The sequence below is a fragment of the Ostrinia furnacalis genome, unplaced genomic scaffold (genome assembly GCF_004193835.3).
Source record: "Ostrinia furnacalis isolate ACB-3 unplaced genomic scaffold, ASM419383v2 OfSCF4245, whole genome shotgun sequence".
NCBI classification, from domain to species: Eukaryota; Metazoa; Arthropoda; class Insecta; order Lepidoptera; family Crambidae; genus Ostrinia; species Ostrinia furnacalis.
Genome location: NW_021134484.1, coordinates 58,085 through 123,685, shown reverse-complemented (window position 1 = coordinate 123,685; position 65,601 = coordinate 58,085). Strand labels below are relative to the sequence as shown.

At 37.6% G+C, this 65,601-nt stretch overlaps 7 protein-coding genes across 7 annotated transcripts in view; 3 read left to right on the top strand and 4 right to left on the bottom strand.

Moving 5' to 3' along the window:
• Positions 1 to 2,329, top strand: part of LOC114359173 (uncharacterized) — a 6,884-nt gene extending 4,555 nt beyond the window's left edge. Inside the window, exon 3 of the mRNA XM_028313456.1 lies at positions 2,120 to 2,329. Coding sequence (XP_028169257.1) covers positions 2,120 to 2,329 — 210 coding nt within the window. The remainder of the gene's footprint in view (positions 1 to 2,119) is intronic.
• A 6,018-nt stretch (positions 2,330 to 8,347) lies between these two features.
• LOC114359172 (glucose dehydrogenase [FAD, quinone]-like) lies at positions 8,348 to 11,059 on the bottom strand. The gene is made up of 3 exons (XM_028313455.1): positions 11,044 to 11,059; positions 10,306 to 10,439; positions 8,348 to 10,042 (listed from the first exon to the last, which is right to left on the bottom strand). Exons 1-3 carry the CDS (start codon positions 11,057 to 11,059, stop codon positions 8,510 to 8,512), a joined length of 1,683 nt encoding a protein of 560 aa, XP_028169256.1. The 3' UTR covers positions 8,348 to 8,509.
• A 5,355-nt stretch (positions 11,060 to 16,414) lies between these two features.
• LOC114359171 (glucose dehydrogenase [FAD, quinone]-like) lies at positions 16,415 to 18,130 on the top strand. The gene is made up of 2 exons (XM_028313454.1): positions 16,415 to 16,555; positions 16,634 to 18,130. Exons 1-2 carry the CDS (start codon positions 16,415 to 16,417, stop codon positions 18,128 to 18,130), a joined length of 1,638 nt encoding a protein of 545 aa, XP_028169255.1.
• Positions 18,131 to 19,052: 922 nt separating this feature from the next.
• LOC114359170 (glucose dehydrogenase [FAD, quinone]-like) lies at positions 19,053 to 21,325 on the top strand. The gene is made up of 4 exons (XM_028313453.1): positions 19,053 to 19,167; positions 19,626 to 19,759; positions 19,838 to 20,656; positions 20,906 to 21,325. Exons 1-4 carry the CDS (start codon positions 19,053 to 19,055, stop codon positions 21,323 to 21,325), a joined length of 1,488 nt encoding a protein of 495 aa, XP_028169254.1.
• A 22,769-nt stretch (positions 21,326 to 44,094) lies between these two features.
• LOC114359219 (fructan beta-fructosidase-like) lies at positions 44,095 to 47,843 on the bottom strand. The gene is made up of 2 exons (XM_028313516.1): positions 46,464 to 47,843; positions 44,095 to 45,587 (listed from the first exon to the last, which is right to left on the bottom strand). Exons 1-2 carry the CDS (start codon positions 47,840 to 47,842, stop codon positions 44,141 to 44,143), a joined length of 2,826 nt encoding a protein of 941 aa, XP_028169317.1. The 5' UTR covers position 47,843; the 3' UTR covers positions 44,095 to 44,140.
• A 1,146-nt stretch (positions 47,844 to 48,989) lies between these two features.
• On the bottom strand, positions 48,990 to 50,778 carry LOC114359215 (sucrose-6-phosphate hydrolase-like). Its single transcript, XM_028313510.1, has one exon. The coding sequence runs from the start codon at positions 50,750 to 50,752 to the stop codon at positions 49,286 to 49,288; it is 1,467 nt and encodes a 488-aa protein (XP_028169311.1). The 5' UTR covers positions 50,753 to 50,778; the 3' UTR covers positions 48,990 to 49,285.
• A 9,955-nt stretch (positions 50,779 to 60,733) lies between these two features.
• On the bottom strand, positions 60,734 to 62,441 carry LOC114359231 (lipase 3-like). Its single transcript, XM_028313529.1, has one exon. It carries the CDS (start codon positions 62,397 to 62,399, stop codon positions 60,915 to 60,917), a length of 1,485 nt encoding a protein of 494 aa, XP_028169330.1. The 5' UTR covers positions 62,400 to 62,441; the 3' UTR covers positions 60,734 to 60,914.
• Positions 62,442 to 65,601: the final 3,160 nt, after the last annotated feature.

Below are 65,601 nucleotides of genomic sequence, written 5' to 3'. Positions count from 1 at the left end.
CTCATTTCATTATCATTTTAACTTACCACCAGAGCCCAAGTTTATTACCAAGAGAAATATTTTAGCTGACATCCAAAGACTTTTTGATCCGTTGGGATGGCTTGGAGCTGCAATAATTCCAGCGAAGATATTGATCCAACAGTTGTGGGTGGAAAAATTGGACTGGGATGAAGAAGTAACTGGTTCACTTAGAAACGAATGGTTAAAATTGAGGCAGAGCTATGAACATCTTGATAAAATTCATATCAATAGACAAATCGAGATCGATGACGACGATATGGAAAATTTCTCACTCCATGGCTTCTGCGATGCATCGAACAAAGCCTATTGCGCTGTAGTATATTACAGAGTTGTTACGAAGAGCGGTAGGATTGACACCGGCATCGTTGCATCCAAGACACGAGTAGCCCCCGTCAAACCAGTCACACTACCGAGACTCGAGCTCTGCGGTGCGGTACTGCTGGCTAGACTTTTGACACAAGTTCACAAAGCCATGAGAATTTCTATCAACCAAGTGTATGCTTGGACTGATTCATCTGTGGTCCTATCATGGTTATTTGGAAACCCCAATCGCTGGAAACCTTTTGTCAGCAACAGAGTTGTGGAAATTCTTGACAATCTTCACAATACTCAATGGTTTCACGTAATATCCAAAGAGAATCCAGCAGATATTGGTTCTAGGGGACAATACTTACCTCAACTGATAGAAAACCAAAGGCTATGGTGGGAAGGGCCAGAATGGCTGAAAGATGATAAAATCAAATTTACTCGACCAAATATTATACCAACTGAAATTGAAAGGAAGAAAAACATAGAAGTAAATTTTAAGACTCAGAATGAAGAGACAGATATTTTTGAAGACTTTGATACACTAGAAGAGTTGCAACGAATTATAGTTTACAGCATTCGATTTTTAAATAGCAAAAAGAAACCAGAAGAAATAGGTCAACAATTTACAACAACTGAATTAGAAGAAGCTCTGTTAAAATGCATAAAAATAGTACAAGGAAAGGAACATGCAAAAGAGATAGATAGCCTAAAAAGGAAGGGATATGTACAGAAAGACAGTAACTTAAAATCTCTTAACCCCTACCTGGATGACAAAAATATTCTCAGGGTGGGCGGAAGGTTAAGAAATGCTAATCTCGACGATGAATCTAAACATCCAATAATACTTGGAGCAAAGAACAAGTTAACTTCGTTGATTATATCTCAAGCTCATAGAAAGACTCTGCATGGTGGTATTCAAATCATGCTTTGCTATCTCAGAAGTAAATATTGGATTATAAGAGCAAAAAATGAAGTAAAAGCTCATATTTACAAGTGCCTCATATGCGCCAGACAGAAGGCAGCATGTCGTAGTCAGCTCATGGGCGACTTACCCAAACAACGTGTGAACGAGGCTCGCCCATTTCTTCATAGCGGAGTCGATTTTGCCGGTCCTTTGCAAGTATTAATGTCAAAGGGCAGAGGTGCAAAATCTAACAAGGCCTACATCGCCATATTCGTTTGTATGGCTGTCAAGGCCATACATCTCGAATTGGTCGGTGACCTTACATCAGAATCATTCATGGGCGCTTTCCGAAGATTTGTTGCCAGGAGAGGAAAATGCACTCACTTATGGAGCGATCAAGGGCGCAACTTCATCGGAGCAGACAAAGAACTAGCAGCAGCATGGAAGCAAGCAAGCCTAGAGCTACCAGGTGAACTTGTCAATGTTCTTGCAGCCGATGGAACGCAGTGGCACTTCGTGCCTCCATATAGCCCAAACTTTGGCGGCCTTTGGGAGGCGGGCGTAAAATCAGTAAAATTCCATCTAAAAAGAATTTTGACTGCAAACCTGACATTTGAAGAGATGACGACAACACTATGTCAAATAGAAGCGTGTTTAAATTCACGACCTTTAACACCGTTGGATACCACTGACACTGACGTTATAGAGCCACTCACCCCCGGACACTTTTTGATAGGTGAATCTCCAATTTCTGTGCCTAATCCTGATTTACGTGACGTCAACATAAATAGGCTATCGCGTTGGCAATTAACACAGAGACTTGTTAGAGATTTCTGGCACAGATGGCAGTCTGAGTATCTATCCAGACTCCAAAAACGCCCTAAGTGGCTCAAACGCCAGAAGGAATTTGAGCTCGGAGACATCGTATTGCTCAAAGACGAGCAGACGCCGCCTAGCAAGTGGGCGCTCGGCCGCGTGCTTGAGAAGCACCCTGGGCCCGACGGCGTCTGCAGGGTGTACACTGTGTGGAGCAACAAGCATGTCACTCAACGATCGGTGTCTAAACTATGTGCATTACCAATAGATAAGTCGTAATTCATAATTCGATTGATTTAATTCTTTATTAAAATATTAATTAAAAATGTTAAATCTAGTTTAAAAATATTCGTAAATCAAATAATAAAGTAAAAAACTGTGTAAAGTCAAATAGATGCTAAAATACTTTACTTTGTAACTTATTGTAACTCAATTAGGAAACAAAATTGTAATGTTAAACTTGTTAACTTCATAGATGATTATTGTAGAATATTATGTAAAGGACAGCCTTTGTAAATAACGCAAAGCCGTCCTTTGGTGGGCGGTATGTTGAATGCCGCACATTCGAGCGCGATAAGCCGCGCGCAATATTTTGTTTAGTCGCAAATACATCTCCTTACTAGCAAGGTGTCTTTCACTCATCACCAGTCCTTTCATTCAAAATTCAACCTTAACGTACTCAACACTAATATTATAAGTGCGTCTAACGTGCTAACTCTGTATGTCTCGCTTTCACGCCAAACCACAGAACCGATTTTGATGAAATTTGGCATAGAGATACTTTGAGTCTCGGGAAAGGACATAAGATAGTGTTTATCCCGGTTTTTGAAACAGGGACGCGCGCGATAAAGTTTTTCTGTGACTGACAAAATACCACGTGGGCAAAGCTGCGGGCGGAAAGCTAGTGAGGAATGTTTGTAAAGCCCGGTCGCCGAACACGTAGAATTTCGACGACGTTGCGACGGGCGGCCGCAGTGAGTATGCGAGCGCGACAGCAATATAATTACGCGCGAGCGACAAGGATGGGTAGCTTGGGGTCATTGGACGAAATTCTACGTGCTCAGCGACCGGACTATAGTAACGGTATATAACCGTTATTATAGTCCGGTCCGTAATCCGTAGTAAATAACCGTTCATTGTGGAAAACCTTGGGGGAGGCCTTTGTCCAGCAGTGGACGTCATTTGGCTGAAACGAAACGAAACGATGTACGAGCAGTTTTCTAAATATCCTTTCAAATATGTCCATAAAATTCATCATCATCATCATTTCAGCCATAGGTCGTCCACTGCTGAACATAGGCCTCTCCCAATGCTTTCCACGTTGATCGATTGGTAGCGGCCTGCGTCCAGCGCTTCCCTGCTACCTTTACGATGTCGTCGGTCCACCTTGTATGCGGACGTCCCAAGCTGCGTTTTCCGGTACGCGGCCTCCATTCCAGAACCTTGCTGCCCTGAATAAAATTAATTACTTTCAATTCCTAAACACGTTTTTAATTCCATATAGATTGTCCTCCTCTTACTATAACTACTAATTTTACGTTTTCAGTTTTCAAAAATAACCATTTGTTTCTTTCTTTTTCAGATATAGTCACAACAGCAAACTAAGAATAGAATATAGAAAATCGTGTACATAATTATGAAGAAACTTGCTTATTCTACGGTTGTTTTTGGACAAATGTTTGAAAAGAATTCGTGTAAAAATACGTCCTACAGTAATGCATTTACTGATAATCCAGCAGATTAGTTCTTGCGATTAATACTAGTAAATTGTAGACTTTATTTTTAATGATTTCTCCAAATAAAACTACTTTGATGTTTTGTGTGTATATCTGCCACGATTCTTCCAAAGATTTTGCACATACAACACAAACTATGACGTCACTTGTTTGTCAAATCAATCGACTATCTATCGACTTCACAGCAACTAAACGTACTAAAAAAAACTAATTTAAGTGTAGTTACTGTGTTTTCGAACCATTCTCTAATGGACTCAGCCCCCCAATTAGACAGTTGAAATGTTGAGCCAAACTTTGACCTAATCCAATGTAGAAGCATCATAGCGCTGAGTGTGAGTTTATAATCAAAAGTCTTCACTAGTGAGCGAGTTTTGAGCTGACACTGTAGGTTTGTTGTCGACACGAAAAGAAGAAGTGAGCGCGTTAAAAAATATATGAAAATGTTAGTTCTTGAAAGTTTCCGCTAGGGGCGCCGTACAATCCGTCATACATTTAATGTCACTTTTTTACGCGGTCGACATCGAAGGCATTTGACGTAAACTCACACTACGCCCCCAGACGTCGTAACCACTTAGAATAAGGATGCCAAAATATTGGATAATTTGTATTCAGATCAATTTTGTGGTCTCTTTATTGTAAATAGATTTTTGCTATGTTTTTTAAATTAGGACATAAATTATGATGCAATATTATTTACATATTTCGATTGACCCATTCTGTAGTGGTCAGTCAGTCAGCTGCTGCATTTGTATTAAAGCTTCGGCTAAACCAACGCGTGCAGGTCGCGTCGGCAATGGCGACAGGACGTTGATGTGAACTCATCGCTACAAATTCATCTTCTTCTTCTTCCTCGGTCCCTCACTGATGAGGATCGCGACCACAGATAGTGTTCCTCCACAGACTGCGGTCATAAGCTGTGTGGACCGCACGATGCAAACTCCCGCCCACCGTCTTCCTCACCACGTCCGACCATCTCGTCGGTGCCCTGCCCCGAGCGCGTCTGCCTTCCATTTGTCCTAAGATGATTTGTTTCTCCAGACAATATAATACAAATTCATACACGACGTCTGATCACCATCGCGCACGCGTTGGTTTGGCCGAACCTTAAAAAGATAAAAATGCAAACCTTTTCAATATATTTTTTCTCATTCCATGTAAATATAATTATGTATATGTATATCGTAAGTTTTTTTATCATTTAATAGAGACTAAGATTGTTTTTTATTTGTGATATTTAACATTTAAATAGCTTGATTAAAAAAAGGCTAAGTGGTAATCACGCTGTAATAACATTGCAATGGTAGGAACTAGGATTGATATAAAAACACATGACAAGTTTATCTTACGGAATTCGGCGGGGTAAGCAATTGGTTACTAATTGAACAATAGCAATGCGACTGTTACTAATGTATGGAAACTAGCGCCATCTGCAATGAACGCGACGCTGTCATTAATTGGCGCTGCAGTCGCGTTGCTATTGTACATAGCAACCTGTTGCTAAGATCTGCAAAAAGCATGCGGTATATAATAGAAATAATAAGTTAATTTGCAAATCATAATACACCAAAGGATTCGCTAAAGATAAGGCTTGAAAACTGAACGATCGATGTATATGTAATGGTAAAAAAACGAGTTTAAGTTCAAATTATATATTTATATAAATGTAAATATTATATACTATTCAAATTGTTACAGTTAATTGCTGCAAAGTGTACAATATATGTGTAAAACTGATACAACTGGTGTTTCATTTCTTCAAAACTATGTAGGTATTGACTTGTTTTTTTTAATACTAAAACGAATGGAAACTGTCCCACCCGTGACATTGACAGGGGGGCGCCACCGTCAATACAGAATCGCTGGTTCCGATTTTTGCCACTTTGGAAAATTTAGGTAGTCGAACGCTGGTGGCGCCCCCCTGTCAATGTGTTTGGTGGGACAGTTCAGTTGTCTACATTTGTGAGTGGCCAAGCTAAAGTAGTATTTATTGTGTAGCTAGAATTTTAATTTCAAATTCACATACTATACTAATTGACTGTGTACCTACCATCTACCAACATTAAATGTAATTGGTTACAATAAACCTAACAAAGCTATAAAATTTTGATTGACTCGAAGATAGGCTAACGATCAAGTATTCGTTATTTCTGGCTGGAACCTCGTCAAATCACGATGTATATTGTTCCAATTATTCTTCTTGCTTTTGTGAGTTCGGTTCTGGGTGCCTTGAGCAACGAGCGGGATACCATAGACAAAAGTAAATTGATGGGAGTGGACGCCATACACGATAATAATATTAAAATAGACAAGGACACTATTATCACGCGTAATTTGAAGTTGGAAAAGAAAAATCGAGCTAAAAATGGTAAGGAAAAAAATTGTAAGCGACGAGGGTTGCCTAGTTACAGTCAGGTTTCAGATAAACGGTATTAGTGAACAAATCTAGTGCCTAAGGAGCTCTGATGGAAGAGCAGTCGCCCGGCAACCGAAAGGTANTATTTCTTCAACATTTGAGGAAATGGTGTTACCATACTTCATTGTCAGGGGCATTGAAGAAGACGCTTTTTTACCATTGACATATTTAAAGAAGTACTTGACATTATGTTTTATAGAAGTTTCAACTGAATCAAGATAACTTTTGTAGCATTTTTGTAGGAGANGCCCAAAAACAGAACACATTGCTCGTGACAGCAATGATGACAGCAGCGACGTCATAATACCTACTTATAAACAGCTTACATTGCTTGCGTAGTAGGTACTAAAGATTATTCGAACGTTGAGTATCTACTGATACCGCAGTAGATAATGAGCACATGTTTGGTTGTGGATTTCGGGCTTTAGAGCTGGTTGGGCGCTACAGCTGGGTGGAGTGTAGACTTCATCGGAACCTAATATGACTTATTCTTTTTGAATAAACAACTTGAAAAAATCAAACTGCCTGAGGCGGGAATCGAACCCACGACATTTCGCTTGCCGGGCGACTGCTCTTCCATTTAGTTTGAGAAGCGACTTTAATCGCTAAGAAATTTTAATAATGACTTAAAAACCGGCCAAGTGCGTGTCGGACTCACGCACAAAGGGTTCCGTACCATTGATTTATGAAATTAAAATTATTATTTTTTATTTAAGTTATTAGTATGAAAGATTACGCGGTAATAAGCGGTTTACGATTTACGAGGTATTAAAAAAAACTACTTACTAGATCTCGTTCAAAACAATTTTCGTTGGTAGTTTTTATAGTAATGTACATCATATGTTTTTTTTTAGATTTTTCATTTTCTTATTTTAGAAGTTAGAGGGGGGGGGGACCAACTTTTTTCCACTTTGGAAGCGTCTGTCACGCAAACTATTCGGGTTAGAAAAAAAGTATTTTAGAAACCTCGATATCATTTTTGAAGACCTATCCATAGATACCCCACACGTATGTGTTTGATGGAAAAAAAATTTTGAGTTTCAGTTCTAGTATGGGGAGCCCCCAATTTTTATTATTATTTTTTTATTTTTGCATCAAAATCTTAATGCGGTTCACAGAATACATCTACCTACCAAGTTTCAACAGTATAGCTTTTATAGTTTTGGAAAAAAATGGCTGTGACATACGGACGGACAGGCATGACGAATCTATAAGGGTTCCGTTTTTTGCCATTTGGCTACGGAACCCTAAAAATCCACAATTTTGCTTTTTTTCTTTTTTTTAACTCGGCGCGCACCTCTACGTCAGTTCTTCAGCCAAAATGTATGGGATCTTGACGTCAGTTGGTACTTGAGAGAACAATGGTACCTACTTATCTACTTATTAGCTTCATTTCTTCAAAAGTGTTTGCTCAAGTGGCTCAGGTGTAGGTGATGGTGGACATGATGCTGAAGTCCAAAAATTAAAACAACAATTTGATTAGTAATTAATGTTTTATTGAATCTTTGAAGATTACCTTTAAGAGACCCCTAGATACGTGTCTTCCGCCTCGATCCCTCACTGATGACTGATGAGGATCGTGACCACATAATAGTGTTCCTCCACAGACTGCGGTCATAAGCTGAATCTTGATATAAATAGTCAAATTTTATGTTTCTTCGAATATTAAAAAAAAAAATTCGTGAAATCCTCATTTATAATTCTTTTCACGCTACGTAAAGATAGCCCTAAAACTAATATAAATAATCATACATATTTTTTAAGGAAAACGTTTTGCTCGTTGGTATCACTGAACTGTAACGGCGGCAACTCGCTCATTTACTTTCCAAATGAAAGGATAGGGGCGCTACATATTTTTTATTAAAATGGGTAGAAGATAGGGATTCAAATTCTAATAATAATCTTTATTTGATAGATTTGACAAAAAATTTAAAATATGTTAACACACATTTAATGAACATTTATAAAATTAGCAATCATTTATTATCTACTAAGTACTCTACTATCATTTTTATTCGAAATGAACATTCTACATAATATTATATCAAACTAGCTTTTGCCCGCGGCTTCACCCACGTGAAATTTAATATGTCACAGATCGTCATAAATTATAGCCTATATGTTAGCCCGTTCAGTAGATTTTGCGTGAAAGAGTAACAAACATCCAGACATCATGACATCCAAACTTTCGCCTTTATAATATTACTAGGAATTAGTAGGATTAATCTAGAACACACATTATCGTGGGGGTAAATTAAATGATAATTATGCTATAAGGAAGCCTCTTTGTGTAAGGAAGTCTAATCTAAACTACAATGACCTGCAATGAATATTAAAGTCACGTGGAATAATTGTATTGTGCATGTGGTTATCTTTCTTAATCATGTCAGCGGCTTTCTCCGCAATCATAATAGTGGGAACGTTAGTGTTCCCACTAGTGATGGTGGGCATAACACTGGCGTCCACCACCCGCAGTCCTCTAACACCGAGCACGCGCAGCCGGCTGTCCACCACGGATCCCATAGCGCTGGTCCCCACAAAGTGGAACCCAGAACTGACCAAACACTGCACGTAACACCTCCAGTACTCTTTACTTCCCTCCTCGAAGTCCTCACAGCTGGGTAACGTTATGAACTTCGCGCCAACACTCTTCATATACGTGGTATTCACAATCCTTGCGAAGTCTTCTACGTTCCTGATCATGTCCTCTAAATCGCTTTCCTCCAAATATGGTTTTAAAGTAATAAGAGGGCTATCTCTTGGGTCCAAACTTTTTAGTGCTACTGTTCCACGAGTTTTAACATTAAAACTTGTTATTGCGACTGCGACGAAATTAATATTTTTAACTTCGTTGTACAACTTCTCGCATAGATCATAGTTAAAATTGAAGAACACACAACTTTCAACGAATCCATCAACACCTGTTTTTAAAAAGAAGGCTTGGTAGTCAGGGTATTTTGCGGTTGCATTTGCTGTCAGGTATCCTGTGGCCAAAACCGAGTTTATAGCATATGGATTTACAGGTACAGGTATCGCTTCTGCTCCTGGCATTGTAATGCCCATGAGTATAAATTGATGATTTTGCAGATTATATCCTACAGGAAGATCTGCTACGACCGTCTTGTTAAAGTTCTGTAAATGCTCTTTTGGACCGATCCCAGACAACAATAAAAGTTGTGGTGTGTTTATAGCTCCTGCTGATATTATCACTTCTTTGTTTGCTTTGACTGTTAAAGTTTTGTTATCATTATCAATTACTTCAACACCTGTGGCTTTGCCATTATCTACAATTATTCTTGTAGCAAGAGTTTCTTTTAAGACATACAGATTCGGGCGATCTTTTATCGGTGACAGAAAAGCATTAGCAGTACTTTGACGAAGACCATCGGCAACCGTCATTAATTGTTCACAAACTCCTACGTGCTGATCGCCATTTATATCAGGAAGTACCTTGTAGCCCATTTCTTGAAACACGCTCCTGTAATTTTTAAATTCACTGATCGTTACTTTAGTGACTTTCATATAGCCATGGGTTCCGTGATATTTTCGATAACGTGAATGTAATAATGCCGAGTCTTCCAGACGTTCACTTTTTTTGAAATATGGTAGTACATGTTTGTAATCCCACGAATCATCTTTGATGATATCAGCCCACGTGTTGTAGTTTTCAGGATTGCCTCGAACATAGTACATGTCGTTTATGCTGCTAGTCCCACCCAGAACTTTGCCATGGCCTACGGGGTATGTGTAATTTTCCAAGCATTGATAAGCATTTTCATCTGGTTCGGTGACGTGTTTCCAGTTCAAATACGATGACTTGGCATACGAGCCCAATCCAGGAACCTGAAAAGCAAAATTTATTCATTACTAACAAGACTCGTCGCATGAGCTTAGTGACCGTTAGTGCAAAAAGCCGAGTAGCGACCAAGGGCCGGAAGACGGTGGTGGTAGGTGAACCGACGATCTGGTGAAGGAAGCGGGAAGTACCTGGATGCGGGCAGTGTAGGACCGGTCGAGGTCTTTGTCTAGCAGTGGACGTCATTTGATTGAAAGGAAAAAATGAGTTTATAGATTTACCCGGCTCAAATGGCTCAATGATAACTCACATTGCACTCGATGGGTGAATCAGGGCCGGCTTCTATCAACAGCACCGTCACCCTCGGATCTTCCGTGAGCCTGTTGGCCAGCACGCTACCTGCCGAGCCCGCGCCCACGATGACAAAGTCAAACGACGCTCCATCTGGAATCCATTAATATAGTATTCGTTCAGACTACGAAGTATTAGCGGCAATAGCCGAACGCTCGAGATCCGAGGATCCTTCGCCCGTCGACTATTGTGGTGAGCGAGGGATTGATATTGGTTTTAAAATAAATATTTCTAACTCAGTAGCGCCCCAACGGTTCGGTGACGGTACGGTTGACTTGGTCGCTAATGACTTGACAGGTGATTTCTGACCATTAGTAGTAGGAGTTACCTTGTGGTAATTGCTGATAATGGTCACTCTGTACCTCAGAAACTCGTAAAAGTTTGTTCTTATGTATAACTTGGTATAAATACGTTAAGTCAGAGACTATAGGGCTATTTGATATTTATCTCAACGTATGGTTAGTGACTGAAACCGTTCTGGGTCTGAAAATGGCTTGAGCCACCTCAAATTTTGGATAAAGCTCGGTACGTAACCATATTTATAGGCTTGCAGTTAGTGTGCTGAGACTAGAATCGTACATTTATTTACTTTGAAGTATTATTCTTCTGCACATACGACGGCACATAAGACCCTACTCATTATTGCAGCAAATTCTCTTCCATTACAACTACATTATTATGATCTCACAGTGCTTACCTTGACATGCCGCCATCTGTAGGTACAATAGTGGAACAAATCCTCAATTAGCCAGTCAATGAATGCTTTAATCAGGGACCATTATAAACCAAAAAAAAGGTGATTTTTGCTACAGGTGACTTAGTTTTTCTTTATTTTTTGCTTCAGTGGCCATCTCAGCCTGCCGGCTCAGGGGCTAAGGGCGGGGACTTTTTATATGTTCACCTCCTAACTAATCTAAATAAAGTCACGAAGTCAGGAATTGTGTTCCTCACATTACTTTATTGACTGGACTATCTGGTGAATCGAGAGAGGGTGCTCCTGCAGTATTATATACAATACATATACTCCCAAGCCGCTTTCGGCTACGGTAACTACGACAAAATTCCTTTAGTACGCAATAAGAGGGCTACGCTGGGCTGCCCTATCATGTGCCCTCACATGGCTACAGTAGCCAATCTTGTTGGTAAACGTGCGCGAACAGTGTCGACACGTTAGGACACCGCTGATGTATTATATGATGCTGCTCCTGCAGTATTATAATACTAGATGATGATGATGAAGAGTACTATAATTTTGATACACACCAGTCACAGTCGCATCAGGAGGGTAGCGCCAGGCAGTCAACTGAAATACTGATATTGTGGAAAACGCTTGTTGTATTTTAGCAACATAGGACAAGAACGCTGTCACGTACATTTTGCTGTCAACAAAATGTCTTGGGGCACGAGTGCACGACTTACTTTAGTAGGTAGTGCACGGTTCTAGTGTTGTACCGATCCCGCTATCGATAGACTAGAAAAAAGCAAGTGAAAATGAACCAGTTGTTGTTAAACAGTTAATTAATTAGTTGTTGTTAAACATCGGCAATTTGCCAACCTATATCTTTTGTAAGAAACAGTCAGAATTTTCATTTTTCTTTTCCGAAAATTAAAACCAGTATAGTGAGATAATAATGAATAGTGGAATTGAACTGTCGATAATATGAAATATTAGCTTTTGCCCGGCTTCACCAATACTGTAAAGTTTCATCACAATTTTGCGTGAAAGAGTTACAGACATCCAGACATCCAAACTTTCGTATTTATAAATTAGTAGGATTACTTTCAATATGGCATTTGAACAACACTAATCTGTTATCTGTGTAGCTGATAATAATAATTCAGCTGTGTCGTTAATTTATTCAATTAACATTTCAGTTCGATAATGTAAATAAGTCGTTTCATTAAATGTTTGAACAACCGGTTTTAATACATAGGTCAAAAAGAAGGTTTGTTGAACCAGGCAGTATTTCTACAAGTGCGATGTACCTAAGAATAGAATAGAATAGAATAATTGTTTATCTGCATACAACATTGTATATAGTTGTAAGATATATAAAGTGTATCTAATTAAATAGCTTGTGTAGTCGCTGTGTTTTATTTTACTCGTGTATTCACTCACGACTCAAAGTGTGATAACAAACAACAGTGAAGTACTCGTGTATCTTATACACATTTTTTACCAACACGTTTTTTCAAAAAGAAAAACCCAAATGTTTTTTATTTCATTTAAATTCAAATTCAAATCATTTATTTGCATTGCATTATCTAAGGTGATTCATGCCTGCAATGTTGTTATCAAATTGAAAACTAAAACTAGAGTGTGGCAGAAAAGTTCTCGAGTGGCGACCACGAGCCGGAAGACGTAGTGTGGGCAGGCCTCCCACTACGGTCTACTACTACGAGGGTCCACCGGACCGACGATCTGGTGAAGGACGCAGGAGGTGCCTTTATGCGGGCGGCGCAGGACCGGTCTTTTTAAGTCGGTTTTTTATTAGCCTTTGTGGAAATCATTGGGGGAGGCCTATGTTCAGCAGTGGACGTCCTATGGCTGAAATGATGATGATGATGATGAAATGTGTGATGTACTCATTCGCTTGCCAGAGTAAGGCATAGGTATCAGCATGACGTACCTATGCACATGGAAGTTGGTCGCACGTACCTACTAGAAACTGGTATGCAAGTGTACGAAGTAGTTCGTTCGTTCGTTCGTTCGTTTCAGCCGAATGACGTCCACTCCTGAACATAGAACTCTCCCAATAATTTCCACAAAGGCTAATTGGTAGCGGCCTGCATCCAGCGCCTTCCTGCTACCTTTATGAGGTCGTCGGTCCACCTTGTGGGTGAACGTCCTACGCTGCGCTTTCCAATAACGTGACCATTGCACGTTTGAATTTTATTTAATCTTTTTAGTTGTAAACAAAGACGCCATGCAAATGTATCCACAATGTGCCAGGCCCGTAACTTGCACATGTCGTTAACAAGCATGCAAGCTACTGTAACTGTACTGTACTGTACTGTACTGTACTGTACTATACTGTAATTTATACATAAAGGCAAGTGTAGGTATCGCCGCCTTTAGACTCCTTTGCTATTTTCATAAGCAAGATTATTAATAACTTTCCACCAATCAACAGAAACTTCGTGAAACAAATTAATTTTTATTTTTATTTTTTTAAATAAACGTAGGTAATTAACCAAAGCAATAAATTAAGTAATGTTTGCATGAAATACACGAACATGTTTAAACTACATATACCTAAACCTAACTAAAGATAGTAATTTATGTGTTTGTACGCGTATATCGCTGCTACGAGTACATCACAATAAATAAATATTGAACTTCCAATAAATCAAGCAGACTAATTAAATCTCAAAAATAACGTAAAAACAGTGTTTTGTTTACTAAATTAGTTTTACTATCTTCCTCCAAGTAATGCACCGAATAATAATAAGTACCTACTACGCTAATAGGTAAAATTGTCTTAGGTGTTACCTACAAAGTCTTATCTCTGAAATGTAATTTTTAATGTAAAACACGAGGGGCTAATGGGACTATTAGTAATTTTTGCAATACAAATTGCTAATAATCTTTTTATTAAAAAAAACACAAGGCAGGTACCTAGAGATTACTAAATCGTTACATCGAACTTACAACTTACACTCCTCCTATTTTCTTCTGATTAATTTCGATGCGGGTCCAATGACAGTTAACTTTCCCCGGGACAAACTTGACCTTCACTGGTTGGGTTTTAATTAGCGGTCACGATGTAGATCCTGGCTACGCAGGAGTTGCAGCGGTGGGAAGGAGAGGTGAGAATAGTCTCGTACATCGCTACATCAATACAATATAATACAATCTGGAGTGGAGGCCACGTACCGGAAAACGCAGCGTGGGATGTCCACCCATAAGATGGACCGACGACATCATAAAGGTAGCAGTAAGGCGCTGGACCGCTGGGGCAGGAAAGTTCTTGAGTGGCGACCACGAGCTGGAAGACGTAGCGTGGGCAGGCCTCCCACTAGGTGGACCGACGATCTGGTGAAGGTCGCGGGAAGTACCTGGATGCAAGCGGCGCAGGACCGGTCTTTGTGGAAATCCTTGGGGGAGGCCTTTGTCCAGCAGTGGACGTCTTTCGGCTGAAACGAACGAAGGCGCTGGACGCAGGCCGCTACCAATCGATCAACATGGAAATCATTAGGGGAGGCGTATGTTCAGCAGTGGACGTCCTTTGGCTGAAATTAATGATGATGATGATGCTGATGATGATGATGATGATGATGCTGATGATGATGACGATGATGATGCTGATGATGATGATGATGATTAAACAGTTGAAGCAAACAAAGCAGTGATATTATCAGTAGGAACTATACACACCACAGCTACCTCTCCTGTCTTGTATACCTATAGAGATTAAAAAGACCGTGATATTCTGTAGGATAATAAAAATATTATGTTTCATTAGTCGGTTTTAATTATAACTTTGTACAATTTTAACAGATACCATTATGATAAAACTTTTTTAATGTTGCGTTCCAAATATCTTCTAGTGATTGTTATTTCAATGCTCTACAAAAATCCGCAAATGAATGAACTTATAAAAGGTATTTTACTTTAATAATGCTATTTGGCATTATTCTGTTAAATACTCTATATTGGACATTTTTATGAGCTTTTTCTGGTGAGCGTAGGTAATCATTACTTTGTAAATCCCATTTAACAAAGAGGAAAATTGGATTTTCCCGTCAAATTAGGCGTATATTAACATAAAACTGTCGTATTTTATCTAAATCGTATTTTTTTAATTGAAATTGAATGGCGCTCAGACTTACTCGTATATAAACTCTATTTTCTCATTTTAGTAGTCTGTTATTTTTCACAATGTTTTTGGATACGTTCTTGGAGAACTTGGTGAAAATACAATGTGCTCTGTCGACGATAGCAGATGGAATACACCCCACCAGTTTCAGATATCCACAGTCAGAATCTGGTTTGCAAGGTAAGCTTTCTTTCTGTTACTCTTATACAGGTGTGATTTTGTAAAACAACGCCAATCTCAGGGGTAGTAGAATAGACGACAGTGATGTCAAAAAAATATACAGGGTGTCCCGTAATGCAACGTCAAGCCGGAACTGGGTGTTGTGGTAAGTTATGCTGGTTATCAGAAAAATATTAAAAAAAAATCTATGTGACATTTTGTCAAAATAATAGGCATTTAAAAAAAACAAAAAATTCTACTCCCGGTGACGGTCTTTTTACTCGTGTTGCCACAAATCTTCACTTTTTTCATTTTTTTTTTGTTTTGTAACCCTGAATAATGCTTCTCTAAATTGTTATTAAAATTACAAAACCAGCTGCTCCAGCTTGGATGAAAAAAATACATTATTCCCAAAAAAATTTTCAAAATAAACATTTTGGCTAGTTTAAACTAACTGTACTGAAAAAAAATTGTACTACGCGAGTGTGTCAAGTGACGTCATAATTTGGCGCATTTAGTAAGGATTCCAAAATGGTATAACACTTGGTAAATTCTTGCTGTAATTGTCGACAATTTTTGTTGTGGAATAAGTGAAGATTTGTGACAACACGAGTAAAAAGACCGTCACCGGGAGTAGAATTTTTTGTTTTTTTTTAAATACCTATTATTTTGACAAAATGCCACATAGATTTTTTTTTATATTTATCTGATAACCAGCATAACTTGCCTCAACACCCAGTTCCGGCTTGACGTTGCATTACGGGACACCCTTTATAAAAATGCCTTTAAAAAAAAAGGAAAAAAATATATGAAATCAGGAAAATGGTATTATTATGCGGGCGAACTATCGGTCAGTCCCCCGGCTCTGCTGGGACGGCGGCCGCATGTGCTCGGTGGTGTAGCGTGGTACACAAGGTAAACAAGATTTTTACTAATTAAGTAATAGTAAAAATTTTATTTATATTTTTTTTGTAATTATTTTCATGTGTACTACCACCCCTGAGATGGGCGTTGTTTTACAAACCACACCCTGTATTTTTTTGTTTACCAATTTTTTTCCATATAATAATCCTATAAATATTAACAACAATGACAGATGGAGCGTCGTTTGACTTCGTGATCGTGGGCGGGGGCACGGCAGGCAGCGTGCTGGCAAACAGGCTCACGGAGGACCCTAATGTATCCGTCCTGCTGGTGGAGATTGGTCCCGACCCTCCTATGGAATCTAATGTAAGATATACCTACTAAAGTTATGTACATTTTTATCTCATTCCAAACAATCTGGTGATTTACCCACGCAATTTCCAGGTTCCAGGTTTGGCCAAATATCTAATAAACTCAAACCTAGATTGGAGCTACAATATAGATGAAGATGAAGACGCATTTCCATGTCTAGCAGACAACAGATATCGCGGACATCAAGGAAAAGTGTTGGGGGGCAGCAGCAGTATCAACGGAATGTATTATGTGCGGGGACATCCAGAAAATTTCAACTTATGGGCCAGAGCCGTAAATGATTCGTCTTGGAACTACAACAACGTACTACGATATTTCAAAAAGAGCGAACGTCTTGAAGATCTCAGCATCCTTCGTTCTAGAGACGGAAGGTTCCACGGCACTAATGGATATATAGGAGTTACCAAAGTTAATAATACTTATACAGAAAAATTCAAAGGTGTTTTCCGGGAAATGGGATACAAGTTTGTTCGAGATATAAATGGGAAGGACAATATTGGATTCAGTGAGCAACTGATAACATTTGCAAGCGGTCTTCGTCAAAGTACTGCCGTCGCATTTCTATCTCCCATCAAAAATCGCCCTAATTTACACATTTTAAAAAATACCCTCGCAACAAAGGTTGTTATAAATGATAAAACTGCAACAGGCGTTGTAGTGACTGATAATGATAATAATACTATTACCATAAACGCAAACAAAGAAGTAATACTTTCGGCTGGATCCGTCGGTAGTCCACAGCTGCTGTTACTGTCAGGAATCGGCCCAAGCGAGCAGTTAGAGAGTTTAGATATAGAAGTAATTGAAGATCTTCCCGTTGGAGAAAATTTGCAAAATCATCATGTTGTATTTTTAGTACTTAAGTTACCAGATCTAGATGAGTCAATTCCTGTAAATCCTTATGATTACACTTCTTCTTTGGTGACCGGACATGTGTCGCTGAATGCATCAGCAACATCACCTGATTTCCAAGTTCTTGCACAAGTTATCAACGATCAAGGAGTCGTTTCTGATTGCATAATGTTCAATTATAATGATCAAATCAGTGAACACTTTTATAATAAAGTGAAAGGTCACAAAGTTGTGTACATGGGAATCACGGATGTAAAACCTAAATCACGGGGGGTGATTTCATTAAAGAGTTTGGATCCAAAAGAGAGTCCATCGATTAGTGTCCGCCCGTATGCTGAAGAAGAAGATTTGGAAAATATAGTGAGCTATGTACAAAATATAGGTCGGATTGCTAATACTACTTATTTGAAGAGCATTGGAGCAGAGCTGGTGACGTTGCCGAGTTGTGAGGACTTTGAGGTGGGGAGCCGAGAGTACTGGAAGTGTTACGCGCGGTGTATGATCAGTACAGGGTTCCACTACGTGGGCACGTGCGCCATGGGCTCCGTGGTGGACAGCCGGCTGCGCGTGCGCGGCGTGGAGAGGCTGCGCGTGGTGGACTCCAGCGTTATGCCCTATATCACCAGCGGGAACACAATGGCGCCCACCATCATGATCGCTGAGAAAGGAGCTGACATGATCAAGGAAGATAACAATATGCGTGTTTGGAGAAGTTAAAAGTTTGGAAAATTACGCGAATTGTAAAGAAAATGTTTCCACCATTTTGATATTATGTCTCATGTAACATCAATTAGCTACCCATGATGTTCATAAATTTTTCTTGTTTATTGACTGTTATTTTGCTATACGCTATCATTTATTTATTTATTTTAATCTTTAATGCCATACACATTGATACATAAGGCGAACTTAAAGGGTGATTTACACGTGTTAAGTAGATAAGTAGGTGACTAAATTTCAAGTAGTAAGTACTGTTTACACGCAATTAATCACTTAAAATTAAGTTAATAATCTAGTTACCAACTTATCTACTTAACACGTGTCTATCAGTTTACCTTGGGGCTAAGCCCAATCATAAAAAAACTTAAACTGCACATTAGCCAAGATTATTAATTAACCTATTAAATGATTAATGACACCTTTTGTATCACGATTCACGTTTATATTACTTATGTCCTCGGCTTCACCCGCTTCATCCTCACGGAATTTTCACCCAGCGACACCCGATCAAAATTCTGTCACAGAATTTTCACACCCGATCAAAACAATCATAATTTCTTAGCAATCACACTTGATGATGAAATTAGTGGTTCCTTAGACAAACTTTACATTATTTTCATCTTCCTTCTCCAAGTACGACCTAATTACTACTTAATATCATGAAAATAAGTTTAGAATTTTAGATGTTATTACCTAACTAGGTTCGGATGTTTAACAAACAGACGGTACCTTCATTGCTCATATTAGTATAGATTTTAATGGTACATTAATTAACTTCTTTAAGTAGGTACCTTCTTATGGCTTTCAATTGTTTCATACAATTCATAAGTAAATAATATCTAGGTACCTACCTTGTTCAATGTAATTTGATAGGATAGTTGGTAATAATTATTTTTTTTGGCATTCGATACATATAAAAATGTTCTTGGACGCGTTTTTGGCAAACATCGCGAGAATACAATATGCCTTGTCGACTCTGGCAGAGTTGCAGCTCACCGCTTTCAGATATCCACAGTCAGATACTGGCATACGAGGTATGGCTATCCTGTCTGATCTTCTCAACCATATTTTATTTCCTTATTTACCTACACAGTTTCCGTGCTTCATGAAATAGTCAAAGTCGTAAATACCTACTTACTTAAATATTTATTTAACACAACTAGGTATAAGGGCCTTATTACAAAAATGTTAAACCCGGGACGAACTCTGGTTTAAAGTGACAATTCCATACTAAATGTCAATTCAAACCGAGTCTAACTTTTTGTAATAAGTGGGTTAGAGACTAATGCAAAAAATAAAAGGGTACTAGGAAAGGCATAAATCCAGCAGTGGTCTGTTGAAAGCTAGTGATGACGTTGGCGATGATGATAATAACAAATGTGTTATTTGAATGACATCTATTAGAAGATTTAAAAAAATGCTAGAATACTACTACATGGTGATATATATTGTATGCAAAGGAAATACAATAAATTACTCACTAATTTTATAGATGGAGCAACATTTGACTTTGTGATCGTGGGCGCGGGCTCAGCAGGCAGCGTGCTGGCCAACAGGCTCACAGAAGACCCGAGGGTGACGGTGCTGCTGATAGAGGCAGGCCCCGACCCGCCCATAGAGTCCAATGTAAGATAACAAATAAATCATTTTGTAGAGTTTTATCAAACCGCGAATCAAATAGAAATTAATTCCTACTTTCTTAAGATTGCAGGTTTATCCCCTTACCTTTTAGATTCATACGTAGATTGGACTTATACTTCAGATAAAGATCCAGAAGCATTTCCATGTCTCGCAGACTACAGATACCGCGCGCACCAAGGCAAAACGTTGGGCGGCTGCAGCAGTATCAACGGAATGTATTATGTTCGTGGACATCCCGAAAATTTCAACTTATGGGCCAGAGTTGTAAACGATCCGTCATGGAACTACTCTAATGTGCTTCGATATTTTATGAAAAGTGAACGACTTGAAGATGCCGATATTCTGAATTCTGCTGATGGAAAATTCCATGGCACTCAGGGATATCTTGCCATCACCAAGGTCAATAATAGTGATTCAGAAATATTCAAAGAAATTTTTCAAGAAATGGGATACAAGGTCGTTCGAGACATAAATGGAAATGACAATATAGGATTCTGTGACCAATTGGTGACATTTGCAAGCGGTCTTCGTCAAAGCACAGCCAACGCATTTTTGTCTCCCATCAAAAATCGCCCTAATCTATACGTTTTAAAGAATACCCTCGCAACAAAAGTGAAATTTAGTGGAAATACTGCAACAGGTGTTGTAGTGACTGATCATGACAATAATACATTTACAATTTATGCAAGAAAAGAAATTATAATTTCGGCAGGATCTGTAAGCAGTCCGCAGCTGCTGTTGCTATCTGGGATTGGCCCAAAAGAACAATTGCAAAGTTTAGGTATAAAAGTAATAGTAGATCTTCCCGTAGGAGAAAATTTACAAAACCACCACATCACATTATTACTGATTCGCATTCCAGAAAGTCCAACATCAATGCCTGTAAATCCTTACACTGTAACTTCTATTTTGCCCACCGGATTTTTGACGCTTAATGCATCAGAACGATCGCCTGATTTCCAGGTTCTACCTTTAAATATCAATGATCAAACCTTTGTTTCAAATTGTATAATGTTTCATTATCAAAATAAAATCTGTGAGTATTTTTATAATAAATTAAGAGGTAGTAAAGTTGTGTATATAGGAATCCAAAACGTGAAACCTAAATCACGGGGTATAATCTCGCTAAAGAGTTTGGATCCGAAAGAGAATCCATCGATTAGTGTCCGACCGTTTGCTGTGGAAGACGATTTGGAAAACTTAGTGAGCAATGTACAAGACATAGGTCGGATTGCAAATACGAGTTATATGAAGAGTGTTGGAGCTGAGCTGATATCGTTGCCAAGTTGTCAGGATTTTGCGGAAGGGAGCCGGGAGTACTGGAAGTGTTACGTGCAGTGCATGATCAGTTCAGGGTTCCACTTCGTTGGTTCTTGCGCGATGGGCTCTGTGGTGGACAGCCGGCTGCGCGTGCTCGGGGTAAACAGACTGAGGGTGGTAGACTCCAGCATCATGCCTTACATCACCAGTGGGAACACCAACGCGCCCTCCATCATGATCGCTGAGAAAGCGGCTGATATGATCAAGGAAGCCCACAATATGCGTTGTTGAGGAACATAGATTTAAAATTTTAAACCTACATCTGATTTAGGAGTTATAACTCAAAATTTTATTAGACCCTTTGATATTGTAACATCAAGTTACAATAAAATAATGTGTGAACAAATGTTTTGTGTTTACTTATTATGTGGGTATGTTTCATGGGTAATTTTACCTCTAAATGAAGCCCTTTAATTAATTTGTACCTAATCATTAAATGCACAGTTCCAATCGATTAGATTACGTTTCCGGCATTCTGGATATGTGAACAGATATAAATTAACCTACCATAGAACACAAAGGTACACAGCAATCGCATTCAGTAGGGCATGAAACATATAAAAACCAATACACAAATTATGTACTATCATCTATGCTACCATAGTAGTCTACGATATTGAGGCATTGTGATTCCATCAGTATTCTTAAAGATGTAGGTAATCGAGTTATGATTTTCTCCTGTCATCAAGTGGGCTATTTTCTTGAGTCCCTTATTAATATAATCCAGGCCCTTTCAAGGTGAGAGTGAATAGGCACTTACTACAGTTACAGAGCAGTTAATGTACCATCCTAGACATCTTTAACAACAGGCACCAACAGGTGCGATTGCGATCAAACACTTTCTTCTCCTTAAGCTGCATAAAAAAACATTGTTATCAATTTAGCTCTATTCTCTTGCAAAATCCAAAGTTGCAAAACCATAAAATAGTCTTTAACATAATTAAGTTTCCAACTATTACGAAAATGTCAGCCAATTCTACCTACTGCATCCGTTTTATTTGTAGGTAGGCAGTTTAAATTTCCCAAGCGTGAGGCACAATTACGGATTCGGTTAGGCGCGGATTGACGTGTGTCGATCGCTGAACGGGTTAAATTAGAAAGTTCGGGTTAGGGCGGGAGGCAGTGATTAATTTAGTTACCTACACAGTTTCATTATTGATTTTAATTGTATCATCGCAGATTATAAGGCCTCCATCATCATCATTTCAGCCACAGGACTTCCACTGCTGAATATAGGCTTCCCCCAATGATTTGCAGATTGGCCGGCAATGACCTGCATTTAGCGCTTTCCTGCAACCTTTATGTGGTCATCTGTTCACCTAGGTCTTACCACGACAATTTTGTAGGTATAATGTTAATTTAGAAAACAATCTATCAGACGACATCATAGATGGCGTTTTGAAAATCACACCTCTGTTGTTTTCGTCCGATAACCGAAACAAAAGAAATACATCATAATTGTATAAAACTGGTCCTTCGTCAGTTCCCGGCCTATCTCCCGTTGCAAGTAGGGTTGCCAGGTGTCCGGCTTTAGCCGGACATGTTAGGCTTTTTACGGTCGTATCCAAATATTGTGTTGTCCGGCCTGTCCGGTTTTTGTTAGGCTTTATATGTGGCTGTCGACGCCAGGCAAAAGTCGAGCCACAGATTATTATGAAGCGCACGTATCATTTTGGGAAACCGATAGTATTCACTCGTGAGCTATGACAGTAATTGTCCCGTCATTATGTCCGGCTTTTAGGGTAAAATGTCCGGCCGAATGAAACACAGAGTCCGGCTTTTGTGTTTTTGGACCTGGCAACCCTAGTTGCAAGTGCCCCTGCATTATAAATGGCCGAGTCAATCCCCGATTGCGAAACATTAACACTAGAAGTGCCGAAGATTACGACCCCCCTAAAAGCGCCGCTGGGTCAATTTTGTCCCAGCATGTATTTTGTAACATTTTTTAGTTTCAGGCATGAATTTCATGGTTTAAACTATTTGTAGTATCCTTAAAATAAGGTTAATCTATGTAGTTAAATCAATATGTACTTATTTCTTTAAAAATATAAATGTATTCAATATTAATTTTGAATTATTAAAAGTCAGATATTTTTGGTTTTATTTAAAAATAGTCACATATTACGTGGTGTTATACTGTATTAAAATAATGAAATTACTACTTTAACTAGTCATTATTATTTTTAAAGAAAAAAAATAAATATCTTACAAATAATAGTGCACATTTTGCATAAAGTTTTTTTGTGTGGTTTTTTGTCTCTTTGGTGTACTATGTGTTTAGGAATTTCTATAGGTATGGTTATTTTTCTGTTATCTGTACACAAACAATGAAGTTTTTTACCAATTACAATGAAAAGTATGTACGTTTAATCTTCAACATTTTATAAGTCACACATTTTAAAAATGTATCAAATCATACAATGTATGAACTGGATTATGTCTAGAAGCCACCTTCCTACTAATATTATAAATGTAAAAGTGAATAAATATTGATGAATTGAAGGATGAATGGACTGATGAATGGATAGGAAGGATGAATCTTCTAAATATATAAAAGGAGAAACTGACTGACTGACTGACAGATCAACGCACAGCCTAAACGGCTAAACGTAGGCACTTGAAATTTGGAAGGGACGTAGCTTAGGTACCGTAGAGGTGCACTAAGAAAGGAATTCCCGAAATTCCCATGGGAACGGGAATTAGCGGGAAAAACGGGATTCACGCGTACGAAGTCGCGGGCGGCCGCTAGTGGGTGGATATATGCCTAGAACTTGAACTAAGTGAGTATGGATTCATGGTTAGATCGATGGATGTTTTTTCACTCTTTTACGCAAAAAATACTAAGCCGATCTTAATAAAACTTTGCAGTTTTATTGTTAATACTTCAGAATAACATAATATAGGCTATAATTTAGAATAATATTCAGTTATTTGGTCAAAAAGCAACGAGAAGTGTCAAGAAATTAGGTCTTTCTATGATAAACTTAATTTCTCACGGGTGAAGTCACAGGCAAAAACTAGTGCAATATATTTACATTTCTGCATTGTCACGAGTCACCTAAACCACAAAATATAACAGAAGGTAAACTCATGTATGTACCTCGCTTTGCATACCTCTCTCGCTCGCACGCTCGGCCGTCGCGCTAGGGTTGTCTTGTCATGTGTTGCGTTTATTTTGTTATGATAGNATCCAACTAATATTATAAATGCGAAAGTTTGGATGTCTGGATGTTTGTTGCTCTTTCACGCGATCACTACTGAACGGATTTTGATGTAACTTTACAGTATTATTGTTTATAACCCTGAATAATATATAGGCTATAATTTATGACGATCTGTGACAAACTAAATTTCACGCGGGTGAAGCCGCGGGCAAAAGCTAGTTATCTAATAATTCCTAAAACCTCTCTAAACAATTCGATATTCCTAATAATTGAGTTGGCTTTCAATTTCAATTGAAATTCAAATAAATAACTTACTTACCTCCCCGAATCAACTGGTAATTTAAAAAATGAAAATTCGGCATTTAATGATGAGTTTAAGCAACCAAATACCGAACAATTAAAATACGACTTTTTCTGTTCACTCATTTTCGTCAATTGCGCAAAACAAAATAATATCACAGGCGGTTGACCGGCGCGTGACTCAAGCGAACCACAGGGAACGTGTGGCGAACGTCTGTCTGTCGCGCCACGTCGCGCTCGCATTCGTCCAAGACAGTCTTGCTCGAGCGGTGTCTGTCTATGTGTGCGTGGCTCGAGCGCGTTTAGTATGGAGTTTGTCTTCTGTTATATTTTGTGCCTAAACTCTCCTCACTCCTCCACTTTCGTATCTCCACGAAAAAAGGACTCTTCATCGAATTATTGTGGCAAATACCAGGGTTGGACAAAATTGACCCAGTGGCGCTTCTAGGTAAAACCGATTTTTAAATTTTTTTTATTAATGTTATATTATCAAAAATACTAAAAAATGATAAAATTCAATAAATCAGAAAAAGTCAAAAAGTTTCATGGAGTTTCGTTGAAAAATAAAAAAGTTAGAGACGATCAAACTCGCGAGTGGGACAAAAATGGGACGGCGGCCTTTCTAGTGTTAACTCGTCGCGGCGTGACAGGGGTCGACAGAGATGGACAACCCCGCGTTGACATTTAGATAAAATCTACAAAAGAGTTTTGTTAATTCATTTTTGCACTTCCCAAAAGGACTCCGTTCATTTGTCAAGCATCATCATCCCTACGTTTATTTATACCCCTGATGCACTGATGACAGATGCACTCAGTTTGCGTTTTTTCTATGCGTTCCCAGGAACTAGGTAGGCTGTCTCGATTTTTATACAATTTTTACCAATAGAAAGTATTTCTTTTTAGTAAGCATTTGTAATTTTAAAAAATAACTACCTTACATTCTGGCAGGAAGGTCAACCACAGGCTCAACACAATAGGCTAGATTACAAAATTTCAATTATTTGTCCGTCAGACAGATAATTAGAAAATATCAGATTCATATTTTTTATTTTCTTTCATAATTAAATAATAACAGTGCTACATCGAGTTGAAATGGTGCGATACGTCACGCTTGTGTAGAATTTTTACTCAAAAGTGACGTCACGAGACATTTCAACTCAATATAATACTGTAATTATTGGATATGGAAAAAAAATGAGTCTAGTATTTTCTAATTATCTGTCTGACGGACTAAATAGAATTTCGATTTCATTACCCAATCATCATCCCTATTACACTATAATACACACGACTGATAAAAAATTGAATTAGGTCTAACATCCATTTTGCACAAAACAAAAAAGGACAATAAAATAATGTACGGCCAGTTTCTTCAATAAGGGTCAGATTTACTCAATTTCGAAAGATCCAATTATAAAAAGCCCCTCCTTTAGCCGCTTTGTAGCCTTTTCGGTATCTCATCAGGGCAAGTTATTTCGTTCCGGGAATCCGGGGTTCTTAGGAATTCCAAAGTCCTTGTGTGGGCTTCTTTAATTACTGTCAAGCCAAATATCGACCAGAATAGTGTAATAGGGATGTTTCCTGGGTAAAACAATACGAGTTTGAATTAGTCCGTCGGTTAATTTATCAAAAAATACTCGACACGTATTTTTCATTTTTTTAAGCTAATGAAAATTTAACAGAAGCTAAGACACAGCGTGCACAGAAGCTCAAAGTTGCACAGCGTGCTATGGAGAGGGCTATGCTTGGTGTTTCTTTACGAGATCGAATCAGAAATGAGGAGATCCGTAAACGAACTAAAGTCGCTGACATAGCCAGACGGATTAGCAAGCTAAAGTGGCAATGGGCAGGGCACATAGTACGCAGAACTGACGGCCGATGGGGCAGCAAGGTTCTGGAATGGAGGCCATGTACCCGAAAACGCAGCGTGGGACGTTCACCCACAAGGTGGACCGACGACCTGATAAAGGTAGCAGGAAGGCGCTGGATGCATGCCTCTACAAACCGTGCGATGTGGAAGTCATTGGGGGAGGCCTATGTTCAGCAGTGGACGTCCTGTGGCTGAAATGATGATGATGAATAAAAATTTAAAGAAATACAGCGCGCCAAAGTATAAAAGAAACGTCAAGGTGTGCTTAAAAATGTATCACTTTGTGACGTCACGCGGAACTTCAATGCTTCATAACTTGGTACCTAATTACTTGTTTGATTGACAAATAAAAATATACGTGTCCAATATTTTTTGATAATGTAATTAACGAAATAAAAGTTTTTTAGGAAACTAGCCTATTAGATACTGGCTGTTGCCTGCGACTTTCCAAGCGAGATTTTGTGTCTAAAAACACTAATTTAATGAATGCTAGAAACTTTTTCATATTATCAACCCTGTATCTCTCTTTATCTTATTAAAATGACTTCGTTTTAATTCTCATCATCATCGTTTCAGCCACTGGTCCACTGCTGATTAATATTTTAATTACGGCCATAAAACAATATTGTATTCCAGGAACGATGCCAAAGTCAATTATTCAGGAAATGAACTACTAGTAACTTATCAAAATATTATTATAATGGAAACTCTTGAAAACATTTTTGTGACATCTTGTAAAGTATCCGATTTTAGGACAACTCGCTATGAATATTAAAATACGTCTTTGGAAAATGAGGCCAAGTGTCTTAGCTTGTCTTTGCCCTAAATAATCACATCTTCATGAAGAGATTTATTTTCTCAACGCTCTGGCCTTTAGGCGGCTTGATCAGTGTGATCAGAGGGCTTAGTGTGAGTTTACATCAAAGTTCGTCACTAGTGAGCGCGTAAAAAATGATAAAATATTAAATGTATGACCGATTGAACAGCGCCCTGAACCGCCATGTAGCGGAAACTTTCAGGACCTTTAAATCTTCATATATTTTTAACGCACTCGCTACTGACGACGTTTAATGTAATTTCACACTAAGCCCTCAGTACCTCTAGTACGAAAAACTTTCGAGTTCGTTTCGTTTGCGTATTCAAAGTGTCATCGAAAAATTTTGTATGAAAAATTAAACAGCGCCCCCTAGGGCGGCTATAATATAGGGGGCGCTGTTTAATTTTTCATACAAAATTTTTCGATGACACTGAATACGCAAACGAAACGAACTCGAAAGTTTTTCGTACTAGAGGTACAGATTATAATGTTCCCCCTCTTACATTGTGATCTGGGTGCATTAAAAAACTTAACCTTTTTCATCAGATCATACCTATTGTTCCTCTTTTCGATTGCTCCTCCATTTGTTGTTGTGCCCGCAGCCCGACAGAGTTCACGGTGCCGCGGTGATCAAAACTATGTTCTTATCCGACTGCGTCAGATAGAGGATTATGTTTTTGTAACAAATTGTTCACATTGTGAAATGTAATTAAATGATTGAGTAACTTAACAGCTGGCTAGATTCTTAAAGCTTAATAATGGTAGTAGTGAGCCCATATTTCTTTTAAAGTAACCGAACTAACGAATTGTAATCATAACATTAATTCTGATAACAAAATAAACCGGCAGACAGTGGTGACTGAGTTTGTTGCGGCGCTTCTTCTCAGCACTTGCCAAATGTTAGTCTCGAAGCGCTGGTAGGGCAAAAAAAGAATGAGACATGTATAGCAGAGTAAATACAAATGAGTAGGTCATACAAACCGCGCTCGGTGCGTTTCTATGAAGATGACCTACTACATTTGTATTTACTCTGTGTAATCCTTGAGAGCATTTGATGATTTATAAGTAGGTACTAATTTAATTAGTCTATACAAACAAAGATAGTTTTGATTTTGATTTTTTGAAAAGCACTTTTCAGAGACAATTTTTGATGCCTCTTACTCCAAACTCTTACTTTACTACCCACAAAGACGGCTGTAAAGTAAAGCGGGTAGATTTATGGCGCCAATTGTTTTAAATGCTCGTTTAAATTGCTATTTCGACGCTATATCCAGCGGAACGACTGTTCCAGCTTTGGTCAATTAAAATTACAGGCTGAAATATTTCACTTCGTACGATAAATCGAGACGGATCTTCCCATTTCAGTCACCAAAAACGACATTAATTTTTAATTTCTTTAGTAGCTGTAGATTTTGGCTAAATGAGTCAATGTATCCATGCACACTCTTGTTCTCATAGATCCCTACCTGACTCCTAAAAAAGTTTTACATGTGAAAAATTTTGCAACTATTTTAAGAAAAAATTGCCAATAGACTACCTACTAGTTACACGCAAGGCAAACCTCTTAAAACTTGTGGCTAGTACCTATGATTTTATTTTACTTAGTTGTCAATAAAAAAATTAACACTGCTACGGGATTTTGCTACAAAACATTTTTATAAAGATAAACTTCGGAAGTTAAGTAATCACTGAACGGAACTTCTAGACCTAAAAATCCTCTCAACTGATGGGCATATTACCATGTTAGGTTAATACGTAAAAGCCATTGAAATTAAAAAGTACAAAAATTTCAATCGAGAGGATGGATTTAACCTATCATCAGCGTGGAATCCGGTGATAACGAAGTGCAAATCACGTCCTAGGCAGTCTAAAAGAAACCCAGACACTGTTAGTGTAGTTTGTCAGACTGACTGTACCACGGACGAAAATATTGTGCAAATGCGGGTGGGTAAAGAAAACTCATCGCGCCCGAGCAGACGACGCCGCATCTCATCAGTCTGCCCGCGACGTGCCGCGACCGTGACTCGTGCAACCGAGTTGAAACGTCTGGAAGGTAAATACCGGTTTACCTACAAAAGTGTTTTGTTGCAAAATCCCTTATTAGTGATAATTTATAGTAAAAATGTTGTCAAAAAATGTTTGATGTTGGTTGAGTTAGCTTTCGGTGCATAGATATGGCGTATATAGGCTGTTTTAGATTCCAAAGCTTCGTTTAGTTCTTTCTGTGTATAAAAGTGTTACTCGTACTTTAAATAATTTAAGTGCAGTGAAGAAAAATGCGAATCTTCTATCGAGGACTCAACGGAGCAGGTAGTAAGTGCTTGTTGCTTCACATTTTTTTATTCTTAGCATCCCAAAAATGTTTTTTCAACGAATAATATACGTACTATATTGATTGAAACACAAAAAACTAGAACGATTACTATAAAATACCTGAAGCTTAAAAATACCACTTAAAATATTATCTCAAACTAAAAATACTGTTTATCAATTATAATTTAATCCTGCAAATTTTTTTAGTCTTCACTAGGCGTTGTATTGAGAAATTAGACAAAAGTTGTAGATTAGGTACACCCACTTTCTGGCGAATAACCTTGGATTTTTGAGGAATCCAAAAGTTGATGACAAAGCAGAATATTTAAATGTTACTTTATCCGCAAAGAAGTTTCTGTGATATTTTAGTAAACTCCATTCTAAACATTCATAAAATTTTATCACTTGTTTGTTCCAAAATCTTCAACAGCTAAGTTTCCTTTAATTTTCCTGTTCAAACGAAATACCTAAATGTTCTTGTTATTTAAGAAAAGCAATAATCCCATCTAGAATCATAGTTATTTCAAAATATATACAAATTTCAAGAGAGCCAAAAGCTTTCTCGTTATGGATAAAAAATGCAAATATTGCAAAATAAACAAGACTTAGGTATACTAAGAGCTCGTTCTCACGGCAACCCAGTTAACCAGGATCCCGCAACACGCCGCATACCCAAAACACGGTACTGTCCGTTCGCTTTAAGTTTGCCGCTGGCGATATGACGTCACTGGAAGGGAAGCGTCTAGCTATAAATAATAAATAATAAATAACTTTATTGTGTCTTTAACAATGCTCATGGTATCTTAACGAAAAAATTACATTTAACAATAGGAGCTGTATTAAGATAGGGATATCATTAACGTCTATACTAGTTACATTTAAACTGTGTGACAGACGTTAATTCTTCCACCAATTTAATTTCACAGTTGTAATTTAGTTGATGATGCCAAACACAATTTTAATTAAGTACTATAGCTTTGGTAAATAGGCATAAATTAGCTATTAACTATAATAAATTAGCTATAACTTTATCAAACTATATTTAAAATATTTTTTATTAATAATGATTGATAAAAATTGTATATAATTGCGTAAAATAAGACACGTAACATAATTGCGTTTAATCACCAACTAATTGCGTTTAACCGCAGTTAGGGGAGGGGACGCGCATTCCACGGACCGGCAAACTTAGCGCGAACGGGTAGTAGATATATTACTAAACCACTTAACGTATCCACGAGCCGGAAGACGTAATGTGGGCAGACCTCCCACTAGGCGGACCGACGATCTGGTGAAAGTTGCGGAAGGTGCCTGGATGCGGGAGGTGCAGGACTGGAGATCCTTGGTTGAGGCCTTTGTCCAGCAGCAACAAACTCAGTAGTCTGTTGCGGCGCTTCTTCTCAGCACTTGCCAAATGTTTGTCTCGAAGCGCTGGTAGGGCAAAAAAAGAATGAGACATGTTAGGCTCCTTAAGAGCATTTGACGATTTGTAAGTACAAATTAGTCTAATACAAATAAAGATAATTTTGATTTTGATTTTGAACATCATTCGACTGAAACGAACGATATTACTAAACGATCCCGCAAAAAACAGTTCTTGCAAAGAACGAGATCTCTGCGTGGGTACAAACCCTTACAGCTTCCTAGAGGCTACATTAACTTGTTGCCTTCAAGAATTATTGTCGATTGCAGTCACGTTCCTATTACTCATTCTGATCTGATTTATTAGACCCTCAGCTTTGTAGGCATCTAGCAGAGCAAATACAAATGAGTAGGTTATCTTCATAGAAACGCACCGAGCGCGGTATGTGAGCGCGACAATATATTACGTATGCGGCGCACACTGACAAAATTTATCGTGGACGTGGATTTATCGGGGAGCCAGTCGTGGTTGCGCCGAATTTTGTCAGTGTGTGCGTGCGCGCCGCATACGTATATTGTCGCGCTCATATACAAACCGCGCTCGGTGCGTTTCTATGAAGATAACCTACTCATTTGTATTTACTCTGCATCTAGGCTAGAGGCTTGTCGTAATTGCTGTAATGAATATTCAGTTGGGTGGTGTAGGTACAGACAATTTTAGTAGTAACTAAACCCGGCGAACTTTGTACCGCCTATGTTCATCAGGGATAATGGATTCTAATGGTGAAAGAATTTTTCAAATCGCTCCAGTAATTTCGGAGCGTATTCAATAAAAACAATCAAATCTTTTCTCTTTATAATATTTGAGTAGATTTGGTTTTACAAATATTACATCAATCTAAGCACACAGTAGGTAGGTAAGTGGACATCCTATGGATAGGGAACCCTAAAATGTGATAATATTCAAATTCAAATTATTTATTGCTTACTAAGTGTCAATTTGTAATTATTCTTTATTACTCACCATAGAACATGAAATAACAAATAATTATACATAATGAGACTATGGTAGTTTGATACCTGAACTAGAAGGAATCTAGAAATTAGTTACTAAGTTTTTGGGCTTGTTACCAGAGTTAAAATAATTGTTTGTTTGTAAGTGCATTCCGTATTCAACCCACGTCAACTTGTCACTCATCCGGTTCAACCCTGCCTCATTTGCTGAGTAACATCTTGCAAACTATTTCGGCAAACGTAAAGGGACTCGCTTAAGGGTTGCTACTCATCAAATGAATTGGCATTGCGATTTGCGAGTGTGTTTTGTTTGTGACCAGTACTGCAGTGGTTCTAGGTGTTTTATACGGATTATTTAGATTGTTAAATTATTACCAACACCTTTTTAGCAGATGTTATTAATGTTTTATAATTTTATGGTTTCTAAACAATTACGAAACAAGTCAGAGCTTCGGTCATTAATCGTAACGCAGCATGTGTACTCTAAGCTATGTAGATTTAATTCGTGGTTCCTACTCGTAAAAGTTTTTGTAAAAAACCTTGATCCGACAGTCAACTACCTTTTGTTAGAAGGGAAAATAAAACAGGTAGTGGACTATCGGAAAAGAATATAACCTACTAGCGGCCGCCCGCGACTTCGTACGCGTGAACCCCGTTTTTACACCCTTAGGGGTGAAGTTTTGAGTTTTTTTTATGGTTTTCCCGGAAATTATTCAAATTTTTCTCGCCGTACCATCCTCGGACGAAGAATTGGTAAAATTGGTCCTGGCATTGTTGAGTTCTGCACTTACCAACACATTTTGCAATTATTTTTTACACTATAGATTATTTATGATCCAATAGGCTAGTTGCCTAAAAAAATTTTTTTAGTCCGTAATGTTTAATATCAAAAAATATTGGACACGTATAATTTTATTTGTCAATCTAACAAATAATTACATAGTTATGGTGCGTTGAAGTTGCGCACGACGTCACAACGTGCGGCATTTTTAAGCAAGTGTTGACGTCACGGGCCTCTTCTTATGAACTTTGGGGCGCTTTATCTCTTTAAATTTTCATTAGTTTGAAAAAGTGAAAAATACGTGTAGAGTATTTTTTGATAAGTTAACTGACGGACTAATTAAAACTCTTGCTTTTTGACCCAGGCAACATCCCCATTAATAAGCCCCATTCTTATTCAAGTTTTGTTAAAAGCTCGCAATGCAATGAACGCTCGTAGAGCAAATATCAAATGCTCCCGGTGAGTGGCAAGCTTAACATGCTACTTCATTCCAAGTTAAGCTAAAGTTAAAACTGCATGATTAGTTGGGAGTAACGTTTGGCAGGCTGTTTAGACACAGCATGTTAACTGGCAGTAATCCGGCTATGTTGATTCCAGCGATACAGCGGGTTTTGCTGGAAGCGAGAGCGGGTAGAAAATAGGACGAAATAGAAAATTAAAGCTTAAGATTCGAGGGATTAAAGGAACCAATTCGTTCTTTTGATTTTGAACTTCATTCGACTGAAACGAACGATATTACTAAACGATCCCGCAAAAAACAGTTCTTGCAAAGAACGAGATCTCTGCGTGGGTACAAACCCTTACAGCTTCCTAGAGGCTACATTAACTTGTTGCCTTCAAGAATTATTGTCGATTGCAATCACGTTCCTATTACTCATTCTGATCTGATTAAAGGAACCAATTCGTTCTTTTAAAACTCATTTATTTATGCAAGTAGGCTTTTAAAAAGCACTTTTACACATCCCAGTATTAACCCTACCACTGCTTCTGGACAACAAATGGGCCAGTGCTGAGAAAAAGCAGCGCAAGAAACTCAGTGACTATTGTCAGCATCTTTTTCAAGGGTTTACAGACTTTAAAATATACATAGTTATAAAATATGAGCTAGGCAGTTAAGCGTCCCAAAAATTTCCAAACTTTTCAACCAAATTCCGTCCACTGCTGGTAAATGTAGTGTAGGCAAGCCTCCAACTCGGTTTAAGTTACCGGCGATCTGATGAAGGTAGCGGGAAGCACATGGATGCGACGCTATTCGCCGTTCAGATTTTATTAGCAGTAAGCGTATTTTGACTTAAACGAACGTTACGAAAAAAACAAATATTCACTCTCTATAATATCAGTACGGTAAATGAAAGACTATTCGGATAATATCTAGTCTATCTAAATCACGGCTAATCTATAAAATCACATCAAAGATTCAAACCACACTAAACCAGTGACCGCAATCGCTTACGTTCTATACCCTAACCGTCAAGGATCAGAAGGCAAAGTTGTTCAGAAGCTCATTGTTTTAACCGGATTACCAGGAACGAGTGAATTCCGCCGCCTAACCGGATTAACGATAGTATTCGGTTCGGCAAAGATCCGGAGTTAAGCCAGAGTAAATACAAATGAGTAGGTCATCTTCATAGAAACGCCCGAGCGCGGTTTGTATGTGAGCGCGCCAATACATATGCGGAGCGCGCCAATACGAATGCGGCGCGCACGCACACACTGACAAAATTTATCGTTGATTAGCGGTGAGCTGCGTTGAATTTTGTCAGTATGTGCGTGCGCGCCGCACACGTTTTGGTGCGCTCACATAAAACCGCGCTCGGGTGTTCCTATGAAGATGACCTACTCATTTGTATTTACTCTGGTTAAGCCCAGATTAGACACGTTTAGGGTTTAATCTAGACAAGATGAAACGTCTTTTGCTTTAGTTCAAAATGTAAATCATGATTTAAACGTCTTTAGAGTTTAATTTCAATTCTGAAACGTCAAATATTCACGAGTTTACAAAGTATCGGATTTGGATACAAAGGTGCTTACAGATTGAGGTGCGAAGACTGTAACGCGACTATGGCGCGACTGCTACGCCACTATCAAGTATCTTACAATATCTAGAACTTTCGTAGTCACAGCCGTAGATGAAATTGTAAACATAATAAATATCTATCATATGTCTTCTTTGAAAAACGTACCTAAGTACTATTAAAATCAAAACGCTAACGTAGCCCTGAGCTTTTTGAGAGAAGAAATACTTACTTTTTAACAAAATCCACCTATGTGTTATTCTGAAATGGTAGTAGATAGGTAATGATAAGGTAATTCATGAAAAATAACACAAATTGTATTAATAAAACATCATTTCGCCTCTAAAACGATTCGCCTGCTCACCAGACTGTGTGTGACACCTTCCATTTCTACTGAAATAAAATAAAATAAAAACGTCGTTGCTCTTGTTAATACACTTGGTGATAAAAAGTTCTAAGACATTTAAAAGATTATACTTACGGATCCTCTCATTCCTGATTCGACCTCGTTTTGAAAGCTCCATTTAGGTGTACTTTGAAGTATTTTATATGTAACTAGCTTTCCGCCCGCGGCTTCGCCCGCGTGGAATTTTGTCTGTCACAGAAAAACTTTATCGCGCGCGTCCCTGTTTCAAAAACCGGGATAAAAACTATCCTATGTTCTTTCCCGGGACTCAAACTATCTCTATGCCAAATTTCATCAAAATCGGTTGCGAGGTTTAAGCGGGAAAGCGTAACAGACAGACAGACAGACAGAGTTACTTTCGCATTTATAATATTAGTTGGGATAAAAATTAATAAGGGAGAGTCCGCTAATTTGGACCAGTTTTTTTCAATCCCATTTTACACATAGTTTTCTTTTGTTTTTGCTAATGTCCATGGTATATAATAAAAGATACATTATTCAACTTACTATTTCATAAGTATTAATTAACATGATTGTTGTATATTTAGCACAAATCAACAAAGTACGAGTTCAGAGCTTCGGTCCAATTTAGCCAACCGGTTCGATAATTTGTACCACAGGGTTACTAAATTGGATTTCAATAAATTTCAAGCCTTTAAAAAAACTATGAGGAAACGGAGAGAAACAGTAGTTAATAACATAGACAATCGATATTGTTTTACACGTTATCACGATTTTGAGTAAAGTTCTGTAATTCCAATTATCGTAACGCACACTTGTACCTAATCTACTTTGCCAATCTTTTGCTTTCATTTATTGCTAGTCAAACACATCTACGCTATTATTACTACTACTACTACTACATCTATTATAACTTCAAAATATGATTTACTAAAAAAAATTTAAAATCCTTTGGTAAAGTTCCATACAACTTGATGTGGTACAATTGAGCCGACTAGGTGATAGTGCTTTTAAAAAATCGGTAAAAAATATAGCTTATAAATACCGAAAAATGTTTCAAATAATTGTAATCCACACTAATTTACGCTTCTAAATAATATATTAGAAACACCCTGTGATTTAATTTAACAAAATTACAATCTAAACATGTATTGTCAAAAGTTACTTGAAACCAATGAAAAAATACTTTTCAAAATAAAACACACGTGTTTGTGTTCACGGCAAAAACCACATGGCCGATATTAATTGATTTTAGTTGTGTATCGCTGAGTGTTGCAATTACAGACATTCAATAAACACTTTACGAAATATAAGGGTGGTACAATTTACCCGGCGGTACAATATACCGAACTCTCCCCTATTACCCACTCAAGTAAGTAATAACATTAACAATCTCGTCATTGGCAAATGCACAAGCCGTGCGTGCCAGAAAAAAAAAAAACATTAACAACCGCGCGCGTGCGGAGTACGTGCGTTCTTTATGGGCGCTTTAATAAAGGGTAATTTTTAATATCCCGGTGATGAATCGTACCGTTTGTGCTTGACGTAATATTCCTAGTAATAAATTTTTAGTTCAAGCGTTCCTGGAAAACATAGCAATTTACCTCCGAGAGATGAGAGTACTTCTCTGTAATACAGGCCCCTCGCCTAGCTCAAACACCGGTCTCTCACAATCTATTTCTATACCTACACGATGTACAATTTTTGTAATACTATGTATATTATAGCTACCTACTTAACAAGGCTCAAGACACAGTTGTAACTAACTAGCGGCCGCCCGCAACTTCGTACGCGTGAATCCCGTTTTACCTCCTTAGGGGTGCAGTTTCGTCGTCAAAATCCGTTCTTATTGAGCACCTACGTTCTAAAAGGAACCTCCATGCAAAATTGATGAAAAAGCATTTCGGTGTTGTGCAGCTATAGTCTCTTCGATTTTTAAAGTAAAAATTATGTTCATACATGAACAGTTTTGAGCGCTTTTCAGAGACAGTTCAAAACACATAAATTTCTAAAAGTTGGTGCAGTAAAAGCAGTGGCGTGCCTTTCGCGTGCAGCAGGAGATGAGGAATTTGCATTTTTATAGAGGCAGTCGGCAAATAGAGTAAAAGTTGGGAGAAATGAGCTCTGTAGCTTATTAATGCGTTTTAGACTGCCTGCCGAAGTTTATATCAGTTCCACTATGTTTTGAGCGAGGAATTACATAGAGCGAGCATGTTTTAACTTTACAAATCAAAATGCAAATGTCTGTGTCCAAGGGTATGCATGCATAGTTAGAAAATTAAAAAAAAACTACAAAATCTATCTATTATATAAAAGAAAGTCGTGTTAGTTACTCCACTTATAAGTCAAGAACGGCTGAACTGATTTAGCTGAAAATTGTCAGGGAGATAGTTTAGAGCCAGGAGAAGGACATAGGATACTTTTTATCCCGTTATTTATTGCCATTAAGGCGGAACAAAGTTCGCCGGGTCAGCTAGTAACAAAATAAAATAAAAATAAATTCGTTCGTTCGTTTCAGCCAAATGACGTCCACTGCTGGACAAAGGCCTCCTTCAAGGTTTTCCACAATGCACGGTCCTGCGCTGCCCGCGTCCAGGCTCTTCCCGCGACCTTTACCAGATCGTCGGTCAACCTAGTAGGCCTGCCCACGCTAAGTCTTCTTCTAAAAATAAATTAAATTTACTTATTTATAGCCTGACCAGGAACATAAAAACCCTCGCCATGTTGCGGAAAACTAATGGTACTTATTTCTTTTAATGGCAACAGTATAGTTCCAAAATACTGAACTGTCCTATGCATGACATTGACATTGACTGTCCCACCAAACTCAATGACAGGGGGGCGCTACCATCGTTCAACTATATGGTTTCCAACATGGCAAAAATCTGAACCAGCGATCCGGTATGGACGGTGGCGCCCCACTGTCAATGTCATCGACAGGACAGTCCAGTATTTTGGAACTATAACTGTGGGTCTAGACAAAGTGCAAATTATAATCGCAAAGCAGTCGAAAAGTGGTCGAAAAGCCCCTTTTTTGTATGGAGTTTTGACGGATTCGATTTTCGATTCGATCAAAAAGTGCGTTTTGTCTAGGGGGGCTGAAAACTTCATTGACAACATGTCACCATGCATGTCAGTCTATTGCTGTCAAAGTGTAAACAAACTTTATTTTAAATGTGCGCAATTGATTTTGTGAATGAAATTGCTAAAATCTTTTTATAGTCGTGAGAGAAAAGTGGTTCTCAATGTGTTAAAGTATTTGTCGAAGAGAAATACCAAGGGTTCGGACAATATTTTCATTGAATAATGTTTCCAACAAAGGTTGTCAAATTGACTGACATGTTTAACGTATAGTACAGTCCACAAGGAAATTAGCTGTGGTTTGTTTCAACTACCTATTTTAAAGTTTTTTGTCACTTTCTAAGTGTTGAATTTTATGGAATTGGGAAAGAAGTACCGAGTTTGAAGCGTTCATGAGCAGACATTGCAGTTAAATATTCAAGTTTTGAATCTGATTATTGATGAATAATAAAATAAATCTTACCAGCTCGATTGATGGTTTAATTTAATTTATTTAAACCAGGTTACCTAGACAATAATATTTTTTCGTTAATTTATGAAAATATCAAATTAGCCCGTAATCCTGAATCCTGATACATAAAGTTAGCCTATTAATTTAACACAGGTACGACTGTACTCTGTGTTGCACTATCAAATGCAATTGACGCGCCTCTATGCCAGGGTTTTTATGTTCCTGGTCAGGCATAAATATCACATCGATACCAAGTTAAACAGGCAGGTCAAGAATTTTTCGTTGACTTCTCCCTTTCTCGTGGATTAATAACCGTTGTTTTAAAGAAAGAGAGAAAAAAAACAAACGTTCTGATTACTTGCTCTGTGCTATTAATAATTGTCAACGTCAAAGTCTTTTGTTGCCTTCAAAAAAATATAAACAGTTTTAAACTTGCGTAAATACTAATGAACTAATTAAACTAACTTGCAAATCTTTCCAGCGCGGGCTCTACGATAAACATCACGCGTGTACGAGCTTCACCAGTGATGAGACGAGCTGGACCGACCGATTGCTGCCGAAACGCGGCACACCACGTTCTCACAGTAAGTAAACTTTGCTTTCTTTGGCGATTATCACACTATACCGCGCTCCGCCGCGGTACGCGGGACGACAGATTTAATCATTATATGCTAGTACCTCAGTTTGTATAGAAAACACGCGCGGCTGCCAACGCGTCTGCGCGCGGGATTCTTTATAATAATTATTATGTCGCCACGCGGACCGCGGCGCCGGAGTGCGGTGCAGTGCGATAATCGCCTTTCTATTCCTTTTGCAGTGTTTTTTATAACCACACAGCAAAGAAGCTCTTGGCCTTGTACTATGGGTATCAGCCTCTACATTTTTAAACGTGTCTAATACGTACTGGGTGGCGCAAAAGTACTGGCACTAAAGAAAATACTTTTTTTTTTTATATGACATTTTCTGTCATTTTTTTGTTGAAAATTGTGTAGTGAACAAATGTAAAATAGGTACACTGAAAATAAACATGGACCGTTTTACTCCCCAAGAACGTGGAATAATTGTGTCAATGTTCTTACGGACGCTTTTCCAGGCCGAGTTATCTCTCGTTTTGGCGATTTGCCTTGGCCTGCAAGATCACCCGATCTGACCAGTCCAGACTTCTTTCTTTGGGGTTTTTTGAAATCTCGGGTGTATGTGAACAAGCCACAGACTCTCGCAGCTCTAAAAGAAAACATTCGTCAAGAAATAACGAACATATCGCAGGAAGTGTTACGGCAAGTTATGCAAAATGTCATAAATAGGGCTCAAATGTGTATCAACTCTGGAGGTCACCATTTAAAAGACATCATCTTTAAATCCTAATGGTACGAAATTTAATGGCACAAATATACATTTAAAAAAACCTAAATCTAGTTTTCTAATTTAGAAAAAATGTTATAGCTGAACCAAATAGGGTCTTTACTTTTGCGCCACCCAGTATAAATAACCAAAATAGATCTGGTTGATTCAGCTCTGCAATGACTAAAGTAGGTAGCTAAACATATGAATAGTTGGTAGGTATTTAATAAAAACAATGGGCCCTTCATCATCACCATCATCATCTCAGACGTCCACTGCTGAACATAGGCCTCCCCCAATGCTTTCCATGTTTTCCGGTACGCGGCCTCCACTCCAGAACCTTGCTGTCCCATCGGCCGTCAGTTCTACGTACTATGTGCCCTGCCCATTGATATTTCAGCTTGCTAATCCGTCATGTCCATACTAAATGTAAATTTAAACAAGTGTTCAACGGACGTTTAATTTTTGTAACAAGCCCCTCGAGTTCCACTCTAGGAATCAAACCTCGAACCAAAGAGAGTCTCACTCTACAAACTACGAAGGCGTTAACTAAGATAAAGCTACAAAACTAACTGGAAACTGTAAACTTTCAAATGATACTGCGGAGATTAAACCAAGGATGTTATGGAGCTCCGTAACCGCAACCGAAACTATCGGATATCCGAAATAAAACAATATCCGTAACCGAAACAAATTCCAACCTACCAAAAGAGTCTGATAGTTTCGGATAAAAGCGTAAGACGTCTTGCGTATCGTAGACCAGCTGGCTTATTTCGTGGAACCCTAACTCACAACCTAAGTGGTCACATGATACCGCGGTAACAATTTATTTCTAGGTATTGAGTCTTGAACTTGATTCGGTGGTACTTGAAGAGATAGTCTGGCACACAATTTTCTTCACATTCTAATATCTATAACCGAAATTATCCGAAACTATCAGATAATCCGAAATGATTTCATATCCGTAACTGTAACCGAAATATTATATCCATGACATCCCTGGATTAAACTCGAAACTTCTGATGTGATGTATGGTGATAGTCAAAGCCAAGTACTCTCAGTTGTGCAAATTTCTGACCGAAAATTAATGGGCTTTGGTAACATGATTAATGGGACTACATCAGAATGTGACAAATGACAGAATAGGCTTAGTCCAGCATAGCGCCAGGCAAATTAATTAATTGTGCTAGACTTTTTAATTTGGTGCCAATTCTGGAACATAATTGATACTCTTCTTCACTCTTTTGTCTGGAAGAGATGGCTTTGTAGCGATAAGACTGCCTGCAATAATAAATTATTGTTTTCCATGTACTGTTTTCTAAAACCTTTCTAAAACCACGGAAAGAAAGAAACTATATGATCGATCAAACTGTATTCCACTTAGAGTACCCGCTGAAATAGCACTTGAACGAATAGCACCTGGCCTATTTCACTTAGAGCACCTATCGTTATTTTGGGCAGGTGCTATTCGTACTGCACTGTAACATGTTAGGTAATTTGTAAAGGGTATTTCCAATAATGTACTGTTGACGTTGACGACTGTACATTAGAAAAATAGTCTATTTATATTAATCTAAGAAGTACTTTTATCTTATCAAAAGACAAACTATGAAAACATTGTCCCAATAGACTATGGAAAAAAACTGATTTTCTTTAAAACAGATAACTTTTTTTGTAGAAAATGCTAATAATGATTGATGGATCCTTTTTAAATATCTTGAAATAGTTTTTCGCTGGAAATATTTTAATTAGTTTCTAATTAATATTTCAACTTCCATTAAGTAAAAATTTTGCTTAAGAATTTCCTAATTTTACTCGTATAATTAAAAAATTCAGCTTTCATTTACATTGACGTCATCTAGTTTTAGATATCTTCTATCCTAGTCTACGAGCTAAACTTGACTTCAATGGAGAAGTTTTCGATTTTTTTCTATTAATAAAACTTGAAAATATAAGTAAATCCAATAATAATTGTGGTCGTGAAAGAATCATGGAAATATCTCTACAAATAAAGAAGTTACAGGACCCCAAAGTTGTGCATAACAAATATTTCGCGCCATTTGATCGGTGACATCACGGCACTCATTCGGAGTACAAACAGTGAATCACCCCTAGTCCAGTGCTGTTGACAGATCCAATTTTTACAGGCTTTAATCATTATTGACTTCACTTGTTAGTATGTGTGGGACAAATCTTGCAACTGAATTTAAGACCAGTTCTCCGCCGATTGAGCTGAAATTGGGTATACTTATGTAAGTACGATGACAATGCAATGTTATGGTACCATTGAGCTGGTCTGATGATGAATTGAAAAAGTTATTTTTATTATATTTTTTTATAATCTAGTAGTTTTAAATTTTTCAGCCAGGGTCCCTCAAGATTCTTTGTTAAAGCCTGGTCCGTGAGCACGTAGAATTTTGTCCAATGACCCCAAGCTACCCATCCTTATCGCTCGCGCGTAATTATGTTGCTGACGCGTTCGCACACTCACTGCGGGCGCGCGTCGCACAGTCGCAAAAAAGTAAAATTAGTAAAATTATTTTGTAATTTTTTTGACATATACAAAAAGAAGAAGAAAACTTCGACAGATAGTGTCATTCTCGACATTGCGCCAGGGTGGTAAGCATTGTGGTTGAAACTAGAACAGTGGGTCTAGACAAAGTGCAAATTATAATCGCAAACCAGTCGAAAAGCCCCTTTTTTGTATGGGGTTTTGACGGATTCGATTTTCGATTCGATCAAAAAGTGCGTTTTGTCTAAGGGTACGAACTAATGTTTGAGTTCCACGCGAAAATATAAAGGTAATTTAGTCATTTCTTGATGGATTTCAAAAATAACTTCAGCGGCTTTTTAGTTTTGGTCTATATTTTAATCCCATTCAGTGAAATTTAATGTTTCGAACATCACGAAACTTCTCTATTGTAGAAATTGCAACTGCCCACTAGTAAATTAATGGCATTTGGTTACATAAATAATTGTGGGTTTGTCTCAGAGCTTGACTAACGATTGTAGGCCACAATAAAACTCTAGTCAGTAGGTTACCTATGTCATCTCCTAAGTAAAATGGAAATTACATAAATTAACCAAATTTCAGCTCAATCTGTTGAGGAGAACTGGTCTAAAATTCAGTTGCAAGATACACACACATACTAACAGGGGAAGTCAAATAAAAGCATGTAAAAAAAATAGATGTAATTTTCGTGAGAAAGCTGTAGGAACCCGCTATTTCTAACGGTGTTATAGCTGGAGGCTGTAGCTAGGTTTCATAGCTTCGTAGTAGAGATACAACATTGACTAGGTCAGAAAAAGATGCGGGCTTGAGCTAGAAAGATTAACGTAATTCCAAAATTAATGTGGTTGCAATATACAGGCTAACCAGAATAATTGTTTTGTCGCCACTTGCACTTGACTGTACTTAACGCTATTTTGTGAGATGATTACATAATACGATACGAACGAATTTGATACGATAACGAATAGTCTATCACTTATTGTAAGTTTTAGACTGGGAGAATATCTATAGATATGACGAATGAGTGGATTCCTTTCAATACAGGTTACATAAACTTAAAGAGAGGAATTCCCTAACAAATTGTTACAAAGCTATTAAATTCAATAAAAATATTTTTCTAAAAATATTTTTTATCACTTGTGACTGTGAAACTGTGATTTTCAAGATCCTTGTACCTGAAATTGGTGATCCTGTCATTTGGAGACAAACTGATCTAAATACCTGCGGTTCTACTGTGACTAACTACCTTATGAGCTAGGTCTACAATACTAGAGACCTATGCTTAGCAGATGGGTCAGTACGTGCTCAGAATTGATCTGAATATTAATGTGTGGGATGAAAAATAGCCTTACTCGGTACTAATCTCTATAGTTGGCAGCCGCCTGGCAGTTTGCATAATGGAATACAATGAAGTGAACCCGTTCAAATCCTGCTGGGTGTAAATATTTGTGTTTGTACCTAGTGGTTTCATAACAACATATTATACTTATTCATATTGACTTTATTTTCTAAGGGATTTATGTGAGAAAATAGTATCAAAATCATTTATTATCATCAAAAAGAAACTAGATTTGTCATGGGATATTTCAAGATTTAAAAAGTTAAAACAAAAATCGCATTAAAATATTTTTATTACATTTAAATCTTATCGGTATAACTTATTCAGGAACACTTCTCCTCAAATGGTAAGCTTCAATATCTAAAGTCTGTGGGCTCAGGTTGGTCACCCTCCAATCACCGTCGGGGTACACTCGACTGCTGAACACCACTTCACCTTCACCACAGAACAGCTCCAGAGAACTAGCATCCAAGAAAATTCTCCAAGAGTGAGATTTAATAGGTTCCCATTCAACCTGGCGCACGTCATCAGATCCTCTATCCACGATTACTTTGCCCTCTCCAGCATCCCATCTTACCCAGGCCTTTCCACCACCGTTGCTGCCCTCAATCAACAATTCAATATTCTGACTCAAATCTCCATTCACGATAATTTCACCTGTCTTCTCAAATTCTACGACAGAATTAGGTTCCAATGCTCCAGTAAAAAGATTCTGTTCTCTCAAAATCACCATCTCGTCAATTGGCTTCATTATAACACGATCTCCTACTAGATTCAGTTCCCTGACAATAGTCATTGTACCAGCCCAGCCGTCTACATCTTCAGGGAGAGGAACGTCCCACATACTAAACCATCCAATAACATACCTCTTGCCGTCCTTTTCCATCGATTGTGTGGCATAAAAGTCGTGACCGAAATCAATTTCTTGGAATTCAACCTCTGGTACGAATTCAAACGTCTCGTAGTTGAAACTGCCGATTATGTAACCAGTTTGATAGGTATTTTTGTACCTGTCACCTTGAGATTCTAGTCCTTGGGGGGACATGAGTAGAATGAATTTTCCGTCTAGTTCGAAGAAGTCTGGGCACTCCCACATGTAACCCATGTCACCCTGAGATTCTCCGATGATTGATAGAAACTCCCAAGTCTTTAAATCTGGTGATCTATAGAGAAGAACTCTTCCCCTTTCATCATCAGTCTTGCTGCCAATCACAACATACCAGTGGTCTTCATACTTCCACACTTTTGGGTCGCGGAAATCTGGAGATCCATTCGGCGCTGCCGGGAGCACTGGGTTCCCTTCATATTTCTGGAAGGTAACACCATCGTCGCTGTAGGCCAAATATTGGGTTTCGTTGTAAAAGGGCTCAACGTCTAGGTTTATACGACCGGTATACATAAGCACTAGCTGGTCTCCGTCAACCACCCCGCTACCTGAGAAGCACATTTCTTGTTCTGGGATCAGAGCCGTAGGTAGTTGTTGCCACTCGACCAGATTGGGGCTGGATACGTGGCCCCAGTGCATTGGTCCCCACACACTGTCGTATGGGTAAAATTGGTAGAAGAGGTGGTATTCGCCTTTGTAGAAAGAGAAGCCATTGGGGTCGTTCATCCATCCAACTGGTGGAGAGACATGGTAGTGAAGTCTGTACCGCGGGTTGATGTCTGCTTTCTTATTGGCTATGTACTCTTCAACTTCTAGAACTGAGTCATGTTGACGAAACGACTTTGACGTCACTGCTGCTATTACACAAAAAGATACCACAAGCTGGTGTAATAATGCCATGACTTAAGATTATGTATCGATTCTGAGATGAGACTCTTTTATATGAGCAGTTATCTGTATTTGCTGATCGCGGTGATAAGATATTTCTGAAGAGTTTTATTANTAGATCGAACTTCACTTGGTAAGTTCGTTTGATCATTCAATAATACAATAAATAGCATTGGGGGTATTTTTTATATTTTTATATGTTGAGCAATGTTACTGTTATAGTATACTAACACACGTAAATTAAAACAAAGAAATCAATAAAGCAAGGGTGTAATTATTTATTGTGATGTGGAAAATATAATTTTATCAATGATTTATATAAAACTATAATTATTTATTTTCTTTTTGTTGTAACAAAAAAAATCTACCTTTACAATAGCAACTAACATTCATAATAAAAGCAATAATAATATTTCAAGTCGAACCTCTAGGATGGATTCCATTACACATTAATTTACATACATCAAAAGAAAGTCCATTAAATAACAAAGTAACGTTCACAGAAATATTACTATTATTTAAACAGCCCTGCCATTATTTTTATTATGTATTTGAATTTAGTAAAACATTTACTCCCTAACTAATAAAAGTTATACGCCCATTGAATACGTCTTAAAGTAACGTTTTGTATGGAAAAGTTATTTTAAACAAGATTAACTTTTTATTAGTAAGACGGTTAAAGTGTTGCTCTTTTACAAAATTGTACTATGACCTACTAATTAAAAATAGTAAGCAGATTGAACTCACATAGCCGCTCAAAACTCTACTACCCGCCCCAGTCGACAATCCCGTGATACTTTTCTTTAAATGATAAGTTTCAATTTCCAACGTCTGTGGACTCAAGTTTGTCATTTTCCAATCGCCATCAGGGTACACCCGACTGCTGAACACCACTTCACCTTCACCACAGAACAATTCCAAGGAACTGGCATCCAGGAAGATCCTCCAGGAATGGGAACTTATCGGAGCCCATTCCACTTGACGAGTATCATTGGATTTGGAACCTCGGTCCACAATCACTTTCCCAACTACAGGGTCCCAGGTCAACCAAGCTTTTTCACCACCATCTTTCCCTTCGATGAGCAGTTCAATAGTTTGGTTCAAAGTTCCATTAACTATAATCTCGCCTGTTTTCTGAAATTCTATTGTCGTATTAGGTGCCCATGACGTTGTAGTTCCTTGTTCTCTCAACGTCACCATTGCTTCGACTGGTATCTGAACAATTCTATCTCCAACGAGTTTCAGCTCCCTAATAATTGTCATAGCACCAGCCCAACCATCAACGGCTTCTGGATGTGGAACTTCCCACATTCCGAACCATCCAACCATGTACCTTTTACCATCATTATCTATAGTTTGCGTCGCGTAAAAGTCATGGCCAAAATCGATCTCCTGAAATTCAACTTCAGTCACGAATTCAAAAGTCTCATAATTAAAGTTGCCAATGATGTAGCCAGTTTGGAAGATATTCTTGTATCTATCACCCTGAGGTTCCATTCCCTGTGGTGACATAAGTAAAATATATTTCCCGTCTAGCTCGAAAAAGTCTGGACATTCCCACATGTATCCCAATGTGCCGTCTGATTCCCCGATGACTGACAAAAATTCCCAGTTCTTCAAGTCTGTTGACCGGTAAAGAAGTACCCTACCTCTTTGTAAATCGTCACTTTTACTCCCAAGAACTACATACCAATGGTCTCCATGTCTCCACACTTTAGGGTCACGAAAATCTGGAGATCCACTTGGCAAGAGGACTGGGTTACCTTCGTATTTTTCGAAATTTATACCATCGTTACTGAAAGCCAGATATTGAGTTTCCCTGTAGTAGGGTGGAGTGTCTCTATCTTCGTGGCCCGTATACATGAGCACAAGTTGATCTCCATCGACCACGCCGCTGCCTGAGAAGCATTGTTCTTTTTCCGGTATCAAAGCTGTCGGTTGTTCCTTCCAGTCGACCAGGTTAGGGCTTGTTGAGTGGCCCCAGTGCATCGCCCCCCACACGCTGTCGTAGGGATAAAATTGGTAGAAGAGGTGATATTCGCCTTTGTAGAAAGAGAATCCATTTGGGTCGTTCATCCACCCCACTGGTGGAGTGACGTGGTAGAGAAGCTTGTAGCGTTGGTTGATGGTTTCTCTCTTATCGGCTATGTATTGTGCCAGCTCAGTCTTATTAGTCTCTTTAGACGTTTGTGATGAGACTGCGACTGCGATTAACAAAACCAAAACTAGTTGATACAGAAACGCCATGATGGAAATTAATCAGCCTAATTGAAGCAGCCCAATCATTTATATGGACAATAAAATTATCTGAAGATGTTAATGTGAAGATGATAAGATATCGTTAAGAGTTCTGTTTAGTCCCCTTTAAGTAGCTAGTCAAGTAGTTAACTCATTTCAACGTGATTTGACTGTTTGTTGAGTTATTCNGTCAGCCCATATTCAAATTCAAATTATTTTTTTTTATTGCATATTAAGTGTTTACAATTGGATATTCTTACCTATTAAGCGGAGATACCAACTTTAATTTGAAGTGGCAAGTATCGAACTCTTCATAAGTGTAAATCATTCAAAGTATTCCTTTGATAAAATATTAAATACTTAAACGTCTTGGTCTAAAGTGGGTTTTGGTTTTCGTCATCCTTATAAATATGTTTTGAAATAATACTTACTGACCTATCATAAAAATATAATCCTACAGGAGTTTAAATTATCACTAATCACTTTGTACCTATACCTCTCAAATGACTACGTTTCAGAATAAACCTGACGTTACAGTACAAAAAATCTGATAATTTAGTGTACCTTTCAGATTTTTCCATTCGTAATACACATAAATTCTACGAACAAACATCTCAGAATAAGCTATATACTCTATCGTCTATCTATTGCAAGGATTGGAATGGAACTTGACCTACCTGTCGTATCAACCAAAATTTTTGTGATCACATACAAGGTGTCCCAGAATGGGTGAATCAAACTGATAGGGGAGGTAGCTCTACTAATGTACTATCCAAAAAAAATTTGATTTCGGATTTTTTGTCATTATTTTCAAAAGTTTGTTTACAGATAAGCGAAGCGATCATGTTAGTAAGAAAAAAGTACAATAAACTCTAAACGCAGCAATTATAGCCAGATACTTAGGCAAAGCTGATTTATTTTCACGATTTCAATGCGCTTTATATTTTTTAAATATTTTTTAGGGATAGTACATTAGTAAAGCTACCTCCCCTATCAGTTTGATTCACCCATTCTGGGACACCTTGTATAACAGAATTTATATTGTGCTTGGCTGCAACACATTAAAATCCGGATATGTAAAATGCTGATAAAGTATGGTATTTCCCAAATTTAAAAGGTAAATGAAAAAAATATGGAAATAATAATACTGCTTTATTTTTCACACAAAACGTTATAAAGTTATTACATTTTGAACATTGTGACATACATGATATATGTATAACACTGAAATGTAACGTGTATACTCGTATATTATGAGACCCGCATTTGCCAGAGGCGCAGCTTCGATTCCAAATCTACCTACATTACAATTTTATCTGCAGCTATAAACCAATTTAGAAGTGAAAATACTCCCTGTAGATAATAAATTAAAGTTAAATAAAGCAAAACAAGAACTTATATCAACCTAATGAATAACCTTAGAACCACTTTAGACTCTTTTACCCACCCCCCTTAATTTAGTTCTGTAATACTTTTCCTTAAATGATAAGTTTCAATATCCAATGTCTGCGGACTTAGGTTTGTCACTTTCCAATCGCCATCAGGGTACACCCGACTGCTGAACACCGCTTCACCTTCACCACAGAACAACTCTACGGAACTGGCGTCCAGGAAAATCCTCCAAGAATGAGAACCTATCGGAGCCCATTCCACTTGACGAATATCATAGGAGCCCCGGTCTATGATGACTTTTCTAACTGCAGGATCCCATTTCAGCCAAATCTTTCCTCCACCACCATATTTTCCTTCTACTTGAAGTTCAATCGCTTGATTCAAATCTGGATTTACTATAATTTCGGCTGTCTTCTCAAATTCTACAACATTATAGGGGGCCAATGAAATTCTATTACCTTGTTCTCTCAAATTAATCATACCTTCGACAGGTGTCTGAATGATTCTGTCTCCGACGAGTTTCAGCTCCCTAATGATGGTCATAGCGCCCGCCCAGCCATCAGCCGCTTCCGGGTGAGGAACTTCCCACATTCCAAACCATCCAACCACGTATCTTTTACCATCGTTACCTATTGTCTGTGTCGCATAAAAGTCATGGCCATAATCGATCTCTTGAAACCCAACTTCGGGTACGAATTCAAAGGTCTCATAATTAAAGTTGCCAATGATGTAGCCAGTTTGGAAGGTATTCTTGTATCTATCACCCTGCGGTTCCATTCCCTGTGGTGACATAAGTAAAATATATTTCCCGTCTAGCTCGAAAAAGTCTGGACATTCCCACATGTATCCCAATGTGCCGTCTGATTCCCCGATGACTGACAAAAATTCCCAGTTCTTCAAGTCTGTTGACCGGTAAAGAAGTACCCTACCTCTTTGTAAATCGTCACTTTTACTCCCAAGAACTACATACCAATGGTCTCCATGTCTCCACACTTTAGGGTCACGAAAATCTGGAGATCCACTTGGCAAGAGGACTGGGTTACCTTCGTATTTTTCGAAATTTATACCATCGTTACTGAAAGCCAGATATTGAGTTTCCCTGTAATAGGGTGGAGTGTCTCTATCTTCGTGGCCCGTGTACATGAGCACAAGCTGGTCTCCGTCGACCACGCCGCTGCCTGAGAAGCATTGTTCTATTCCTGGAATCAAAGCGGTTGGTTGCTCCTTCCAGTCGACCAGGTTCTGACTTGTAGAGTGACCCCAGTGCATTGGTCCCCACACGCTGTCGTAAGGGTAAAATTGGTAGAAGAGGTGATATTCGCCTTTGTAGAAAGAGAATCCATTTGGATCGTTCATCCACCCCACTGGTGGAGTGACGTGGTAGAGAAGCTTGTACCGCTGATTGACCTCTTCTCTCTTATGAGCTATGTAATCTGCAAGTTCGCTTTTGCTGGTTCTCCTTTTGGGTGATTGTAAAGAGACGGCGACTGCAATTATCAGAATTACAAGTTGATGTAAAAACGCCATGATGGACGTTAATCGAAATAATTGAAGCTGCTCAGTCATTTATATGGAATTAATTATCTAGATATTTTAATGTGAAGTTGATAAGGTATTGTTTTAAGGGTTTTGTTTAGTCCCCTATAAAGTAGCACTCCAATCAACGTGATTACCTGTTAGGTTATTATCATAAAATGTCTACAAATAACTACTGTTCATGAAACTTCAATATAAAGGAGATTTCTCCAGGAAAATAAGATTTTTTTACATTTTTAACATACATTCACATACTTAAATCAAACGAAGAAATTACAAATAGAAACATTTGAATGTCACACACGTATTTACTTATTCATCAAAGATAAAAATTACATAGAAACAAAAATAATTTTTAACTTAGGATTTTATCCTTTCTATCTACTGAAATGAAACACAATTTGTGTTGGTCTCATCGCAAAAATAATTAACCTTACCACAAATAATACCTTATTAAATTCCAACCCCAAATAGATTTGTAGAAACAAACTGTATAATATCTTATTTTCATAAATAGCGTTTCAAAACAGCAATCTACACAAAATTTGTCCCCTTTGAAGTGTGTGAATGGTATTCTCCAAAATCTTATTTGATTTTAATCAAAAGCCCGATAACGATAATTCACCGTAGGAACAATTTCTGTGAGTGACAGGCGACTGATAGCGCCGGCGATCAATCTGATATGCCTTCAAGATGTGGAAACCAGAAAATATGGTGTGTCAGGACAGCTAGACAAAACCAGACATTATCTGTTTGTTTGGAATATGATTCAATGTCAGACGACTTGCTTGTTTCCACGGAACATCCCGTTTTTTGCAGGATCCCGTTTTAATACTAAGGGCTTATTCCCACTGAAGCATCCCGTTTTTTGCAAGAACTGGTTTTGAAAGGATCCCGCTTATAGTATAGGTAGGTTTTAATACTAAAACTCATAAAACTCATTTATTTATGCAAATAGGCTTTTCAAAAGCACTTTTACACGTCCCAATATTAACCCTACCACTGCTTCGGGACAATAAATGGGCCAGTGCTGAGAAGAAGCAGCGCAAGAAACTCAGTCACTATTGTCAGCCTCCTTTTCAAGGGTTTACAGTCTTTAAAATATACAAATTATAGTCATAAGCATCGATGCGAGCTAGGTAGTTAAACATTCCAAACATTTTTATCTTTTATATAATCATCAACTTTATAGTAGCCCTTTTTCATTAAGGTGCTTTTGACGTGTGCTTTAAATTTATGAATGGGCAATTCTACAACAGTTTGTGGTAATTTATTGCTAACTAACATGAACATCCCGTTTACAGTGCCCCCAAAATACCGATCCATTCGATCACACGATAGACTACAAGACACGGGTCTTACGCGACGTTTATTAATGAGTTACAATTATTAATAAACGTCGCGTTAAGTCCCGTATCTTACTAATTTAGTTGAAATGGAACGCCAAAGTTTAAAATCTTACACACGATAGACTGTCGTCTTACCAGTCCTATTGAGATGCAAACTTCGTATTGCATTTACGACATGAATTTATGAAATCGGTCCAATACCTACTAGTTTCAGAGCTAATTCAATACAAGTATATAATGCAAACAATTAAAAAGTTTGCTCCTTATTATTATAATATTAATAAGGGTTCGGACAAACCAACGCGATCACAGCGCGATCAGCCGGCGTGCAGCGATGGCGACCAGACCTAAATGCATTGATCGCCATCGCTGCACGCCGGTTGATCGCGCTGTGATCGCGTTGGTTTGCCCGAACCTTAATAGCTGAAGCCAAAAAAATGCTAAAATACACTTCTATAAAATGAAGTCAGTGAGTATGAAATTTCAAATAAAACGCCAAAGCTCCCCCATTTATCATTTCTCGGAGCGTTTTAATAAATCTTTCGTTTGTAGATGAATTTGTAATGGAGATCTAACAATCATGCTCGGGAATTGGCCAAGGCTGCCATATTGATGGGTTCTTATTAAAATTCACTCAAAGATACAGAAAAAATCCCGCCTTGTTTCTGGAATATTTCGATTAATTTTAATTTTCTATAATGTAAAATTTAATCAAACTGTCTAAGCTAGTGAAGAGCATGCTATTTGACTTAACATTTATATTTAGCCTAGGCGCAGGCCATCGACTTTTAGTTGGCCGATAGTTGGCCCTGATTCCCATTGTATGAAGAATCGATCGATACCAAATCGGTGTAATGTGCGCACTTTCATACACATGTCCGTACTCCGTACTGATTAACAGCGCGACCTAACTATCGGCCAACTAAAACTCGGTGGTCTGCGCCGCCTTGGCTTACAGTAATTATAAAACTCCAAATGGAAGTGTTAAGTTTTCTATATAATAAACATACACGCGTTTTACCAGATTGCAGAGGTTTTTCAATTTACTTGTCCAGCCAGCTTTTGCTGTCCAGGAAGTGAACCCAGGACCTCTGGATCTAGGATAGTTCAACTCTCTAACCATAGATGTCTTTGACTATGTTATCACCATGTACTCATATTAGTGGACATTCCGGAATCAGGTGGCTGAGTATCAATGAGTGGCTCATTAGACTTAACAAAGTTAAAACCATGTATACTATGTTTTAAGCAAATAAATAAATTATCTTATCTTATCTAAATATCAAAGTAAGTTTACATTTTTGTTGCAATTAGTATCTAGGTATTACAATTGAATAAGATATCGCAGTGTAAAGCTTGACGTGAAGTCGTCATACAATATTCCTTTGAGTTATTTTATTGTATTACTTGTCCTTGATCTTGATCTGAAGTGGATTTCTATATATTTTATCTATGTTTGATAATAGATATAGTAACATGCTCGTTATCTCGTAAAATATGTTTGTTGGAGTCGGACTTCTCGAAGACTTTTTGTTGTGTAACTTCCTTGGTTCTGCAAATTATCTGTGGTTCTGCTCAAAAACTTACTTTTGTCTATGATTATGACAAAATGTCTATGAACTAAAGTCGCTGACATAGCCCAACGGATTAGCAAGCTGAAGTGGCAATGGGCAGGGCACATAGTACGCAGAACTGACGGCCGATGGGGCAGCAAAGTTCTGGAGTGGATGCCGCGTACAGGAAAACGCAGCATGGGACGTCCACCCACAAGGTGGACCGACTACATCAAAAAAGTGATCACTCGATCAAAATGGAAAGCATTGTGCTATGACTGAAATGATGATGATGATGACAAAATGAAAAAACCGGCCAAGTGCGAGTCGGACTCGCGCACCGAGGGTTCCGTACAAACCTGCAAGGTTTACAAAGTTCGTTCATTACGACAATCGAGTCATAACTATGGTATTTTTTATTGCAAAATGAAATTCATAACATTACAATGGGGAAAGTAACTACTTAAAAGGAGAATGCCCAAAAGTGGTATCGCTCGAAATCTAATTGTACATTGAGGGTACCACACCGTAAATTCCTTTCTTCATTTGTAATGATTTGCGAAAGTAGTAAGAAATTGTAAAACCTCCGGAATAAAATCCGATTTTAATAAAAAGTATTGTAACAATGAGCTGCAATCAGCAACACCTATCACCGAGCAACGACACTACGTAGTTCGCACGGTTGTCAATAGATGGCGCTGTTCGTAGTTAGCTCGCGGTATCATTTGATTTTTTCCTGTCCCTAAGTAGTCAGGGCTAACCACAAATCCCTTTCCCCTTGCAAAATGGTATAAATAACATTGGTATGCACGCAAGATTATTTTGTGTTTATATCTGATCCTTATCAAATAACGCTAGCTTTGGCGTAGCTAGGGTTTTTTTTTAGGCAGGGTAACTATCTACAAATATAAAACAAGTATTCTAAGGTAAAACCTGTAGCTATGCCAATGGACACCATTCATTTCACTTAAACCAAAATTACGTCAAAGTCCGGAGTTTTATAAAAAAAAAATATGCGGTATGATTATTTTTTATTTATTTATTTTTCCTATATTTGCATTATAGGTAGGTACCTACCTCAGCGTTTTGAATTTTTGCGTTGATTTAGAATTTCTCACAGTTTAGAGGCAATTAGATTTAAGAAGTGTTTGATATGAATTTCAACTTTAATATCTCTACGCGTTCATGTGAAAAAGGGTAGGTAGTAAGTTTATAATTATTAAAAAAATATTTTATGTCATGTAAGCAAAAATAATATTTTAAATTTTATATAACTTCAAATTTATCATTTTCGCAATTTTTCCTTTATCTGTACTATATAACGTTGCTTCGTGCCGAATTTCAAGATTCTGAGTTCACAGGAAGTACCTTGTAGGTTTTGATTCCCTAGCGTGTGACGGAAATTCGTCTAAGGTGTCGGTATAAACTGCTGTATCTTTTGATCGCGTTAACTTAGAAGTTTGATTTTTTTACTTCTTAAAGGGACAATAGATCTAGGTATTTGGTATAAATTTCAATTTGATACCTTTATTCGTTCGTGAGAAATAAGGTAGTAAGTTTCATTTTATTAAAATATTTTTATTTTATTATATAACTAAAAAAATGTAATTTTCGCAATTTTTCCTATATTTGCATTATATGACAATGCTTTATGCCAAATTTCAAGATTCTGAGTTTACGGGAAGTATCCTGTAGGTTTTGATTCCTTTGCGAGTGTCGAAAATTTGTTGAAAATATCGACATAATCGGCTGTATCTTTTGATTGGCTTGGCTTAGAAGTTTGATATTTTCACAGCTTAAAGGGACAATAGACCTGAGTATTTCATGTGAATTTCAGCTTGATACGTTCACGCGTTCTTGAGATAAAGGGTCTTGACAGACGGACGGACGGACAACAAAGTGATCCTATAAGGGTTCCGTTTTTTCCTTTTGAGGTACGGAACCCTAAAAACTACCATAGCTAAGAGAGTTTGATAAATATTTAAGCTGGAATGCTAAATCTACTTCTGAACCACTTTAGTGTTGCAACGTTTAGACCTGAAATACCCCCTATCAGGGAAATCCCCGAAGTTATTATGTACTCTATTTGTAACATTTCCGGAAGCGTGTCGAACGCGCTCCCTCGAGGAATAGAACCTTTGTCTTTGCAGACAATAGTGTTGAGTCCCTCTGGACCGGTGTTGTTGGCAGCGTTTGTGGATTTTTAAATTGGGTCGAGACCTGTAAGTATCGAGAATTATAAGCCCTATGGTACTACTACCAAGTCGTACCGAGGGTCAAGTTGTTAAGATTTTTTGGCTGTCCAGCTAAAAATCTTGATAATATACAAATCGCAAATGTGGAAAATAGCCCTGAGGGAATTTTAAGGGATTAGTCAACAAATCAATAAGCGACAGGAACGAATAGGAATTTATAGTCGCTAGATCACCTCCGCATTCTTTTGTTGAAAATAAACTCAGTCGTCATTTAAAAAAACAACATTTTTTGAATGATCAAACGAACTTACCAAGNTGCGTGCGGTCGTTGCGCGTGCGCACAAAGGAATGAGACCGCTCGGACACCGAGCCCACAGCGTGGTAGGGGTGGGGTTGCCCGCTCTTTTGTTTTTTAATACTACTACGCTGAATATTGTGTGCGGATTGGGTTGTCGTACAGGGGTACTACATGGTAAAATAAATCTCGGAGGCGAAAGCAGGATAATTTATGTCAGTAGTGTTCATAAAGGTGATACAAATGATAAATCTAAGTACTTAATTGTCAAATCGAGGGAAATTGCAATATAATAATTTAAACACTTACTTTTTTGTGTGTCCCATTAGTACTCATTTAGTTCTTTCAATAAACTGGATACCTACTCCAACTTATCTTTGAACTTTTATCAAAAAGGTCACTGTCCAGCAATCTTTAGAATGCAAAATGTGATTCCCCTTTTCTGTTACCATTACGTACTTATTCTTGGAGTTACTGAATCATGTTATTTACTTCATAGGACCAAGATATTCATCCACAGATCAATCATCTTCATAGTACCACAGATCTTGATCAAGAATCACGTTTATTTACTTCATCTGACCAAGATATCAGTGTCACAGATTTCGGTCTAAATTTTATACAAGACATCTTATTTTTATTTAATTTTCAGACAATCATTCTTATCTTACTATATTATAGCCAAAAAGATACCATGACCCATCTGTGTATCAAACCTAGTACCTCCAAGTTGAAGAGTCTACCACACCACAGACTTCCGTTTAACCTACATTCGTTATTAAAGTTTAAAGAACATTTATTTCTCATTAAATGTGGACTATGTAATCACATACATATTTTATGAGAAATTAACTATGTAGGTATTTCACAAACAGCCGATAGCCAAAACAAGCAGATGTCTCTACCGCAGGAATTGTATTCTCAAACACATAGGTACTTACTTAATTTATTTAAACCCTTATTTTTAATTAAACGCCAGTGCCACATTCAGGTAAACTACTGAGTCCCATAATGAGACGCAGTGACTTACAACCTCCGCGAATTCAGAATTAAAATAAGGCAAGATAATGAGGTAATAAAAAATCTGAAACTTTTCCTGACTGCGGCGGGATGTGCAATGAATACCTAACTTTAGACTGGGACAAACAAAATAGATTGTGGGGTGACCAAATAAACGACAATTTTCCAGGATATTTCTATTTATTTATATTAACCGGTAGACAGTGGTGAATGAGTTTGTTCCGGCGCTTCTTCTCAGCACTTGCCAAATGTTGGTCTCGAAGCGCTGGTAAGGTAAAAAGAATATGAAACATGTAAAGGCTCCTTAAGAGCAAAATATTTGACGATTTGTAAGTAGATACTATTTATTAGTCTAAACAAATAAATTAATTTTAACTTTGACTTTGATAACAGGATAAGACTTGGACCAGAATAAGAAAATTTATACAGAGTACATTTACATGAATTACACTACTTTATTTTCGTTCTAATTTAACATGTACGAGTATGTACCCAGTGGACTACAGTTCCAGATACCCATTTCCGTTTTTTCTCTCGCTCTCATCAAATAGCGATTCTTTGCGATAGAACGAGACTGCACAATTATTAATATTGATCATCATACCATTGATTTTCATGAATAAACGGTTGGAAATCTCTCTGCTCTGCACGCTTCTACTTCTAAGACTTATGCTCTGCTCACCACTCAATAGGGATGTTTCCTGGGTTAAAAAGCAAGAGTTTTAATTAGTCCGTCAGTTACCTTATCAAAAAATACTCGACACCTATTTTTCACTTTTTAAAACTAATGAAAATGTAAAGAGTGTGACGTCGCGCGGAACTTCAACGCACTATAACTTTGTAATTATTTGTTTGATTGACAATTAAAAATATACGTATCCAATATTTTTTTATATTAAAATTGACGGACTAAAAAATTTTTTTTAGGAAACTAGCCTATTGTATTTGTAGCTCATTTATAGAACATAGCAAAATGTTTAGCGCAGAATAGCAAATAATATCTTCGTCTTTCACTCCTGACTAATTAACTATATCCTGCAATTTTCCCAATACATCGTCACTCTATCATTAAAGCAGAAGTTTGTTGGTTCGCTGCGAAATTTAGAAGCCTTCAGAATGTTGTTTTAGAGTCTAGAACTTGCAGCGAAGTGAGCGCTGAAACTTGGCGAAATTAAACGCTGCCGAAAGGAAAGCCAAGCTGTTACGTCCGTCGATTATCTAAATTAATTAAGTAAATAAATTAAATATGGTTCTCATTTTGAACCTCGCTATTTTGCCTAAACTCAGTAAATTTTTCGTTCGTTCGTTCGTTTCAGCCGAAAGACGTCCACTGCTGGACAAAGACCTTCCACCAAAACAACGATGTTTGTGGAAAACCTTGGGGTTTTTTTTTCTCAAATTAATTTCTAAGGTTCTACTGATTGTCAGTTTTGTAAGGCACAATAAACAATATACCACATACTCGTAATGTAGAGGTGTTTTTACTTAATTATTTAGTTAATTAGTTTATTTCTTTGCGGCCTTAAGTAACTCAAAGGTGACTGACTGACTGACTGACTGACTGACAGTGATCTATCAACGCACAGCCCAAACCACTGGACGGATCAGGCTGAAAGTAGATGTTATGACGTAGCGACGTAAGCATCCGCTAAGAAAGGATTTTACGAAATTCCACCCCTAAGGGGGTAAAACGGGATCCACGCGTACGAAGTCGCGGACGGCCACTAGTCTATCAATAAAACTAAGAGTCTTTGCTATCTACTCGTATTACGTAACAAATTAATAGTAAACTCGTGTTTTATCCCAACCCTATGACCTGGATTTACGTAATAAACAGAAACGTGGCAAGTTGAGTACCTATCTCTAAATATCTCTAAATAACCCCTAATTGGATTACCGTCTAGACAACACATAACAATCACACAATACTAATGTGAATGTGAAAGTCTGTCTGTTATGTCTTCACGCCAAACCGCTGTAAATTAATTTTGGATATAGAGATAAATCGAATCAAAAATAAAGATGCTAGCTTCCTTCTAGGGTAGGTATATGTAGCTTGAAATACTTATTAAAATACTTGCATTAAAAACATTTTATTTTATTTTCACTTAAATGCACTTTTAAAGAACAACTAAAATATTTTTACTAAGAAGAAGCAATCCAAATAACTCTGACACTATTTTAATGTCTGTCAGTATCTTTTCAGTTTTATTTCTTCTATTTATGAAGCAATGAATGAAAATGTTCTTATTCTACAAATCTACACACGCGAAACCGCGGGCACAAGCTAGCTAGAATTATACTTTATTTTAATGTCAAGAGATCATCATGCAAACGATATCGAGAGAAATACTATGAATCCATTATTAGTGCAAATAAACAAATAAAGCGCATTCAGAACTGCACAGACGTTCTAGGTATTATCTGAAGTACAGTCAGGCACGAAATTATCCGCTTATAACAAAAACATAATACTTAAACATGAAAAATATCAGTGCAAAGGCAGTAGTAACTACTTCATTTTTTTAAATATGCTTTGTTTACTCGTATATTGTAACAATCAATTTTTCTTTTATCTCTTGGTCAACTTTACGGGTAGTATACTTAAACTTTGATTCATTTATTTCATTGCCTTATTATAAAATCGACCTGGTTATTATATGTAATAACCATTTGCATAACAAACAGTTTAATTAAAATAGTAAGACATGGGTTTTAAACAATTTTAATTTAAATGGAACGCAATAGTTTAAAATCTTATAAAAATCAGTTTATCAAAGTAGGACAAGGCAATAATAATGTATAAACATGAGTAGAATATAACAAAGATGTACATTATTGTTCTGTCTGTACCTACAATAACATAACGTCTTAAAGTCATCGTTCGGTTATCCCGGTCTAAATTAAAAGATAAGACTATTACTACCAAGAAAATGACGTATTTGTTGTTGTTGTTATGAATAACATTCGTTTTAATTGCAAACCAACCCGTGCTCCACCTTCGTCCGAAGAGCAAAAGCGCAATCAGAAAAAAAAGAGGAATAAATTCCATGCGCGATACAAGCTTTCGAAATTATTTGAACCTTGCATACAATTTTTTTTTCGTTTTAGTACAATAACTGCATTTTAGAATAAAGCTTGTTTTTAAAAAGGTTTTTTAAATTATTAATTTATAGTATCAGTTAGGTGCTAATTTTAATTAACAATTGTATTCATGCAACTATAGCAACGGCTTCGTACTTATTTACAGAATAATAAGTTATCATAATAGTCTGTTATGACTGGGTTCACTCAATCTCTAGAAATCAAGAATAAGTAGGTAGTATAAGTAATAATTTATTAACCTACTTATAAAACATACCTAATAATGTATTTTAATAGTAAATTAAAATAAATAAAAAATACGAAAACATAAGTAAAAGGGATTTCTTATTTATGCCATCATAATTAGGGTCCTAAATCCCTTTAAAAAGGAATAACATTATGAAGTATTTCATTTCTAAAATAAAAAAAGACCAATTTATTTAAAAAATGAATTTTATTTTTTGAAATACAATTAAAATAGGCTACACATATTTCTTAAAATAATATACATTTTGGACGGAATACTGATATCAAGTAAGATAAAATATACTTTAAAATTACCTAGTCCTAATTATACAAGTTTTATATTAGCTAGCTCAATAGGCCCTTATATTTTTCTTAGCATTTTAGTTTAATTCAAGTAAAACTCAAAACATTTTAAAATATAAACGAAAAAAAGACGTTTCTGTTTTCGGTGTCCATGGCCTTATTGAGTACTTCCATAACTTTGTCATTAACTAATCTGGGAGCGTCCTTCGCCCACAAGTAATCCATGTGGTTAAACTTCTCGAAGGGCACTAAGTACAGCGTCGAATGCGGCAACCTTTCGTGGAGCTTCATCACGTCCCTCTCATCTGACAACAAATCGTTTTTCGCCCAAAACAACGTAACATTCAACGTGACTTTGCTCAAATCATACTCAGGGGGATTGTCTGACCCATAGATCCTTTGGTTCCGCTCCGCATAACCATAATCGAACTGCTGGAACTTCTCCGCTAACACCATCTGAGACATATGAAGAGCAGTCTTCCAAGACGTACCCGTGCCCAAGTTTGACAGAAAGAAAGGCAGCAAAGTTTTGTTGTACTGCTCCTCGTCTGCTCCACAAATGTAGAATACAACATTATTACACACAGAAACATCCATATTCTCAGCTTCGCACATCTTATTCATTCGCCCCAAAAATGACTTTTTCGGTAAAAACTCGTGAGCGCCGTATATCATCTCGGTGTGCGCAAGATGGCTCGCGATGCTGGCTAGAGATTTAATGGGGGATTTCATATTTGATATAAAAACTTCAGGAGCCAACGCTACGCCTACGCTTAATTTATCGTTATATTCTGGTCGCAGCGACAGCATCGTGAACAGAATCGTGGTCCCCATCGAATGCCCGACATAAGCTATCTTCGTGTCTTCCCCCTTTATGTTCCTAATGTAATCTATGACAGCCGGTATGTCGTACAACGCCACTTCGTTCCATGAAAAGTTCCAATACTCCTTGGTATTTTCTTTGTACCAGGCATGTTCTTTGGAGTATTTGTTCCCTCTAATATTCGTCATCCAGACATCGTATCCGGCATCTGCCAGAATATACCCGAGAGACTTCTCTGGTCCATTCATGATCCAATCAGCAGAACTCGCGAATAGTCCGTGCTGCAGCAGAACCGTTTTCTTCGGTATCTGTCCTCCATGTTTCGGTCTTGGTATCCTGTGTACGTTTAGAAGGTAACCTTTGGACAAAATCGTGTGCGTCTCACAATTGTAACCGTTTCGTGAAATAATTGATGGAACAGACAAAACTAGATCTGGGTTTACCAGTCTCGACTCAGGGTCTTCAGTTGGCATGAAGGACCACGTATCGACGAAGTATCTTCCGTTATCTTTGACTTTATCGACGTAATTGTTGACATCGTCCGAGATTTTCTTCTTCTGTTCTTCTATGTAGTCTTTCACTTTCGTTTGCACTTTAACAGCCTCGTCGTATTGTGTGTTGACAGCCTGTTCCACTCGTTGAAATTGGTTTTTGAAGAATGTGTTCATTACATCTGTCTGTTCTTTGAAGAAATCGTCGAGTGCGTAGCCGTTATTTGGCAGAAATTGCGATATAATTAGCACAGCACAGATAATTAACTTCTGAGACATGTTGACCGTTTTAAGATTCGCACTTATACTGATTCAGAGTTTACACGTTGACTAGAACAACATATTCCTGCTGACCCCCGGGATCAAGCCCGGACGTCATTCAGATAAAGTATATTGTCGTGTACAAATAATCATTGAATGATTAATTTAATAAAAAACAATGATCATTGAATCCGGAATGAAACGATACAAAGACTTGGAATCATACTCGTACATAATAGTCTATAATTAGTTTCCAATGTTAGATAATAACATTAGCGAACCCTTGACCTATTTCTACGGAGCAGTAAACGATCTGTCAGATGATGATACCAGAATTATCAAAAACTAGCGGCCGCCCGCGACTTCGTACGCGTGGATCCCGTTTTACCCCCTTAGGGGTGGAATTTCGTAAAATCCTTTCTTAGCGGATGCCTATGTTATAACGTCTACCTGCATGCCAAATTTCAGCCCGATCCGTCCAGTGGTTTGGGCTGTGCGTTGATAGATCACTATGTCAGTCAGTCAGTCAGTCAACTTTGAGTTATAATAATATATTATATTTAGATAGATTGCTGAATTTTAATAAACAGACTTTAATGAGCTCATTAAGCGTTTAATAATGGACATTGCACATAGATAAATAACAATAATAAACATAAACAGTGATAAATTATTATGTTCTCCAAATCAAAAGACAACGGACATGACACTGTGTAAAAAAATCTTGATGAAAATTTTCAATTTCCTTTGATAAAAGTGATACTAACTGGGCTATTTCAACAAAATTCTAACACCATTAAATTAGATAATTATTTCATTATGATACTATCAAATGATAAAACATATCTAACAATTATAAAACGATAATACGGACTTGTAAAATGATAAGAAAAACCTTTAACCCATCAAAAACAATACTTGTCAAAAAAACCAAGTCTCGCAACTCAGTTGTTCTACGGTAAAAAGTTGTGAGATCCATGTAATACCAAGTCCAGGCCAGGAAATCTTTAACGTTTTACATAAATTATTGACTTGGCCATCGCACTAAATAATTTAATTTACACGTGTTTTCATGCGATGGCCAAGTCAATATATTTATGTAAAACGTTAAAGATTTCCTGGCCTGGACTTGGTATTACATGGATCTCACAACTTTTTACCGTAGAACAACTGAGTTGCGAGACTTGGTTTTTTTGACAAGTATTGTTTTTGATGGGATCTCATTTCTTTTTGTATTTTGTAGACAGCAGTTATGTATCTAGAAAACTGGACCGAAATTGAAAAATTTTACTCGACTTGGCGGTTGCACTACCGTGCCCCCAAATATTTTAGTTTTTCCTTGATTCATACACCAAACACTACTTATATTCCAAATTTGAAGCTTCTAGGTCTGCTAGAAGTGCCTTAGAGTTTTGATGATCGGTGAGTCAGTGAGTGAGTCAGTGAGTCAGTGAGTCAGTCAGTGAGTGACAAAATTAAGTAACTTTGACCCGTTATAATTCTTAAACTACTGGTTCAAATTGAATGAAATTTTAAATATACCGTGTCTTTACAATGCCTGCATAGCTAATGAAAATTCAGCCTTCTAGTTTTATCCACAACGAAGTTACAGGCGGTCGAAAATGGCCTGAATTGCTTCGAGAAAAGGATGGTACGGCCGTGCCGCTTTTTTGCTCGACTTGGTGGGGGCACTGCCGTGCCCCCAGATAACGTACATTGACGTATTGAAGTTTAAGGTCAAGGTAAAAATCCGGATGCTATTGTTTTAAAATCATATTTCTAAGCAAGTATAAATATTTTTACATTAATGCGCAGTATGTCTAAGATAACTCATTTTTCAAGACACGTGATGAAAATGATAAATCTACTAATTGTAAGTAGACCTTAAAGTAGGTAGTACCTAACTAAGCAGGTAATAAAAAGCTAAATGTACACTTTCATTTTGTGTCTTTTTTCACAAACTATAGATTCGGTGTACTGAACATAGAAGTTACGATTATAATAACGTCCACGACTCCGGGTACAACTGCTTTTGCCCCTAGTGGGAATCGAACCCCGACCCATTCTAGCTGCTAGCATGGGACTATTCCCACCTATCGTTCCCACCGCTGCAACTACCGTGTCGCCAGGATCTACAACTTGACCGCCAATAAAAACACAACCAGTGAAGGTCAAGTTTGTCCCGGGGGAAAGTTAACTGTCATCTGACCCGCAACGAAATTAATTATTCTAGCCAATAGAAAATCGCCAGCCGGGTTCAACATATTATTATGTAAAAAATCTAGATAAAAAGATTTGGGTTAGCACGGCAAATACAGATTACACAGGCACGAGTAAAAAACATTTTGTACGCGGTCAATCAAATCGTTGACGCCATTTTTTTTTTGTCGGCACTGGAACTATTTTCGGGAACAAAATCAAAGCGTTAGTTTTCAGGTGTCCGATGTGGATGTGGGAAACGATTCAACGAGTGTTTGAATCCAACAATTTCATTTTTACTGGAAATATTTTTTTCAGTTAATATTTTTTTTAGTTTATTGATTATTTCTCTTGGTGCCCGTGTCGGATAACGAAATGTGGTTGTAATAATAATCATTTCTTTATTTGCACAGAAATATGATACAGAAAAATAATATAATCGGGCTTATGTTTCGTGTATAAACAATACAAAGTCGATTATTTTTATTAATTCACTAGGTTTCCGCCCACGACTTCGCCCGGGGTTTATCCGGAATTATTCGAATTTTTCTCGCCTTAAAAACCATCCTTGGACTCCAAGGAACATTTAAAAAAAAGAATTGGTAAAATTGGTCCATGCGTTGTTGAGTTATGCGCTTTCCAACACATTTTGCGATTCATTTTTATGATTGTGTTAATTAACTGCTTATGGTCAAAGTCCCTTTAGGTCATTATTGAAGAAAACTAATAATTAAAAATGTGTGGTTTTTAGTTGTTTTTGTGAAATAAGTAAAATTTTCATATTATGTGTTTTGCTGTTGGTGTAGGTACCCTTTATAAAAAATAAATCTTTCTGTCTTTACTTTTTAAAATAATCTAAGGCTCATTGGTTCAAAAAAATTAAAACTCATAAAAACTCATAAAACTCATTTATTTCTGTGAATAGGCTTAAAAAAAGCACTTTTACACGAATTAATAGTTACCGCCTTCGATCTAGAATTCTAGACTTTGTATAATACTTACCTAGGTAAGACATTGAATT

Excerpts from the sequence above, each read along its gene's own strand:
- LOC114359172 (XM_028313455.1), bottom strand. Across the intron at positions 10,043-10,305 it reads ATTCACCCATCGAGTGCAAT|GTTCCTGGATTGGGCTCGTA; the intron begins GTGAGTTATCAT and ends TTTGCTTTTCAG.
- LOC114359171 (XM_028313454.1), top strand. The coding sequence starts at position 16,415 with ATGACAGATGGAGCGTCGTTTGACTTCGTGATCGTGGGCGGGGGCACG. Across the intron at positions 16,556-16,633 it reads ACCCTCCTATGGAATCTAAT|GTTCCAGGTTTGGCCAAATA; the intron begins GTAAGATATACC and ends CGCAATTTCCAG.
- LOC114359170 (XM_028313453.1), top strand. The coding sequence starts at position 19,053 with ATGTTCTTGGACGCGTTTTTGGCAAACATCGCGAGAATACAATATGCC. Across the intron at positions 19,168-19,625 it reads GTCAGATACTGGCATACGAG|ATGGAGCAACATTTGACTTT; the intron begins GTATGGCTATCC and ends CTAATTTTATAG. Across the intron at positions 19,760-19,837 it reads ACCCGCCCATAGAGTCCAAT|ATTGCAGGTTTATCCCCTTA; the intron begins GTAAGATAACAA and ends TACTTTCTTAAG.
- LOC114359219 (XM_028313516.1), bottom strand. The coding sequence starts at position 47,842 with ATGGCGTTTCTGTATCAACTAGTTTTGGTTTTGTTAATCGCAGTCGCA. Across the intron at positions 45,588-46,463 it reads TTCAGCAGTCGGGTGTACCC|TGTGGTATCTTTTTGTGTAA; the intron begins TGATGGCGATTG and ends ATTACACCAGCT.
- LOC114359215 (XM_028313510.1), bottom strand. The coding sequence starts at position 50,752 with ATGGCGTTTTTACATCAACTTGTAATTCTGATAATTGCAGTCGCCGTC.
- LOC114359231 (XM_028313529.1), bottom strand. The coding sequence starts at position 62,399 with ATGTCTCAGAAGTTAATTATCTGTGCTGTGCTAATTATATCGCAATTT.